The 72,089-nt window shown below is 40.5% G+C and overlaps 1 protein-coding gene across 1 annotated transcript; it reads left to right on the top strand.

Moving 5' to 3' along the window:
• Positions 1-36,073: 36,073 nt before the first annotated feature.
• Positions 36,074-71,551, top strand: CCDC80 (coiled-coil domain containing 80). Its single transcript, XM_070406190.1, has 8 exons — positions 36,074-36,830; positions 37,247-39,135; positions 46,115-46,271; positions 57,821-57,957; positions 59,974-60,122; positions 67,204-67,307; positions 70,049-70,129; positions 71,038-71,551. The coding sequence occupies exons 2-8, from the start codon at positions 37,258-37,260 to the stop codon at positions 71,382-71,384; spliced, it is 2,853 nt and encodes a 950-aa protein (XP_070262291.1). The 5' UTR covers positions 36,074-36,830; positions 37,247-37,257; the 3' UTR covers positions 71,385-71,551.
• The last annotated feature ends 538 nt before the right edge of the window (positions 71,552-72,089 follow it).

Below are 72,089 nucleotides of genomic sequence, written 5' to 3'. Positions count from 1 at the left end.
TTTTCCTATTTTAATAGTTTCTGTTTTATAATCATTTCACATCATAGATTCATGGTGATTACTTTCAGTTCTAAGATCTCTGAGTCTAAGAGTTAAGACAAACATTAGGACCACCTGGGCCAATTATTTTGTTTTGTGAATGAAAAGGCTGAGACCCAATCAGGGATTTCCCAAAGTCTTACAATGAGTAAGATAGTGGGAAATGATGCCTCACAGCTCTCTTGGTAGTTAGAGTTCAGCTTTGTAGGTAAAGAGATCGGCTTTGACCAATGGAACAGAACAGAGAACCCAGAAATGGACTCAAGCCATTATGCTCAATTAATGGTCTCTTCAATAAATAGTGTTGGGAAAATTGAACAGATACTTGCAAAAAAAAATGAAACTCGACACTAACTTATACCATACACAAAAATAAACTCAAAATGGGTAAAGGACTTAAACGTAAGATGGGAAACCATAAAAAGCTTAGAAGAAGCCATAGGCAGCAAAATAGCAGACATATGTCATAAGCAATATTTTTACCGATACAGCTCCTAAGACAATGGAAACTAGGGAGAAAATAAACAAATGGGACTACATCAAAATAAAAAGCTTGTGCACAGCAAAAGAAACCATCAACAAAACAAGAAAGCCTACTGCATGGGAGAACATATTTGCCAATGATTTCTCAGATAAGGGTTTAATATCCAAAATTTACAGGGAACTCATTCAACTCAACAAAAGGAAGAAAAACAATCTAATCAAAAAATAGGCAAAGGACCTAAATAGACACTTTTCGAAAGAGGATATACAGAAGGCCCTGAGACATATAAAAACATGCTCAAAGTCACTAATCATCCAAGAGATGCAAATCAAAACAACAATGAGATACCATCTCACACCTGTCAGAATGGCTATCATCAACAAATCAACAAATGACAAGTGTTGGCGAGGATGTGAAGAAAAAAGGAACCTTCCTGCACTGCTGGTGGGAATGCAGACTGGTGTAGCCACTGTGGAAAACAGTATGGAGTTTCCTCAAAAAGTTAAAAATGGAACTCCCATTTGACCCAGTGATCCCACTTCTAGGACTATATCCCAAGAAAACATAAACACCAATCAGAAAGGACATATGCACCCCTATGTTTACAGCAGCACAATTTGGAAATAGCCTAAGTGCCCATCAGCAGATGAGTGGATTAAAAAATGGTGGTACATCTACACGATGGAATACTATGCTGCTATAAAAAAGAAGGAACTTTTACCATTTGCGACAGCATGGATGGAACTGGAGAGCATTATGCTAAGTGAAATAAGCCAGTCAGAGAAAGATAAATATCACATGATCTCACTCACTTGTGGAATATAATGAACAACATAAACTGATGAATAAAAATAGATACAAAGACAAAGAAGCATCGAACACTGTCCAACCTATCAGGGAAGGTGTGGGGTGAGGAGGTTAGGGATCAACCAAAGAACTTATATGCATGCATATGAGCATAACAGATGGACACAGACATTAGGGGGGTGAGGGCATGTTCTGGGGGATGGGAGCAGCCGGGGAGAGGTCAATGGGGGAAAAAGGAGACTCATGTAATACTTTAAACAATAAAGAATTTAAATTAAAAAATAATAAAGAGTTTGGCTTTCTCCAACCAAAATTGATAATGGGACAGAGACAAGGGAGGGCAGAGGCTATTTAACACTGTCTTTAACCCTTCCCCAACCCCTGTGGTAAGTACCCTGTTATGAACACTGGGAGTCACACTGATGACTCTGAAAGTAGAAGGGTGAGGCAAGGAGGCATATAGGACTATTTGTTGTAGAGTGACTGCCTCCAGAAGTTTTCTGCCTCCTTGCATTTTTCAGTCCTTAACTTCAGGTTATTTTTCACATAATACTTTCAGCCATTGGGATACCTGAACTATACCCTCTTCAAAAACAGGAGATAGTTTGGGGCTAACAATGATAAAGCTTCCACAGTCTTGGTAACAGTAAAATAGATTTTTACTTTTTTCATAATCATTTTTGTTAAATAGATTTTTACTTTTTTCATAATCATTTTTGTTAAGAACAGGTTATTTTTACTTGAAAGCAGTTAAGGGGTCTAAATGGCATCTACAATTGCTTATATTCTGTAATGATCTTGCCCTATGTAGGATATAGTCACAATGTATGTGTGCATTTATTTATTAGATATGTATGTTTCTTAATATAGGAAGGACATAGGGTGAGTTTTGTTTTTAAGTCTCAGAGTTTGAACTAGAGTTGGATTGAATAAAATGTTGATTGAACCAGTTGAATTTAGTGATAAATAATAGTCTATACGTAGATGTAGAGATTTGTGTTTTTTTGAACCCTTTTTCCACTTTAGTTACAAGCTATGAATAAGGAAGGGTTGCATGAGATATTAATTCTTCTAACTTGACATTTCAATGAAGTTAAGCTTTTAAAGAAATATTTCATTAATGTCCTTGGTTAATTGAATCAGGGAAATATTATAGGCCAAACACAATTATAATTAAGGCATCCTCCTTCATTTGGAGGTAGCTGCTAAAGAAACATAATGAAAAAAAAATGAGGGTTTTTGTTCTGTTTTTGTTTTTTTGTGGCAAATACCACGGGATCCTTAGAAGCTGGGTTTAATTTTCCTATTAAGTGGTAAAAACAGAACTTCTACAAGTTTCTTTGACCTGACCATGATCATGTGGTATGCCTAAGGAGGAGACTGCAGCTATTCTAGGTACCAGTGTGTACTATTTACCTAGTTCACTTCCCTTGTATTTGCAGAAGTCAATTTGGTCTCAACTTCACTGGTTTACCTACTTTTTCGGGTAAATAACCCCAAAGTGGGCCCTGAATCATACTTGCCTCAGAATATTGGAGTGCATGTCTGTGACCTCCTGTGTCTAAGGTCTTCAGAGAATAAGGAGAAAGCACCCTGAAACATCCTAATGAGTTGGCACAGGCCACGAAATATGGCCCTGTTGAGAGGGGGAATTTCATTGAGACTTCTGAAGGAAAGGAATGTATTATTGTTTTAATTTCAACATAGTCAGTGAGGAGGGTGTTGGCTGGATATCAGATAAGGAAATGAAACCTGTCATGAAAAAAAAAAAAAAACCCACATCAGAAATCCAACCACATCTATCCTAGCACTCATTTGAATTTTGTAAAACAGCTCTTACAAAGTAACTGGATAAGTTTCAACATTGCATTCATATCCACCTAGTGAACCAATGACTGGGATCAGAATGCCTTTCAGCTCCACCAGCAGAGAAATAAGGGCATTCCAAACTTTATCCCGGCCAAGTGACTTGTGGTGTGAGCCAAGAAGAAACCCAGAAAGGAAAGTCGAGCCTGGCCCTCATCAGCAACATGCTGCCTGCTTCAAAGAAACTCCAAGCAGCCAACAGTAAAACTTGACATAAGCCAGAGGGTTATCTCAGTGACCTTAACTTAGACCTGGCTTGGAGGGTGTACCTAGATCAATAAACTTAAAATGCTTAAAATCATACAAAATATGTTTTCTGACTATAACGGGATAAAATTAAAAATCAGTAACAGTAAGAAATTGTGGAAATTAAACAATACTTCTAAATAACCAATGAGTCAAAAACTATCAAAACTGACTCAAAAAGAAACAAACAAAAAAAATCTGAACTAGTGTTTAACCAGGGAACTTATATACATATATGGACACAGAACAGACAATAGGCCTGGAAGGGGCAGGTGAGAGGTGGAGAGAGTCTATAAGAAAAAACAAACAAACAAACAAACAAAAGGAACATCTGTAATACTTTCAACAATAAAGAAATAATCGAACCAATCTATAACAAGAGATTGAGTCAGTAATTAAAAACCTCCTAACAGCCCTAACCGGTTTGGCTCAGTGGATCCCAGGTTCAAATTCTGGTCAAGGGCATGGACCTTGGTTGCGGGCACATAACCAGTAGGGAGTGCGCAGGAGACAGCTGATCGATGTTTCTCTCTCATCGATGTTTCTAACTCTCTGTCTCTCTTCCTTCCTCTCTGTAAAAGAGCAATAAAATATATTAAAAAAAACAAACAAACAAAAAACCTCCTAACAAAGAAAAGCTTTAAAAATTTAAAACCATCCAAACAAAGATGGCTTCACTAGTGAATTCTACTAAATATTTAAAGAAAAATTAACAACAATCCTCTCAAACTCTCTCACAGAGGAGAAGGGAATATTCAACTCATTCTATGACACCAAAAACCATAAAAAGACATTATTTTTAAAAAAGAAAAGTATAGAACAATATCCCTCATGAATATAAATGCAAAAATTCTAAACAAAATGTTAGCAAAATGAATCCAACAATATGTAAAAGGGGTAATATACTGTAACCAAGTTGTGTTTATCTAATGAGTGTAGTGCTAGCTTAACATTCAGTCAACATAATTAACCATATTAACAACTAAAAATGGAAAACAAACTGTGTAGTAACAATTGGATATTTCTATGCAAAAAATAAATAAAACAGCAAAATAAGTTTGATCCATAACTCACATTAACTCAAGATAGATCATAGGTCTAATGTAAGACCAAAACTACAAACCTTCTAGATAAAACAGAAAAAATAAATCATTAGTACCTTGGGTTAGACCACAATTTTTTTTACCCAACACCAAATCCACTCTCCGCAAAAGATAAACAAGCCCTGCCCATGGCTCAGCTGGTTGAAGCATTGTCCTGTGCACCAAAACATACCCTCAGGTGAGGATTATAAAAAACATAAATTGAAGTTAATGAACATTTAAAATGTCTGCTCTTTTAAGAGAATGAAATGTTAAGCCATAGATGGGGGTGAAATATTTACAAAGAATATATCTGAAAAAAAGACTTCTATCTGGAATATACAAAGAATTCTCAAAAGTCAATAATATAAAAACCAACTACCCAATTTAAAAAAAAAATAACAAAATACTTGAACAGACACATTGCTTCATCAAAGAAGATATATTACAGGTAAGTAAATGACAAGATACTCAACATTGTTAGACATTAGGAAAATGAAAATCACACTATGCACCCATTGGATAGCTAAAGTTATTAAGACTGACCATATCAAGTGTTCACGAGGATGTTGAGGAACTGCTGGTGGGAATGGAAAAATGACACAGCTACTTTGGAAAACAGTTTGGCAGTTACTTAAAAAGGTAAAAGTGTGTCTATTTTATAATCTAGTCATTTCTCTCTTAGGTATTTACATGAGAGAAACGAAAACCTATGTCCACACAAAAACATATATACACATTCATAGCAGTTATATTTGTAGTAACCCAAACTTCAAAACACCCAAATATCAAAAAAAGGTGAATAGATAAATTGCAGTATAGCCATACAATGGAATACTACTTGCTCAGCAATAAAAAAGAATGAACTATTGATAAACACAGCAACATGGATGGATATTAGAATAATTACCAAAAGAAGACAGACCAAAGAGCACATACTGTATGATCTTATTTATATAAAACTAGGGGCCCATTGTACGAATTCGTGCACCTTGAAAGGAACTGTGGGCCGTAAGGTCATGGTAGGCACAGGGGCAGGTCTTGGCCTATCCTCCATGCCCCCAGCTGGCCCCTCCTGCCATGGCCCCCAGTCACCTGTCTGCCCGCAACTCCGCTCCTGTTGCTGCTCCCACTCGCTGCTCTCACCTGCTGATGGCATGGAGTGATTGGGGCCAGCACCAGAAGCAGGTGTGAGTGGCGGCTGCTGCCCCAATTGCCCCTCAGGAGCAGGGGGAGGTGGAGAAGCCCTCAGGGGAGATCAGGGCTGGCAGCCACCGCTTGCACCTGTTGATGGTGCTGAGTGATTGGGACTGGTGCCAGGCACCGGCAGCGGGTGCAAGCAGTGGCTCCGGTGCCGGGCAAGACCGCAGTGTGCAGGAGCAAAGAATTTTCAGTAACCACCAGAGGCTCGCCCCGACGACAGCAACTGATGCCCGGCCTTGGTCTGGAGCCCCCCAACCCCCACCTGCTCCACCATCCCATAGTGGTCAACGCCCACCATATTTCACACATGCCCTCTGGTGGTCAGTGCACATAGTGACTGGTTGTTCAGTTGTTCCATTGTTCCGGTTGTTCCGCCATTCGCTCTATTTGCATATTAGTCTTTTATTATATAGGATTCTAAAAAATGTACACTAATCTACAACAGAAGCAAACTTTGCAAGTAATAAGGAGGGGAGGGGAGTGTGAAGTATTGAGGGATCACTAAAGGCCACAGGAAACTTTTTGGGGTGATATATAGATTTATTCTCTTGATTTTGATGATGATTTTATGGGTATATATATCATATTATATAATCTCATATATATATTTGTATATATATCTGTGTATTTGAGGATTATATTATCCAAATTTATGAAATTGAATACTTTAAATAGGTGCAATTTATTGTAAGTCAATTATATCTCAAAAAAAGTTTTAAAAAGAGAATTATGACTATGGATTGAATAAAAAGAAACTAAATCTAGTGATAAAAAAAAGTTTTAGTATTGTGGCTAAATTCCCTTCCTCTTCCTAGTATGAAATAATAATAAATAGGAATAATTAGTGAAGGTTTACCATGAACTAGGCATAATTTTAAGTACTTTGCATCTATTAGTTTGTTTAATACTCACAACATACCTGTGAGGTAGATAAACTCATTATAACATTTTATAGTTGGACAAACTGAGGCATGGATAGACTTAATTAAGGACACTGGTGAAATTAGCCAAGCCAGGATTTAAATCCAGACTATCTGGCTCTAGTATGTTCACTCCTGCACACCGCACTATGTATAGACCTCTCAGACAAAGCTCTCAAATGGTTGTGAACTGTGCTTACTGACTTAAAGTAGAAATATTAGGAGTAGGAGAGACACCTTCAGGGAACCAGAAAGGAGGCCGAATGAGGTCCAGAAAGAGTCACCCAACTAGTCTAGATCTGGCTGTATACCTGTCCTGCAAGGGCCCACCTGGGTCTGTGCTTGATATGTTACCGTCTGTGCCAGTTGTTTTAGCTGAGACCTTAACTCTTTCCTTCACTTGTGCAGGTTGATTGTTTCTGTTCCAGATTAACCTTGATGCTCAAGGCCCTTCACAGCTTTCACAAGAAATTCAACCACACTAAGCACATATGGAATTTTGTTTGTAGTTTTCATGAAGATCTGGGGATTCATGGGAAAGAGCCACACCTCCCAGCACATTTACTCAGTTCCTCCACCTCATGCCACCACTGACTTCTCTGTGCCTCTCTTTCCCCAGCTCATCTCTATCATCACTTCTCACATTTGCCCTGGAATGCTTGGTACCAGTCTTCCTTTTATTTTCCTTGTTTTAAGGTTTCCACTTAAAACCTTGACTATGGCTTTTACGCTCTTCTTAAGCCTATCAAAGCCATTACTCTCTGAGGAAATCCTCATGTCAGCTGCTAAGAAAATTAAGTTGCCTCCATATCCTGATAGAAGCTCCCGCCCAGCTTTCCAAGGCTGACCTGACCATGTGTTGCTGTTGTGACCACATCTAAGAGCAAAGCATGGAGAACAGGCAGGGATCTTCCTTCCAGATAGAACCTCAGCCCTTGGGTGTTTAAGCAAAGGTCAAAACTCAATGCACCCCTCAGGAATCCCACCAGGTTTTCTCTAACCGATGCCAGGTATCCCTGGTGACTAGTGGGCTCACTGTTGTGTGGTTCTGTTAGGGTGGAGGTAGAAAGGCTTCCACACTTCTCCTCTCCCCACAAGCTTTGTACAGCTGCCTCGCTTGGGCTTGCACAACATACTTTCAAATGTGAAGGAGGCGTTGACAGAAGGGAGCATTTATAACCAGAGTCTCCAAGAGCGGGAAAAACAGAACTAGGGTGATCTCAGTCCCCGAGATTGCAGGTGGGAGAGTACGGGGTGGAAAGGGAGGAAGAGAGAGCCAATGGGCGTCTAACAGTTGGCGCAGTGCGAAGCGTGGGAGCAGAATAAACACGGCGCAAGGAAGTGAAATCCCCTGATGGTTCAATCTTTGCTGTGCGGCCCCCTCACTCCAGTGATGACTAAGCCGATTCTTTCGTGGCACATGCATTTTCAAATGGAGAGCAGCAGTTAGGGTTTGAGAGAGAAGGAGGGAGGGACAGGCCACAGAGCTCCTCCCACAAGAGCAGAGGTGTGTGGGGGGGCGAAGAGATCTGCAGACACGTCTTTCAAACAGCAATCACAGTGTTTTACAAAGCCCTGAATTAGCTGTTTTTAAAAAGGGATTATTCTACATTAAAAAATCAGAATTCATGAAAATCCGCTCATCTGGCAAATGCATCGGTATTATTTTCATAGCTTCCTCAAAGGTCTCCTTGCTTACAATCTGATTTGAACCCAGAAGCCAGAGGTATCCTTTTACATGTAAATCAAATCACGTCACTTCACTGATCAAAAATTTCCCATGATGTTTCTCATCTCATTTAGATTAAAAACCGGAGTCCAGAAAGACTCTTCTCTTTGCTCTTGCCTCTTGTCTTCTTCCTTTTCCTCCTCCCCCTCTTCATACAGATTCAAATCCTGGCTTTATTTTCCGTGTGTGGTTGGGTAAATAGCTAGTCTATTCTCACTTCCTCAACCGTCAAATGAAGCTAATAATCATATCTTGCTCTTAGGATTGTTACAGACAAAATAAGTTAATATTGTAAACGCCCTTAAAACAGTAAGAAGAACTCTGTCGCTCCCCTGCTCCAGCCGTGCTGGCTTCTTGATGTTCCTCAGACAAGCCAGGCTATGCCTGCCTGAGTGCCTTTGCAAATGTTGCTCTCTCTGCCAGCCTGGCTTCCACACGCCCCACCGAGATTTAGCCCCTCACCTCCTTCAGGCCTTACTTGCCGGTACTTGGGATTAATCAAAAAATTAAAAATTAAAATCAGAAGTGAAGAAGAAAAAAAGCCAGTCAGGAAGAGATGAAATGAGTATTGATTTAATTCAGTAATGAAATGGAAGAAAAAGACAAAGTTACCTCAAAATGATAACTCAATTACAAGTTAATTGAAGGAGAAGAGAATCAAATAAAAATTTAACAACAAGCATTGAAAAAAGACTGGAACATAACTAAGAGAATTGTGATGTACAATACTTTTTTTCTAGGAAATTATGATGACACCTCAGGTTATAAACGAGATATGGATCAGCACTGCCATGTTCCCTCCACTCACCAAAGCAGATTCAGAGAGATACAAGCTGCCAACAGATGCAAATGAAGGCCATATCAAAAAGTGGTCATTCTTTGGTAAATAATTAGGATTTATCAAATTATTGTTCTAGATTTTTTTCTGTCTGTGCATCCAAGCCCAGCTTGTCACCATCCCCGGCATCAGAAAGCTTTTTAGCCAATATTTCCAATTCGCTTCTTTCCTGATGGGTCTTGTCTGGCCCTGCGGCCACCCGGGAAGCAGAGCACCCGCACCCTGTCCTTGCCTCCAGGAAAGGCTGAGACCAGCCATCCCCAGGCTCCCCACACTTTCCAAGAAGCAGATCGGTGCCTCCTGTCAGGCTCCCTCACTCCCTCTCCATCTTTCTCCCTCCCCTCCAATCTCCAGGTCTTCCTTTGACCCTTTCCTTCTATATCTCATCAGCATGCCAGCCATTATAAGTACTTGGTATTATCACACACACACACACACACACACACACACACACACACACACACGGAATTCTGAACAATTTTATGTTGTTGTTTTTTCTTATTCCCAGAGAACTTTCAACACTTGTAAGTGGAGACTTTAGTGTAAGCACCTTAAATAAATATCACCTCTTCAGAGACAATGAGAGCATGGGGAGGGGTGCTCCCCCATTTCCTCCTGGGTCCTGGGGCGCTGCGGCTATGTTAAAGGGTCTCTTCTAGGCAGTTTGAGAGGTTGTTTGTATCTTGTGCCCCATCCTACCCCTGGCCACGCCTGTGCGGGGCTCCACAGCACCAGGTATTGTAGAGCTACATAGGGAGGCCCAGTCCAAACTATAGGAAAATAAGAAGACATTTCCTCTTTCTCCCGGCATGAACCCCCTCCCCAATTTATCCTGAAGAAGTGGGCGTAAGTCTGAGAGACCCAATCTCACCAAAGTGGACTCAGATATATAAGCTAGCAAGGGGTGCAAATGAAGGCCATATGATCAAAAAGTTGTCAAAATACTAAAAACCTCAGGATGGGGAAAGGGAACAAAAATATAGGAAGAAAATATCTCAAAACATTTGTGCAGATTTTGTTTGATGTCATTTGAATTTGAGCTGGAGGAAGAGTGTGAGGGTAGACTAACTGGCTTTCCCTTAGCAGACTTTTTTTTTTTTTTTTTTTTTTTAGAGGAAGGAGGAGGACTTATGGAATGCACATGTGGACTAACATTATTATTATTATTTTTTAGGAAGTTTATCTGCTAGAGCCCTTCTCTGCCCCTTCAAATCAACCAGGTCACTGTTTCGCTAACCGGTTTTTAGGGTGGAAAGATTTCTGTGAATTTGTTCCCGAATAGACAGTGTCAATGTAACTGAGACTCACTCTTTGATTACAGTTTTCCTTCCACCTGAAACAAAACCAGCTTCCCCATTCTGTCACATCCCTCCCTGTTCTGTCCCCTCTTTTAACTAGAAGCTGGGTTCTGTGGTCAGAGTGGGAGGAAGTGAGCCGGCTCAGTGATCCCACCCAAATGGACCCTAACGAGCGTGGGTGGTCAGGATGGTCATTGTCCTGCACACCGGCTCTGGCTTGTGGTGGAAGGAAGAGGGAGCATGCAGCATGGTGCCAGGGAGAAGGATAAATGAATGAGGCCAAACACAAAGGACATTCTTGAATGTTTTTTCATTAAAATGGAAGTTTGCACACATATGTTGATTCTGTAATTACAAATTCTAGAGACATCTTGAATTTGAACATTTTCACATCTGAAGGCCATATTAGAATTCATGTTTGGAGTTATGCGAAGGGCCACTTCCCCCAGTTTCCTGTTCAACTTTAATACTACTGCAACCCGTGGTTATTTAGCGTGTTTCTACTTCAGTTTTGACTTTTGAAATTAGACATATTTGTAAATATAAAATAAACTGCTTTTAAAACCTGGAAGCGAATGCCTTTCAGCCTGTCATTCACATTGAGAATATCCAGGTTTCTGGGGCATCTCTGTGCATGTCCCCACTCCCTTCAGCTTTCACCCTCTGTCCCATGTGCATACTTGCCCACTTCTACTCTCTCCTGCTGCTCCTGGATGAAGTCTGGCTGCTGTTCACAAATATGGTGTGCAGTGGAACCGTGGTTAAGACCACATTCTGAAGGCTGACCACCTGAGATTACATCATGGCTTTGACACTTCTTAGCTGTGGGTCTTAATCTTTCTGTTCTGTATTTGCTCATCTTTCATCTAGGGGATAATTTAGTACTTATCTCATAAGGAAAAATAACCGTATATGTATATGTATAAAGCACCCAGAACAGGGCTTGGCAATATTATGTGAATGTTAGAGATGGTTACTTGCCAATCCTAGAGGTCATGTTATTCCTTTGTGAGCCCCTCTTGGGTTGCTTCACTTTCTGATGATTTACCCCCTCCCGCCCCCTGTTCCTTTTACTCACAGATAAATCTCCCCTTTCTTCTGAAACCACTGTCTGTACTATGTACTTTATACAACATAGCCTTCATAACAGTGTTGTTGTTTTCTTAGGTACCTTTCCTCTGCTTCAATTAGAGTGTAGTTTTCAAGGACAGTAATGCTGTTTTATGCATTTTTGTATCTCCTGTATCCTGTACAGTGTTTTGTACACATAGGTCCTCAGCAATTTGTGTTATTGGGATTAGTGAAAACAGTGACAATGCAGAATTTGGAACAAGATCATGGCAGAAAAAATGGAGAAACTCTATTTTGGGTGTGTTGGTTCTTATTCTAACACTGAAGAATCCAAACAATTTATGAAAGAAGGCAGAATGTTCATCTTTCTGGGTTGGACAGCTGGCATGATCACAGTTTCCTTGGTTGACACCATGTGGGTTTTATTTGAAATGTTGCCTCTGCAAACCAGATGGGGAAATTTGTTTATCCTCAATTTTATCTATTAAGGTAAAGACGCTGACATGCTTTAGCCAGTGCGGTTCCAATCCAGTGTTTCTCCCACAGCAGTCAGCTGGTCCCTCTGCAGAAAGTTCTTCGGGCTTTGACGGGTGGGTTGCTCGGCACTTTGTCACCTCCCATGATTACCTAGAAGGCAGGGACTCTACATGGGCCAGTATGACTGTTACTCCTGCTGGAATCTGGTTGCTAGATGGTACAAAAGTAAGTGCAGAGGGCAGGTGGAGAGAGAGATGCGTAAAGGTGGCCTCACACTCTCCTGCCAGGAGGAGGAGTCTGTTTAGGCTGACTCAGCTTAAAGGATGTGGGTTTGTCCTGGGCGAACTTGATGGGAAGAGTTTGCTATAGATCTGAGATCAGATCTTGTAAAGTCATGCTAAAATTAATGTCTGTTGAATAAAGAATGAGTCCATGAGTGAGTGAGTGGCCTTAAAAAACTGGGGTTTAGTTCCAGGCTCTCAGTTCGAAAACGTGAAATAGACTGCATTGGTCTGTATGTTTGTCGCAGTGACTTAGTATGCCTGCAGTATCTCCTGAGTCTTAGCATGAAACGGCATCATAAACTTATGAAATCTTTCCACCTGGGGCTCTAACTTTATATAGATCGTTAATCCATTTTTAGAGTTATCTAAGACACAAATGTGATCATGTTACACTTGCGCCTTCAATGGCTTGTTGCCACACTCAGAGAAATCCAACATACATGTGTACATGTTGTCATGGGCTCCCTCACTAAGCCTGACTGTCAGATGGTCACGTGTCTTAGACATAGGTGATATAGTCTGAGAGGAAGAGTAGAACCTCATCCTATGGGGCAATTGACAGAGACACCTTCCCCAATGTGCTTGCTTCCTGAGAACCATAATGTATGATGGTTTGTGTGTGCCTGGCTAAGTGTATTTACAGTACTAGGTAGTGTTTGGCTTAAGCTAGGCAAACCCCACAAAATAGATAAATGGCACAAAAAGGATTTCTGAAAAAACAACAACACTCTACATCTTGAAGATAATGCTAACAGTACAAATACAAAGAAACAAGAAAACAAGTCAAATTGACACTTTTCTTATTTTTAGTTGCTAAAAGATAAACTGGGGCATATTAAAAATTTTTTGTTTATTTGAGAAAACATTAATTAGACTCTGGCAGAAAGGAGCTCAGAGGAGTGGTGTAGAAGGAAAGACTTCCGTAAGCAGGAGAGAGCAGAAACAAGGAAGTTATACTAGTCAGAAAAAGTAGGTTCACTATTGTAAGACTATTTTCCTTTAGGGGATGGCAGGAGTCTATCAATCCAATTACCCAACTAGATAGGGACTCTAAGATTCCATTTCTGGGAGAGCCCAAACTGTAATTAAATTAAGTCTCCGTTTGGTGACGTGGGGCTTAGCATAAGTGACTCCATTTGGGGCCTGCTGTCTTGTTTTAACATGGTATAAACTTTTTGTTAACCCTAAAATGATACACAAACATTGACGATTTCAGTGGATCTGACAGTATGCTACATTGCAGGTACTTTTGTAAAAGTAAATTCAATATTTTGGGGGGAGATAAAGAAAGAATTTTAACAATGAATAAGAAAATAATTGATTTTCAAAAGAAACTTATACTCTGAAAAAGGCTTTATAAAAATGATGCTTCCAATAATAAGTGATTTTGTTGCTGAACATGATTTAATTTATCAAGTTTTTTAATTTCTCTATATACCTATAAAATTTGAAAATAGAACTTTCTGAACTATTTTTTAAAATCTTTTTTTCCAAAAAGACTCAGAGTCGTTTTTACCCATTTGCTTAAAATATATAAAAGTGCAACATCTTTCAACTGACTTGAAAAAATAATTTACAATAGGACAGATGCTGATTTACTAGTTAATTTCATTTAAGGCTTTTGCCTAATTTGTGATGATTTCATTATTTATTCATATTATAACAGCAAAAAAGAATGAACAAAGGTGTCTTTTCACCCCACTGTCCTTTCATTATTAGGTGCCTTTTAGCAAGGCAAAAGAATCCATCTCTCAATTGGAAGATAATTTTGCTTTTACATCAAATAATTTTTTCTTTTCTCCAAAAATCATGCATTTTTCTTTACTGTTGTCTGTCACCAGCCAGATATAAGCCGCAGGAGGTATGAACACAACTGTTCTTATTGTTTGTTCAAAAACAGGAAGTTTTGGCCACAACTGTGTACTTTTCTTTCTGAGACTCCATGTTGCTGGGAAATTTGCCTGCAGAAATAAAGAACTGGGTAGAATTCAGTTAAAATTGAACACAGACACAGGGACTCAGATTTTAGGATTTCCTGTGGGTTAATCACATAAATGGAAAATATTAAAACTGAGATTTCATTTAATCTTCATGAGAAAAGCAGAGTTGTAACATACTCAAAATTGCACACACACACACACACACACACACACACTTGGAATTAAGAAAAGAAAGGAAAAATTACACTAATATATTAATTTTCTGTCTTGTGTTAAGAGAGTAACAGGGGCTTCTTGTTCACTTTTTCTCTGGAGAATTCTACCCACAGGTTGTGAAGTATGGTAGCAATCATCTCAGGTAGAAACTATAGTTTAACTTTAACCCTGCTGTTTGACTTCTGTACTTATTTGCTTTGTTTAACAATAGAAAAGTTATTTTGATTTTCTGAATTATATAAATCATCCCAATTGATTGAATACCCTATTGATTGTAATGTGAATACCCCATTGGTTGTGGTCATACTGGTTATCGAAGCACATTCTTCTGTACCTGGGAACCAGGAAGGCACAATTATCCTAAATTGCCTCAGTGGCCACAGATAATGCGCTCCGGTTGACTCAGTGGTCCCAATACCAGGACAGCACAATTACTCTAATTTGCCTCGATGGCTCTAGATCATGTGTTCCTGTCAACTCAGTGGTCCCAAGACCCGATGGCTCCAGATAATGTGTTTCCATTGATCCGGTGATCTGGAGACCCAACACTATAATTAACATGCTTAAGTCTGCTTCTGTAAACTGCTTTTTTTGCAAACCAGGCTCCTCATTCCAAACCCTGGGATGTAATCGATACCTTTGTGATCTTTGCCTATATAAATCTGGTGGTGTGCCTGGGGAGGGCACTGCGAGATTTGGAGTCCCTCATAGTCCCGAATTGCAATAAATGTGACTCTTTAATTCAACTTCTTGAGGCATTCTTCTGTGATTCGTGGGGCACATTACAACAGTTGCAGCTGTAACAAATGCCTAACCTTCTGATTTATGGACTGTCCTGATTACCATCCCACTTACCTCCAACTTACCCTCAAACCCAACACCTCATTCTAGCAGAGGACTGGAAAGAAGATAATAAAAATAAAATATATCATTTAGGATTAGGTTCACCTGAGAATAACATGGACCACTTCTTTCTACCCGCTGCATCCCCCGCAGCACACAAGTGCCTTAAAAATTAGAAGTGTCATTTCCTCATATAAAATGATTCCAGGAATGCCGAAACCGGTTTGGCTCAGTGGATAGAGCGTCGGCCTTCAGACTCAAGGGTCCCAGGTTCGATTCCGGCCAAGGGCGTGTGCCTGGGTTGCGGGCACATCCCCAGTGGGAGATGTGCAGGAGGCGGCTGATCGATGTTTCTCTCTCATCGATGTTTCTGACTCTCTATCTCTCTCCCTTCCTCTCTGTAAAAAATCAATAAAAAAAAAAATGATTCCAGGAATGCTGTCAATATTATGATCATCAGCGGTGATCTTTCTGCAAGGTTCTGGTCCAACCTACTTGGGGGCTCGTCCTTATTCCTATGGTTCAAGATGGCTACTGGAGCTCAACCAGCAAATGAAGAGAGAGCAAAGTAGAATTTTTTAATCTTTAAAAAGAACTCTTAAAATGCCACATAAAACTTCTACTAATGCCATATAGGCCAAAATTAATCACATGGTTAGCCTTAGCTAAAATAGAGATTGAATATATATATATATATATATATATATATATATATATATATATATATTTGCTATACTCTAAGCGAAAATATGGTTTTTTTTTATTAAAGGAGGAGAGAATGAATATTGAAAGACAACTATTAGTCTTTGTCATACTTCTCATTTCTGTCCCTCTCCCTCCCTCTTGCTCTAAAAGCCAAAAAAAATACTTAAGTTATATTTTATAAAAATTGCAAAGACCATCTCAATTATGTAAAGGTGCCCCTTTTGTGCTATGAAATCTAACTTCTTTTATTACATTTCCCAAATAATTTTAAGTTTTTGGCCCAGAAACTAAACTCTAGAAGGCTATAGTTGACATTTCAATGTCACAAACTCTCATTGCCGATGTCTCTTTCATGGGGGCCCTTGCTGTAAAAGTGCCTGGCAACAAATTTGACATGACATTATAAAGACCATAGTAGAAAACATGAGATGATATACTTTCAATAGTTTTTCTTTCTTTCTTTCTTTTTTAAATTTAGGTTCACATAAAAATTTTGCACTGCAAGAATAGCCACAAATACAGAAATTTCTACAAAAGATTGTGTGATGTCAGTTTTGGATCACATTTTGAGAGTAATGGTTTTATCCAAAGATGATTAGATGTTGCTAATCTGCCATGTTTTTAAAAGCTTTCTTTAAGTACATATCACAATGATAGAAACATGCTGTCGCTACCACGCAGGGTTCATGGGAATGGTAATAGAACACAGAGCTTTGGTCTTAAGGTCTTTTGTTTTGATGTAATACACTGTGTGAATTACAGGCTGCTTACCAGTAGTTTAGTAATTGAGATCTGCACAAAAACAAAGAAAGACACATTGTACTTAAAGGCAGAGTAAATATTAAAGATGCAAATTAGTTAAAGAGTAGTAAAGGTAGATTAACAGAGATTTGTAAAATTTAAATAAACTGAACTTCCTCTTAGAAATCAAGGTAGTTGAAACACAGTACCTTTCAAAAGAAGTGTTTCAGACTTGGCTTCCCAAATGTATGCTGAAAAGAAGTAAAGGAAATATGTTAATCTCGTGACAAACAGAAAACAAACATATTATATTATAAGGATAATATTTAGAGACTATTTAATTCTTATTTTTGCATGCTTATGCTAACCAAACACAAAATTTTAAGCTTAATGACTTGACCCCAGTATTAAAAACACTATGAAAGAAGACTCAGAATCTAAAGTTTCTCCTTTTAACTTTGGAAATAAAAAATGTTAAATCAGAAAAAAAATATTTCACCAAATTCCAAATAAAGAAAAAGTAGATTTGTACAATTCAATGACAAATTAAAATTTAATTTTAATAGATATCAAAATAAATCATGCTTAGAAATAAAAGCAATGATGTCTTTCCTTGTAAAATAAATATGATAATAATTCCTGCCTTATCAGATGATTTACTTAAAGACCTGGCATGAAGAGATTGCTCAATATATGTTTGTTTTCTCTCTTCAAAGACAATGACCAAAATTTAACTATAAGTATTCTGAAGTATGGTAGTAATCATCTCAGGTAGAAACTGTAGTTTAACTTTAACCCTGCTGTTTGGCTTCTGTACTTATTTGCTTTGTTTAACAATAAAAAAGTTACTTTGATTTTCTGAACTTATGTATGCTATCCCATTGAGTGTGATCTTACTGGTTTTAGAAAGCACATTCTTCTGTACCTGGAAACCAGGACTGCATAATTACTCTAAATTGGCTCAGTGGCTATAGATAATGCGTTCCAGTTGACTCAATGGTCCCAAGACCAGGATAGCACAGTTATTCTAAATTGCCTCAGTGGCTCCAGGTAATGTGTTTCTGTTGATTCAGTGATGTGGAGACCCAAAACTCTAATTTAACTAACTTGCTCAATTCCGCTTCTGTAACTGCTTTGTGCAAATCAGTTTCCTCATTCCAAACCCAAAGATGTAATCGATACATTTGTAATATTTGCCTATTGAAGTGTGATGTTGCCACCGTTTCGGGACTGGGAGATTTGGAGCCATAACTCCCTCTCAGTCACCGACTTATTAAATGACTCATTAATCTGGTCTTGCGTCCTGAGTATTTACTCTCGAGGTACATTACAACAATTCCTCCTGATCACTTAGGACAAAATAAATTACAATGGGGATTTATTTTTTAGTCTTAGATCAAAAGCAGAGAACTGCAGTAGAGATACAGAAATCTTTAGAAAATTACTTCCTGCCTTCCAAGAATGCACTCCCATCTCCTCTCACACAATGACACTATTAGACTTGGCAATAGTGACTAATATCCTACCCACTATTTTGATACTTTGATGTCAATAATTAACAGAGTTAAATATTTAAAATTTATAGTAACTCTTGAAAATTTCATTATTTTTACAGAATTATAAATCAATTAAGGGTGAAAAAAACAACAACAAAAGAAAGACAACATAAAGGCACTTCATGGGAAGCTAATCATGTGATGTAAAACACAAGATTTCTATAATTATAGGATCTGGGTTTCAATTCCAGCCACACACATAAGCGCTGTGTGTCCTTGCCTGTGAAATGGAGATGATACCTGCTGTGAGATTACAACAGTGAATGTAGTACATTCAGGTCACTGCTTGTCTCTCAATATTCACTCATTTATTCATTCATTTAGCAAATATTTCATGAGATTTTACACTACGTCTGGCAATGTGTTAGGCACTGGAAACAGCAGTGAACAAGTAGACATGGTTTCTGAGCTCCAGCTTAACATGGCAGAAGAGGCAGACTTTTAGAATGACACAAACAATAGCTTGGTAAATAGATGGAAGTTATTTCTGACTAAAAATTAGTTCCCTTTCTCTTCTCCTCAGTTGTAATAAAGGGAACACCTGTTCTTTCTACTTCCACTAATGAGAATTAATGAATGTGAATCCACTTTGGAAATTCTGAAGCTCTCTACAAATGTCCATTGCTGTATCTGTAACACAAATTTATCAAGTATGTGCTAATTGCAAGGCCCTAGGGAATGTACACAAGATGAGTTGGGCACAAGTTCTGCCTGCCCCTGCTGGGGAAGGGTAGGGCAACTGGGCACTGTGAGCTATTATTCCAGGCAGAAAGTACTGAGAGGTGCTTTAAGAGAGAGCGAGAAAGTACTTGCTTATTTGGAGGAGGCAGAAACAGGCTCAGGTGGGAGTGCTCAGGGAAGACTTTATGGAGCAGGTGCGTAAGAACTGGCCTTGACAAACGGAGCTTTTGGACTTGAGAAGATCAGGAAACAGAAAAGCCAAAGTACAGAAGTGGAGGAACAAGGGGCAACAAAGAAACCATATGTGGTGCATTTTGGTTAAATCGAATGAGGCATTAATGGCAGTATTGGGCCATAAGAGTGTGGCCGAAAGGGGCCACATGCTATCCTGACAAGCTCAGGGAAGGCCTGCATGGCAGTCTTGCAAACTCAGAGACCTAAAGTAACCACAAAGGATGGTCTGAAATGAAACTTTAACTAAAAGAAGTTATGGTGGCCGGAACCGGTTTCGCTCAGTGGATAGAGCGCCTGCGGACTGAAGGGTCCCAGGTTCGATCCCGGTCAGGGGCATGTACCTGGGTTGCGGGCACATCCCCAGTGGGACGTGTGCAGGAAGCAGCTGATCGATGTTTCTCTCTCATTGATGTTTATAACTCTCTATCTCTCCCCCTTCCTCTCTGTAAAAAATCAATAAAATATATTTTTTAAAAAAATAAAAATAATTTAAAAAAGAAGTTATGGTGGGTAGTTACATCCTAGGCCGGTATCTTCACTGACAAGGTCAATCTTTACCTTAACTGAGCCTATCTGTCTTTTTGCATCTATAATACATACCCTTGAAATGTCTGGGTAACTTGTAACTTCCCTTTTTTTGGACCCCTTGAGGCACAGCCTAATGTGCCTGGGTGCCAGGAAAGATACCACAAATTCCTTCATTATTATCATGTTAATTGTTCCTGCACCCACCTAAGTATGTGTCTATCATTTTACCTTGTATCCAATCCCAGGGGTCCCCCCCCCCCCCCCCCGCTTTGCTTTCTCCCGCCTCTCTAGTCTATCACCAATGGATTTCATGTAACCCACCTACATCCCTTCCTTCGATTGCAATGTATAAATATAGATGTAACCCGCCATTCTTCGGAGCATTATCTCAATTCATTGAGGTTCTGCTTCCTGGCATATGTCTACAGTTTGGCTCAAATAAAGTCACAAAAATTCTTTACAGGTTTCAATGTGTTTTTTTTTTTTTTTTTACCTTAACAAGAGTTTGGACAAGTAGTTTGAGATCAAATCCTAAAGGACTTTGAATGCCAAGTTAAAGAGTATGACCTGTCTTTTTGACAGCTGAAAGCCACATAAGAAATTTGAGCAAGACAATAATACAACTGGAGCTGGGAGTTGGGAGAGGAGCACTCATCCTACAACAGTGTGTCGAATGGATCATTGTGACTATTGATGTAACCTTGCTGAAGGGTACCAGAGTGATCTTTTGAAGTTTTGTATTTTGTTCATCTTGAAATCCAGGGTCCTGAAGCTCTCAGAGTTGGAATGGTCTTGGGAACTTGAAGTATTTTTCTATTTGGTGACATTGATGCAGGTAGAAAATTAACTTCTTCTTTGAATACTACAAATTTCTTAATATAGGTCCAAAGAAATCACATTTCTTTGGTGAATCTAAAGCACTCTTTGTAAACACATCTTTCATTTGCCTTCATAGGGGTCACATTTTCTATAATCTCATATAATAGAAATAGGGGAGACACCAGGAGATAAAAACAATTGTTTGAAAAACTAAGCTGCTATGACTCACCATTCTCAAAGGTACATGCCAGACTGCCTGCCTGCCTCATATCCCCTCAGGGATATAACTAGCCGTCAGTAATAACTGATCTGAGCCGCTTTCTATCCCTGCTTCTGGAACTCCCATGGGCCATGTGCACAGAACAAGCTGACCCTGACCGCCTTCCCTCCACACCCATGAGCCTCTCAGAGCCAAAACAGATGTGGGAGGTGAGTGGCACACCCATGAGCCTCTCCCAGCCAGAACAACTGTGGGAGGTGAGTAGTGGCTGGTCAGCCAATCAATAAGCAGCTGACAGAGACCGGCTCCATTTGTGACTCTACAGAAGTGGTGGAGGAAGCCAAGTTGCCCTGCCCAGTTGGGTTCAGACACTTTGGACCAAAAGAGAATAACAGATGTTCATTTAAGGAAAAAACACACACCAAAAACAAAACCCAAATACAAACCCCAAACATAATTTTACTACACAACCACATGCCAGTGAATAGTTGAAGAATAAGAACATTTTTTGCCAGCCCTCACAGGGCGTCTGGAAGACAGACACAGAGAAGGGTCTGCATATTTCTCATCTCTGTCACATTTCCATGATGAACTCCAGAGAGTGTGAGACACTGTCTTGGTATGCTCCGCAGAGGAGCTCTCAAGGCTTGTACTGGGTTTGTTCAGAGCCAGAGGCAAATATGGGACTGGCCTTCCTATTCCCAAGGCAAGGAGAACTAATTATGTAGGAGCAAGATAGGTAGCTGAAGATTTTGTCAATATTACTTCATGAAAAAGTCATCATGTTAAATAAACACATTTGGCATGAATTTACCAACATAGAGGAAAGTGATATCAAGTCATCCAGATATGCTGTTAAAGAATTCAAAGTCCAGAATTTAAAATTCTCTTCATCCAAATAAGCAACCAGCAACTAGGGTTGGGCCCTCAGTCCTGAGCCAATTATGTAAGAAGAGGAGGCAGCCAGAGGCTAAGCTCTTTCTCCAAATGATGATCAAGTAAGTGAAAAACTCCCATAGAGAGGGATGCTACCTCAGGGCCTGTGCTTCAGAAGGGTTACCTTGCTGCCTTGGCCCGAAAGCCAGCATACTCCGTGCTGAGGTGTGACATGAGCTCTGTAAGGCCATGGAAGGTGCCAGAAAGGTCTTGAACGGCTGTTTGGGCTGTTCTTTAGGCTCTAGTCTATACTTGTGACACTCTCTTATCAGAAACTGCCTCCAAAGTCTTCCTAGTTCAATTCTGAGAAGACCTAAATTTCTACCTCAGTGCCAGGATTTCCTGACCACCCAAATCTCCCCTGGGACATTACTCTGTACTGAGGAAAGGACCAAATTGGGTTCCAGAGTAAGCTGGAGGTTATGCCTGTCCAAGGCAGACTTTCTTAGCAATTCACTGTTAAGGTAGAACCGTGGGGTAGAGATAAATTTACTTTTAGAATCTTAGGTGATACCTGTGAGGATATAGGAATAGTAATGGACTCCAATAGGCACTCAGACTGATGTGCTGGACCTTAAAACACTAGCGGTAGGTCAAGAGGCCCAGGGTTCATAAAACAGGGGTCATAGGCAGAGCTGGGACAGATCTAGTTCAGGAATAGATACCTGAGTCTAGGTATATTGAATTGCCTAAAACTATGATCCATGGGTACCCTTAATTGCTTTCAGTGACTGCCATCCCAGGGGATGCTTCCCACTTTGTTATACATTGTGTTCAGTATAATTAATTAATGAAATTATCTTGGATTTCTGAAGATGCTTCTTGACACAACAGGCTTAGACTTTTCCCTTTGAGGTAGATATACATCTGTTGTTTCTGCTGCTGATTTGCTCAGGGTGGGAAAGATTAATTTTTTTAAATTATTGATACAATGCATCTTATTTTACATGTCTCTTTTCAGATTGTTTTAAGGCGCTCCCCTTGAAGGTTTTTGTTATTCAATAAAAATTTAATCCTGAGAGAAGGCCACCAGAATTAATCTATCTCAACAGGTACTAAATGTCGCAACAAATCATTTAAATTTTGTTTGCAACATTATTTTGAAATCTGAGAGAAAAAATGTGAAGTTTATTTTATTTTAAATTTGGCAAATTTAGTTGTAATGACAAATGTACACTAAATTCTTAGAATGATGAAAGAGAGTCAGCTATTGATTTGAAAGGTAATTAAATTTTTCCAACAAATCCCAACAAAATTGCATAACATGATCTAGTATCCATCACTTCACAGCTGGACTTTTACAGCACAGTCCCAATAAGGATCACATTTTTAAGCCTATTCAATGGATTTTTCAAATGGCTTAATTAATTTTTTGAGAGACTTATTTTAATCTATTGATACCCAAATAATTTTCATTTGAAGTACCCATCATTTTTTCATTTTTGTTGACCTTCTCTTCTGTCAGCTTATTTTTTAATACCTTTGCATGTAATTTCAATATTTCTTCACCATTTCTTGCTAAAGGTACTAATTGATGGACAAAGTTGTTATACAGAGAAGAATGTTTGGGAATCAACATTGTTAGTGGACAACTCCACTATTTTTGTGTTATGATGACATGTGATTCCTATGTTGTACCATTATATGACAGCTCTGACATCTCTGGTTTTTCATGTAAAATTTTCTTTGCTCAAAAGGAGTAAAACTTTATTGCATCAACTCATGCATAGTAATTATAGAAACCATAGACTCCTAGGATTTTCAAGGCAAAACATTCACCTGGATTAACCACTCACCTAATGCTTAAATTCTCTGCTAAGGAATCACTATTTTAACATTTAATTCAACAAGGAGCTTACTGCCTTTCCAGGCATCTCTCTTCATCTTTGAAAAGCTCTTACATTTATAACATTTTCTTTATTAGTAAACTGAAATGTTATCTAGTATTTGGACATAAGAAAGTATATGCTGGAAAAACACAGTGAGGAAAAGCAAGGGAAAAAAATCAACCGGGTTGTTCTTCCCATTGAGGTAAATTGACTTTAATCGTTGGGGGAACATTTAACTAGCACTATTACACAGGAAAGAAATTGGTTCTTTTAAATACGTCAGGTTGTCACACTCTAAACATCTATAGAACAAATAGTTTCAAATCTCTTTCTAAGCACTTGTGATACTTCAATAAACTGGGTGAATATTATTCATTTACACATGATAAAGTATGTTTTTTAAAAAACACTTTAAACATAATCTCTGGATTTAAAATATTGTTTTATGTTGTATTTCTATAATCACTCACTCATAAAGAAATCTTGATAATTTAGACATACTAGCTCAATATGAATACGTGGGCATGGGTCATGTTTTCATGTTCATTTATTTTGAGACAACATGCAATTAAAAACTAAGATTAAAACCACACTCTTTTAAAAATAAAATAAGTTATTTTATTTCTAAAAATATAATTAAAACCACAATCTTCTTCCTGCCTTATTCTTTATTTTAAGTTTTAAACTTTGGCCAAGTTAATTTAGGTCCAACATGGTAAAAACAAATTCTTTCCATCTAATTCCAAATTTATATGTAGGAAAACGTTTCTTTAACCAAGTTGTTAAAATCCTTAATGAAATCACTGCTCCTCAATTTCTAAATTACGTAATTGTGCTGTTCTTTAATTGGAAGCAGAGGCTCCCAGGCTCTGATTTCCTCTCATATATGATTCACTGTTCCATGTACAGTGTGAGATGTACCTAGGGTGTCTCATAGTTCCAGTGCATTTTGTGCAACTCAAACTCAAACCATCAAGTGGTTTTTTCCTGAAGACCATAGCCTTGAGAACATGTATTTCTTTTGCTCCTCTAGGGCATCTTCTACATCACACTCATCTCTGTTGGTTTGGTTAGAGTTCAAAACCTTTGTGGGAGGAGATCTCAGGGTGCCAAGCTCCACTCAGATATTATATTGCAGGCCTGCATTCTCATTACACCTTTCAGCTTGTTCTAACTTTAATCATCACCAGGTTTCCATAGTTACCACCGGGATCAGCATCTGTTTCCTAGCTCACTTCTAGGCCAGGGGAGCCTTGAGTTTTCTCTTGGAAATTCTCTGCTCACTGTTGAGGAATTTGAAGCAGGAATGAAACATTGATGCTTTAGGGAAAATACAATAATGGCCATTCGGGGGATGGACTGGAGAGGGTGAGTCTGGTGGTGAGATGACCAGTTGGAAGACTTTCACAGCCATGGAGGTGAGAGCCAACTGGAGATACAAAGTGTAAACACAGTTCTGGCTTCTGATTTCATGACAGGAAATACTTCATAGGTACATCTCCTTCCAATGTCTGACCGTTTATCTTTGTACTTGGTGTTTAGCTCCTCTATCTGACCCTTTAGTTCCTTCCCAAGTTGTCTCACTAGCCTTAGGCTGAGAGTCTTAGTTTATGACTGCTCTTGTGCAGGCACCATTCCCACCACTATTAGCTGAGTATTAGCTTTGTGGTTGGCAAATTTCATAAATTAAAAATAACCATTCACACTCCGGTTTATAGAAACAAATATACTATAGTAATTACAAGAATCGGAGGAAAGGGGGAAACAGGGAGTTATTGTTTCACAGGTACATAGTTTCAATATGAGAAGATAAAGAATTTCTGGAGATGGACAGTGGTGATGGTTGCACAACAATGTGAATGCACTTAATGCTGCTGAACTACACATTTAAAAATTGTTAAAATGGTAAATGTCATGTTATGTATATTTTACAGTAACAACCAAAGATTGAGAACTTCTCAACGAAATCAACCCAGAAGCTTGGCCCACTTTGGCACATTTTATTTGTGTGAGCTGACAAATTCTCTGTTGTTTATAGGAGTTAGCTGTGAATTTTCTGTTATTTTTAATTAACCTTATTATTTATATAAAAAGTTAACCGTTCCAATTTTTATAGATGAAGAAACTGAGGTTAGGGGAAGTTAACAGCTTGCCAAAGTCACACAACTAGTGAGCAACAAACCTGGGATTTCAATCTAAGTTTTGTTTGTGAATTTTGTGCTGCCTTCTTATAGGCAAAACAAATCTTATTCAATGAATGAATGAAATGTCCAAATATGGGATTGTTCTCCAACCAGGATTTTTTCCCCTCAATCTAAATTGTTTCTCTCATGTTTGATGCAGTTACTTACTAACATTTATTTGTACTGCGTCTGAATTTTCCCAAAGGCTTTTGCCAAAATCCAACATCACAAATTATTTGTAAAGGGACCACATGTCTTTATTTTCCATACTTAACTTTTATATAAAAATAACATTTAGGACTTTGGAATGTTACTTTTTAACATATTGAGAATGAATTCCGCTTTGAACTTTTTAACTCACTTTGAAATCCACATTGTATTTGATCTTTAGTCTGGAATATTTGCAACAGACTTTGGTTAAAAACATGTAAGTTATAACAATATAGTTTTTTAAACAGAGCTTTCTAATAAGATGTGACTACAAACCAATGTGACTGTTTTTAAAAAAACCCAGCAGGGTTCAAATTAATATCATTGACTTCAAAGCAGACTTCTTAAGACTTTTAAGAAACTAGATAGTGATGGTTCAGTTATTCAAACATAGGATGAGTACTTATTCTATGCCAGACACTCAGAGAATTTTTGAAATTTCTTTCTCATATTTCCCCCAAAACCAGTTAATGAACCTTGCAGGAAATATACTTTGTAGTCATCTATTATTTTGGCCTCAACCAGAATTACACAATTGATCATCTACCTCATTCAATAAACTTGGCTCCTAGAGACATCAGACTATGACTAAAACACAACTCCAACTTCAAAGGTTGAAAAATTGACAAAATTTAAGATATGCCAAAAGTTTCTTAAATGCAGCAAATAACTACTTTGACAAGGCTAGCCCTTGGTAATACCTGATCACCCCATCTTAAATAGTGAGTTTTTTCCTTCATTTACTATTACTTTTTTCTACATTGATTTTCTTTAGGGTACATATCTCTCATAGAATGTGAGTTCCATAAGAGCACAGATTTTTATCTGTTGCTTTATTCCCAACACTGGAATAATGCCCAACACCCAAAAGGTGCTCCATAAACAGTTTTATAAAAAATAAATTAATAAGATTCCTAATTCTTTATATAAAACTAGAGGCCCAGCCCACTCTCACCACTCCTGTTCGACATAGTACTGGAAGTATTAGCCATTGCAATTAGACAAGAAGAAGAAATAAAAGGCATCCAAATTGGAAAAGAAGAAGTAAAACCGTCCCTATTCACAGATGACATGATATTGTACATAAAAAAAACCCTAAAGACTCCATAAGAAAACTATTAGACTTAATAAATGAATTTGGCAATGTAGCAGGATACAAAATTAACTCCAAGAAATCTATGGCATTTCTATACACTAATAGTGAACTTACAGAAAGAAAGACTAAAAAAGCAATCCCATTTACCATCACACCAAAAAAATTAAGATACCTAGGAATAAACTTAACTAAAGAGGTAAAAGACCTCTACTCAGGAAACTACAGGACATTGAAAAAAGAGATAGAGGAAGACATAAACAGATGGAAGAACATACCATGTTCATGGATTGGTAGAATCAACATCATTAAAATGTCCATACTACCCAAAGAAATCTATAAATTCAATACACTCCCCATTAAAATACCAATGGCATATTTCATAGACCTAGAACAAACTCTCCAAAAATTCATCTGGAATAAAAAAAGACCCCGAATAGCTGCAGCGATCCTGAGAAAGAAGAACAAAGTAGGTGGCATCTCAATACCAGATATCAAGCTGTATTACAAAGCCACTGTTCTCAAAACTGCCTGGTACTGGCACAAGAACAGACATATAGATCAATGGAATAGAATAGAGAACCCAGAAATCGACCTGAACCAATATACTCAATTAATATTTGATAAAGGAGGCAAGAACATACAATGGAGTCAGGACAGTCTCTTCAATAAATGGTGTTGGGAAAATTGGACAGATACATGCAAAAAAATGAAACTAGACCACCAACTTACACTATATACAAAAATAAACTCAAAAACGAATAAAGGACTTAAATGTAAGACAGGAAACCATAAAAATACTAGAGGAATCCAAAGGCAACAAAATCTCAGACATATGCCAAAGCAATTTCTTTTTTATTTTATTTTATATTTTGAAATTGTCCTGAATGATCCTTCTTGGGTCTTCAGAACCATAAAGGTTTAACTGGCCTTTGATCCTGGTACTAACGCCTTAAACTTTTGAGGGCAATGACCTAAAGCATGGCCACGATCTGTGCTGCTCGCCACTGGATTTCCCCATATTGATGTCTAAACCACTCCCCGCCACCCCATACTATCTTGGTTGGCCTCAACAAGCTACTTCTCAAAAGCCTCATTCTGTTAATTCTATATGCAAGTCCCTATCACAGGGATATTCAACCTTTCCATCTCATGGCACAGACTAAATGACCAACTAGTAAAAGAGATCAGTGCCCTGACTAGTCAGGTATTGCATCGTTTTAAAAATTCTTGCCACTGGTTGGAAATCGCCTCACTATCAACATTTCTACGGGCCTCTGAAAACATGGCAACTTTTTTACTGATACTGCTCCAAGGGCATTGGAAACTAAAGAGAAAATAAACAAATGGGACTACATCAAAATAAAAAGCTTCTGCACAGCAAAAGAAATCATCAACAAAACAACAAGAAAGCCCACTGCATGGGAGAACATATTTGCCAATGTTATCACCGATAAGGGTTTACTCTCCAACATTTATAGGGAACTCATACAACTTAACAAAAGGAAGATAAACAATCCAATCAAAAATGGGCAAAGGACCTAAATAGACACTTTTTGAAAGAGGGCATTCAGAAAGCCAAGAGACATATGAAAACATGCTCAAAGTCACTAATCATATGAGAGATGCAAATCAAAACAACAATGAGGTATCATCTCACACCTGTCAGAATGGCAATCATCAACAAATCAACAAACTACAAGTGCTGGCGAGGATGTGGAGAAAAGGGAACACTCGTGCACTGCTGGTGGGAATGCAGACTGGTGCAGCCACTATGGAAGACAGTATGGACTTTCCTCAAAAAGTTAAAAATGTAACTCCCATTTGACCCATGATCCCACTTCTAGGAATATATCCCAAGAAACCAGAAACACCAATCAGAAAGGATATATGCATCCCTATGTTCATAGCAGCACAATTTACCATAGCTAAGATTTGGAAACAGCCTAAGTGCCCATCAGCAGGTGAGTGGATTAGAAAGCTGTGGTACATCTACACAATGGAATACTATGCTGCTGTAAAAAAGAAGGAATTCTTACCATTTGCAACAGCATGGATGGAACTGGAGAGCATTATGCTAAGTGAAATAAGCCAGTCAATGAAAGAAAAATACCACATGATCTCAGTCATTTATGGATAATAAAGACCATTATAAACTGATGAATAAAAATAGATACAGAGGCAGAGCAGCATCGAACAGACTGTCAAACTTCAGCGGGAAGGCCGGGGCGGGTTCAGGGGGTGGGGTGTAAGAGATCAACTGAAGGACTTGTATGCATGCATATAAGCATAACCAATGGACACAAGACACTGGGGGGTAGGGGAGGCCGGGGGAATGTCAAGGAGGGGGGGAAAAAAGGAGGCATATGTAATACTCTTTGTAATAGTTTAAGCAATAAAGCAAAAATTTTTTTTAAAAAGTACTTAAATGCATATATGCATAACCCAAAGATACAGACAATAGTTTGGTGAAGGCCTGGGGAGATGGGAGCAGGGAAAGGCTGGAAAGGGTCAATGAGGGGGGGGGGGGGGGAATAGGGTACATTTGTATTACTTTCAACAATAAAGATAATATTTAAAAAAACAAACTAGAGGCCCAGTGCATGAAATTCGTGCATGGGTAGGGTCTCTAGCAGCTGTCAGCTGCCAGCTGGGGCCTCCCTTCCCCAGCTGCTGGCTGCCAGCCAGGGTCTTCCTTTGTTCCATGCCACCCCCTGGTGGTCAGCGCACGTCATAGTGAGCAATCAAACTCCCGGTTGGTCGAACTCCCAAGGAGACACTTTGCATATTAGGCTTTTATATAGAGAGATAGATACTTTGCTTCAATTTCACAATTCCATAATTCAATGCAAGTATAAGATTCAATTTTTATGATTTATAGTGCTATTTCTTCTGTTGCTACTATTAGTATTTAATGAATAGAGATTAAGTGACCCTCTTGTGCCAATAGAAGTGTAGATATTTTTCCTTCTGTCTTTCTTTCTTTAAAGTGATAATTTATAGTTGGGTTGCCTTTTGGGGTTTTGCTGACTCTTCTAACTGTATTTGATTGGTACACACTTAAAAGTTTTTTGCTTTCACTATATGCAGGGTGCAAAGAAAAAGGCAAACCAAATGGAAGGTTACTCCATGTTCTCATCAGCTTAAAGATTTTGGAAGAACAAGAACCCATATTTGAAGGTCAAAACAATCAGAAGAGTGATGCTCTACAAAATATCTTCTCAGAGAGAGGTGAGTGGTTTATGTTGGAGCTTTAGGGGAAATCCTGTGACAGAGATAGTATAGGGCCCAGATATTAAAGAATGAACTGCACATTGATATGTGGTAAGAACCTGTGGAGAAAGGGTCAGAGGTGACATATTGTTCAAGCTGTGGGCAAGTGAAAACCACCATGTGCTCCTTCCTTTCTCCCACCACAGCAGTCACTCCTCCTCCACATCCTTTACTCTTCTCATCTTCTAAAGGTTGTTCCCCAGGTGGGAGGACTCTTCATCTTCACCTGTACTCACTCCTTAAGTAACTTTTATCCAGCCTCACGTTTTAACTAGCCTTCCAATGTTATAACTCCAGCCCTAGTCTTCCTTGAAACCAGACTCATGTACCAACTGGCTGCTCAAGCTCTGTGCCAGGATGTCTGACAGGATTTTCAGACAAAACATTTGATTCTCTGCCCCAAACAACTCCCATCAGCTCTGGCTTCAACACATAATGCAAAGAGGATGACTTTTCTGCACTTACCCTGCTACTGGCACCCTAAATCAAGCTACTATACCTTTCACTTGACTAGTACATTCTCTCTCTAACTGGTCTTCCCACGGCCATTCTGGCCCCATACTCTATTCCCCATGTAGCACCTTTAGTAATCCCTTTAACTTATATTTCAAGTCTTGCTACATCCTTTCTTAAAATCCTTCAGCATCACTCTCCTGAGACACACTTGTGAAGCAATCCCTGCTTCAATGCCTGTGTATTTGCTGTTCCCTCTACTTAGAATGTTCTTCGCCCTCCACTACTTGAGTGACTGGCTTCCCTAGCTTTGCTTAGGACCATTATACTTGACCCTTATCTAAAATGGCTTCCTTCTCTTCATCACCATTCACTCCCTTCCCTTTTAAAAAGTGCCTCCCAAGCATGTATCTAGGTGTAGGCATATATAGTTTTTGTTTATATTCTATTGCTTGTTTTCTACCACTGGAATATAAGCTCCATGAGGTCAGGAGCTCATTCATATTAATGCCTGGCATTGAATACATGTTTGTTCAGTGAACGTATTGGGATCTTGTTGGTTAACCCCTCCTTATGTCAGGTGATGTTCCGAGCGATGCAATCAAAACCTGGGGTAAAAGGTCAATATGGAAAAACAAGAAGTGAAAGCCAAGGCAATCGTAGCAGGGCCGGTGCAAGATGGGAACTGGGAAATGAGAATTAGAGGACTGTCAGACAATCTAGCACATCCTGCCGGGCAGAGTGTCTTGGACTCTGATGGACGAGTGAACTCTGAGGCCAGGGGAACAACCATGCAAGATTTTCCAGGTGCCACACAGTGGCTGCCATGGGAAGCCTCTTTCTGGGTAAAACCTGCTCCAACAATCAAAGAAGCGAACCCCTAGGACAGCAATAAACTCTGTGCACACTGGCTACAGCCATGTCAGCACTGACTTTTACATAATGAAAAGTCAGCAGTGCTGCTGCAGAGAGTACAATTAACTAGTATTTGTTTATCTTTTCCACTGGACTGTGAGCTTCTAAAGGGAAGAGACTCTCTGATTCTCTATCATTCCTGGTACAAAGTCTGCACTCTTGGAGAACTTTTGAGAGAAAGGCTGAAAGAAGGGAGAAGGAAAATGGATCACGACTCTTCTTGGCTATCCCTAAGAGCATGGAGAGCAGCATAATCAAAATTGTCCCTTCAAATATGATTGAAATAAATCTTTTTTATACATTAAATGACCAATGGTTAAGACTTTGAACCCCATACTGCCCATGTCTTCCCAGCCTAGAATCAACTCTCCCAAGCAGCAAATCGATACACCCACAAGTTTACACTGCTCTCACAGAATGGCAACCAATGAAAATAGGAACTTTAAATCACTGATGTAAACATTTTTAAAGGAGCCATTAGTTCATTTAAATAGCTCCTTAATCTCTGCTAAGGCAAGATCCTTCAATCTGTTCTAATTAGGAGTTTGACAACTTCTTAATTAAACAACTTTCCACCTAGAAAAAAAGTGCCTCTAAGATTTTTCCAATAAACTCTAAAGTAATTAAAAACAAATGAATAAAACAGAATATTAAAACTGTTCTTCCAAATAGTTTTGGTCACTGTTTTCTATCAGGTAACTTTTGTATTTATTTATTTATTTAAAGTAAACATATCCTTCAACTTTGGCTTAAATGTGACCTGTTGACATTTCAAAGCCATTTCAGAGGAGGTTACCCTTTCTGAGCTTCTCTGGGCTGTGTCAGCATCCTGAAGTAATAAATGGTCATTGTGGGCTTTCCCCTTGACCTTGCAGTTTATCTCTTCAGTGTGTCCTACTCTGTGAATACTGAGAAGAGAATTCTTTTTTATTCTGAAAGACAAGTGTGGCTTAAGACTGGACATCGAGTACAGTCTGCAAATGGAAAGAAAAAGCATGTAGCATTATCCTCAACTTGAATATTGTTTGTGTCTCTGCCACAGAAGTGTGGTAAAATGGCTCTGCTGGGGGAAACAGAGCAGGAGAGGTGGTTTCCCTCCAAGACCACACTGAAGAGCTTGCCTCCTTTTCTTTCCCCCCATTCCCCTCTTAAGCAAACAGTTTCCTCAGGCAATAGAACAATGTTTTGATTCCAGTTCCGTAACACCAACCAAGAGTTACTCTGTGCAAGGGAACAAACCCTGTGTGACAGAAACCATGGTTTCTCTAGGGTGCCTGGGACAAAGTTCACTGAGTCTTGGTCCCAAGTTGCTGAGGTCTTAGGTCAGTGTGGGTCTGATCAGTTAGCACACCCCCTTCTGGATGCCACCTTACATTTACTCTGATTTTCATCAAAATTGCTGTATCTCTAAAGCAATTTTGTTTTGCATATTCTGGCCTTTCTTCCCTCCAAATTACTCTGCAACCAATGTCAGGTTGGACATTGTCAATGAATTCCAAAATTAGCACTTCTAAAATCTACTTTTGAATTTTATTTCTTTTACCTTTCTTTGACTCAGCATAAATCTCTCCCTCTCTCTCTCTCTCTCTCTCTCTCTCTCTCTCTCTCTCCTTTTTCTTGCTCATCTCTGCTAATTAGTTCATGTTTCTTAGGTTACAGAAAAGATGTAAAGGTCTAAGTAGGGGACTTTTTAATACATGGCTTTTAAATAATGGACTATAAGCCCCATTTTGAAGCCCCACTGAGAAGCCCCACTTTGCCAGTGTGTCTGTGTGGCGGGTGGGAAAGCATTAGGGAGACACCAAGATGGCAGTATTAGGTTCTCTCCCATAAATGTGTTGAGCGCGCCATCTGGTGGCTGAGAATTACAGAAGGGAAGAAAACCTGAAGTTCCCAGGAAGACACACAGCTCAGGGTTGGGTTGGCTTCCCCTCTTAATCAAATCCTGGTCACTAAAGCATCTGTATTTGAACTTTACTAGTACACAGGTGACAAATGTGGTGCACATTGTTAGGAGGCTGGTGGAAGACTTGTGATATTTAAGAAAAAGGACAAGGCTTTAAGGACCTATTAAGAAAGGTGAAAACTACTTCTACAAAATTACTCTGGAGAGTAGGATTCTAAAAGTATAACAAGTGCTCTGGTTGAGTAAACAAGTGAGATTCTTCTATGAACATGGGAAACATAAAAAGGTATTAGAGGAAGAGAAGTAAGAGAAAGTGTGGGAAGAAAATAAAAGGGGGAGGCAGGAGAACACATGTTTTGTAGGTGGGTCAATTTTACCACTACCACTTACATTTGTGTGAGAGTAGGGAATATACTTAAACTCCCTAGGCCTCAGTTTGTCCAATGGGAATAATCCTACCTATCTCCTGGGGATATTAGGAAGATTACGTAAAAGAATATATGAAAGTGCCAAGCCCAGAGCCTCACCTAAAAATGCTCAATAAATGGTAGTTGTTATTAGTAAGGAGAATAGAAAGAAGAGGAAAGACCTTGAAAGGGATAGTACAGAACACACTATGTTTTGAGAAAGGAAATAACACCCAGGACTGTACAACAAGCATGCCAAACTCAAAGGCTAACACGGGCCAAATAAACAAGGTTTAAGTTTATGTGGGCCGCAAAAAAAACAAAAGCTTCAGTTTTCATAGAAACATAGGTTTATTTTGATAGAGACATGCTGAATACAAAGGGCTGAAATAAATGAGTAATCATTAACATATAATAATAGAACATTTTAACAAAAAGTAATATTTTTTCTTGATCATTAACTTTCCAGACACTGACTAACTGCACAAATGAATAATTGTAACACAAATAAACCTATTTTTCTTGTTCTCGGAAAGTGAAATATTTCCTGTTGCGCACACCAAACAAGTAAGTACAAGACTAATGACATGGCAATTCGCTGCTAAAATATTTGTTGCTAGTATTTGTGGAGAAAAATGGTGTGCCTGCACATAAGGTGCATAAAGGAAATGAAAGCTACATGATTATAGTAATCAGTCATTAGCAAATGTTGTAGTTTGTTATTAATAATTATGTATAACAGGATATTGTAAAAATTAAGTTACAAAATTTTTATTAAAATGTTTCTTACATATCGTTATATTGGCTGGGCCACAAAAATATTCATTGTGGGCCGCATGCGGCCTGTGGGCCGCAAGTTTGACATGCTTGCTGTATAACTTAGCACAGGCATTTGATCAACGTAAGAGGTGAAGCCCATGAAAGGAAACACCTTCTCCGACTGGACAAAGGGTCTGTGTCTGAAGCCCACCTCGTTGCTGCCATCACAAGGGTTTGTGAGTGCTCCACAGCAGGGCCTTCCCTCTGGACACCCCTTGGGTCTCAAGCTGTGGGCTGAGTGCCTTCCCCTCAACCCCCTACAGGTCTTCAATTCCATGCTGGGAGCTTATGTGAAGGAAAGGCATATGATCCATTGGAGATGGGCTGATCAAGGGGTAGCCACAAAGGACCAGGCTTTATTCTGTGAGAGTCGCCACTGGCATGGCCTAGTTTGCAAAGGGCATTCTGAGAACCCTGGCTCACCACGGTCTCTGGTAATTCATACCGATGGAATTCTCTTAGAAAAGCTGGACAAAATGTTTGTATAACCTGAGGCACCTTTCCACCCATCTAAAAGCTGAATCCCTATGACAGACTCAGGAGGTGGACACAGCTACCTCAGTCTCTGTGGAACCTGATATGGCTATTTTGAAGGATTGTCTAAAGCCCTATAGATACCTGAAGCTTTTGGAGAGCAATACACACACACACACACACACACACACACACACACACACTCATGCCTCTGAGGAGGGTCTTAGCCTACCATTTCTAGGCAGAACCCAGAACTGTGCCCCTCCCCTGATGCAAAGGCCGACTGGTCTCAGGGGAACAACAGCTATTGCCTGCATTTCTAACCTTTTACCAGCTTTCTTCCATGCCAAGGAGAAAACTAGGAGCAAGAATACAGTAACATGATCTCCAATTAGCATAAAATAAAAACAACCCAGTCATGTTTTCCACGGGCTTTTCCAACCTCAAACTAAATGCATGAGGCAGGGAGAAAAAGATAAAAATATATTCATGGAACTATAAATATATATATGCTATCTCTGTGTGTGCAGCCAAGCACCCTGACCCAAATGATTATCTGTCTCTAGGAAAACCAAGCAGAAATCTGAGAATTTTCTCGTCCCGAAGTGCAGTGTGAGTACAGACGGGGAGGGAGAATATCCTGATTACTCGGTATGGAAGGGGTTAAGTCCTCAGCCATCCTATTCTAAAGTGATTTATGATGATGGGTAGTGTTTCAAAACTTTCCCCCACCCAAAGAACAGCCTCTCCCTCCTCACCAAGTCCACTCTCAACGTGCTGAAATGGGAAGGAGGCGGTGTTTTGCTGATCTGTTAAATTCTTAGTGAAGTTCCCTTGATTTCCAGTGGCTGCTGTTGTTTGAGTTTGGTTTGGATAAAAACTGAGGTTGTCCTGGCATTCCTGGGACTGAATCCAGGCAAGAGGAAGAAGAAAACGAAGGAGAAGGAAACGAGGAGGGGAAAAAAGGTGGGGAGGAAGAAAGGGAGGAGAGAGGCGCAGGGAAAGAGAAAAAGCCTACTTTCAACATCACATTCCTGTGTTTTCCCTCAGCCTGGAAAACATATCAATCCCAGTGCCTTTCTGCTCGGAAACAAAGGGACTAAGCCAGACGGTGGGGGAAAGGGTGATAAGAAGGATCCTGGAACTCTAAAGAGAGCAAAGCGGGAGCCTCAGGGGCTTCCTGTCCGTTTGCACAGGGATTGGCACACACAGACACAAGACCCAGCAGGAACGACAGAAAAATGGAGATGCAAAGACGTAAAAGGACAGCTCCTGTCACTTCATCCTACTTGTCAAGAAGGTAAAGAGACAGCCTGAGAGAAAAGAAGAGAGCCACTGAGCCCTCAGGCCAGGACAGGCGACCGGAGCTGGAGCTGCAGCACGCCCCAGCCTCGCGAAGGAGACAGAGGGTTGAGAGGAAAAGCATTTCATCTAGGAAACTGTCCTGGGATCACAGTTCAGATTGCGCTTTAAACCCTCGGCATTCCATCTCCATGAGCCACAGTGTAAGTGTACAATCCTTTCTGTCTTTGGTGTGATTGTTTCTTTGTTGCTTGTTTGAAGAAATGCAATGAGACTCTTGTCATAATTAATGTGCTCGGTGTGCATTTTCTCTGGAGCATCAGAGTCAGATGAAAGGGTGTGAGCACGCTGAATGGGGCACCGAGTTGGGTTTCCTGCTCAATGTAACTGTCTCTGCTAAATGCTGACAAATTATAGGGGTTTACAAGTAACAGGATCTCAATCCTATTTTCCATTCCCTGACCTCCCTCCTTATTCTTCTCTAACCACTCCTTCCCGTCCCCCAGTCTTTGGCCAAATTGGAGAAAGGGAAAATGCCCAGCTGTTTGCAATTAAATAATTTTCTTTCTTTTCTCCCCTTCCTCTCCCCTGTTGTCTTTGACCTCGCTGCCTCTCAAAGTGGATTGCACAATGACATGGAGAATGGGACCCAGTTTCACCATGCTGGTGGCCATGTGGCTGGTCTGTGGGTCAGAACCCCACCCCCAGGCGATGAATGGAGGGGGCCATGGAGGACAGAAAGCGCCTCTGGTCCCCCCAGTCCACAGAAGGCCCGCTCGGCTGCTGAGGCACACGGGGAGGTCTCAGGGAACGCCGGGAGAAGGACACCTTCAGCCTCTCCAAAGAAGGCGCAGCGTGCCGGTGCTGAGAATAGCTCACGAGAAGGCCCCGCCGGCCTCGCTGGACATCCATGGGGCCCGGGGGAGACCGGAGCGGAGACCGGCAGCCGGGGCTTCTCCCCGGGGGATGGTCCGAGATGAGGGGTCCTCGGCTCGGTCCAGAATGCTGCGCTTCCCCTCGGGGTCCAGCTCGCCCAACATCCTGGCCAGCTTCGCGGGGAAGAACCGCGTGTGGGTCATCTCGGCCCCCCACGCCTCGGAGGGCTACTACCGCCTGATGATGAGCCTCCTGAAGGACGACGTGTACTGCGAGCTGGCGGAGAGGCACATCCAGCAGATCGTGCTGTTCCACCAGGCGGGCGAGGAGGGCGGCAAGGTGCGCAGGATCACCAGCGAGGGCCGCGTGCTGGAGCAGCCGCTGGACCCCGGCCTCATCCCCAAGCTCATGAGCTTCCTGAAGCTGGAGAGGGGCAAGTTCGGCATGGTGCTGCTGAAGAAGACGCTGCAGGTGGAGGAGCGCTACCCGTACCCCGTCCGGCTGGAGGCCATGTACGAGGTCATCGACCAGGGCCCCATCCGCAGGATCGAGAAGGTCCGGCAGAAGGGCTTCGTGCAGAAGTGCAAGGCCTCGGGGGTGGAGGGCCAGGTGGTGGAGGAGGGGACGGGCGGCGGGGGCGCGGGGCGGCCGGGCCCGAGCAGCGAGAAGAGGAAGGAGGACCTGAGGCGGGCGCACGTGCCACCCACCAGGGACACTCGCGTGAAGGTGCCCAGGAAGCCGGCCGCCACGACGGCCGCGCCTCCACCGCCGCCCCCGACCCCCAGGGCCACCACCCTGCCTCCCGCTCCCGTCCCCACGGCCACTCGGGCCACCGCGCGGGTGGTGACGGCGGCGGCGAGACCCACGACCACCACGGCGTTTCCCACCACGCAGAGGCCCTGGACGCCCCGGCTGCACCCCTTCTCAGACGCTCACAGGCCCCCAGCCACGGCCGAGGTGACCACCGCCAGGGGGGCCGTAGCCTCGGAGCACCTCTACCCGCCCCCCCGGAGGGAGCCGCCGCGGGAGAGGCCGCAGAGCACCCGGAGGCCCGGCAAGATCAGCAGCGCCGAGAGCCTCCCGGCCTCGCCCGCGCCCACCTGGGCGCACAGCACCAGGGCGGCCCCGGGCCGCTCCCGGGACAACCGCACCGACCGGCGGGAGCACGGCCACCGGGACCCCCCCGTGGGGCCGGGTCCTCACAAGCCAGCCAAGGGGAAGCCCCCCAAAAAGAAAGCCCAAGACAAAATCCTCAGCAACGAGTACGAGGACAAGTATGACCCCAGCCGGCCCACGGCCTCGCAGCTGGAGGAGGAGTTGCAGGTGGGGAACGTCCCCCCGCAGAAAGCGAAGGAGTCCAAGAAGCACGAGAAGCTGGAGAAACCCGAGAAGGAGAAGAAGAAAAAGGCCAAGAGTGAGAAGGCAGACAAGTTGCTCAAGAGTGAAAAGCAAGCGAAGAAGGACAAGGCGGAGAAGAAGAGCCGGCCGGAGAAGGAGAAGAGCAAGAAGAAGAAGGCGGGCCCCGCCGAGCAGGACGGCTCCCTGAAACCCACCACCAAGGACTTCGCGCCAAGTCCCAAGAAGCTGGTGGCCAACCTGCTGGGCTCCTTTGAAGGCAAGCGAAGGCTCCTGGTAAGTAACCTTCTCCTTGGCATTGCTCTGGGGGCTGCGCGGGGCTTGTTCACGGTTGGTGTGTTGCTTTTCTGAAATCGCACTGCTGGAGGGCCGTCCCTGGCTGACCCTGTGCGGTGTGGAGATATAACTGATCAATCAGGAGGTGTGTCAGGGAAGGGCTGTGAACCTTTCTCACACAGACTCAGAGTCATGGGCCAGGGGACCTTAGACATGAATTCAGGGAAGCACTTGTGGCCGGCTTCCCCCAAACCCTCAGTCCCCATCCCCCATCTCTACTCCTCTCTTCCAAGGGATAGTTCTGGATACAACTCCATTTTACTAAGTTCAATGAATAACAACAGAATGAAGAAGTTCCTAAAATGGTCTGCACTGACTCTGGTCATAACTTAGGAAAAGGGTTTCTCTCTTCATGATCTGAGAAGCCAGAAGCATGTGTACGGGGAAATAAACAAGGTTTCTCCTCCCCCCACCCTTCCACCCCTCCTTATTAGGTCTATATCAAGAATTGGAAAACTCAAAGGGGAAAGTAAGGCAGCCTCGGTGGAGAGTAGGTGTGACTGGGAGTGGGGAGGGGCCCTTTTTGGTGTGACCCTCATTAATGCTTTTATCAGTTGTCTGAAATGTTCATCCCTTAAAGGCTGTCTCTTCCATCACTGCCCAACCAGTAAGAGGCCAAAAGGATGGAGTGTGAGGAGCTGGATTAATTGTTCTAATTTCCAATACCCTAAAGACACATCTGAACGTGGTGGAGTCCAGATGTCTGTTGCTGAGACTCTATAAAATGAGCATGAACGTGTGTGTGTGTGTGTGTGTGTGTGTGTGTAAGAAAGGAGACAAGAAGTCCTTGCTTTTACTTTGTCTCTTTTTCTGAGTGTCATTAGGATTGAGTGAGTCACAGTTATATCTCAGTAGCTATCTAGTTGACCTTTACTTGCCACCATCCAAAGAATAACAACAGCATTTTGTCAAACCCCAGAAAAAGGGCGTTGGACAGGAATTAGCCCCATCCTAAAGGTAAGGGCATTTCTCATCAGCAAAGGGAACATGATTTCTTCTCCTCTCCAAGCTTCCTTACCCACTCTTCTAGTGCCCTTCCAGGATTTTACTCCTAGCTTCTTAATGCTGTCATTCTACCCCAGGCTGTCAAAGAGGAAAAGAGTACTATACAATTACTTTAGAGAAAAAGATCAGGAGTTAATGTTGGGTGTTATGCATCAAGAATGATTCCCTCAGATACCTGGGTGTCAGGGCACCATCTCATGGCACTGAGAACATCACCTATCCTACTGAAGGCACAAAGTGACTCCACACCCTGCATTTTCCACACCAAACAAGCTAGGCATCCTTCTCTCAGGGCATTGCTCAGAGGGCTTTTAAGGGTTTTTTTCCAATCTGGCCTAAATTGTGATTAATGATCTGAGCCAGAGAGACTCTGGCACCCATCTATCTTTAGTGGTTTCAAAAGTTTAAATGTGCATTTGAAGTATAATTTAGAGCAGAGTCCCTTGTGGTATTTGTCATGGGCGGGGCATGCCCTTAAATCCTCTTAGCTGTCCCATCAATAGTGTATTTATGTGTTAGAACAAAACCCAAGTTTTTATTGATTCTACAGGTTTTGTGTGTGTGTGTTATTCTTTTGTGTGTATGTTGTTACTCGTTTTAACCAGAGACTTAAAGTAACTATATAAACTAAGGGTAGCAGAGGATAGGTTGCCAGAATAGTTTAACAGCTACTTGGTTATTCCCAGAGTATATAAATTTAAATGGGAATGTTCCAGTAGAACCAAGAGAATCACTGATTTCAGAGTAGAACCCTACCTGGTACTTGAATGTTTGCTAGAGAACCCATGGGGGAAAAACTACTCTCTTTGGGCTGGGAGAAAGCATTAGTGGTGTGCTCTATTGCCCTCATCCTGAGTACCTGGGACTTTGTCCAGCCTGCTAAAGCACATCACCCAATCCTGCCATTTAGCCAACAGGGCAGGCAAAGTGTTCCTCATGGTCAGGTTTTAACCAGGTGAAAATAATCATGGGTAAACTGTCAGGATTGCAATTGTGCACCTATGGGTAAATACTTCCATTACCGCTAGTTTATGAGTCAAAAGAAAGGGGTTTTTATACATATCCCTAGTATTAGTCATGCCTTTTATTTCCCTCCCTTTCTCTCCACTCCTTTAGTCAGAGATTTGAAAGCCCAGCTGGGTCTTTTCTGCTTTTAACGGTATCCCTGATCATAAATTTCTAGCAAATGAAACTCAGATGACAGCTTCTGCTGATGTCATCTGAGGCAAAACAGAAACCAGCTGGGATTGCTCATGGCAACGTTGCTCTTGGTGGCTGGTGAGAGGCCTGGGTTTGTTATTACACAGAAAGCCCCAACAAGAAGCATTTTAGTCTTGCAATCCCTGTGTGCTCAGCTGATGACTGTATCAGAACTGTGTTTTCTAAATAGCTAATGACATCTAAAATAAGAATGGATTAGAAAAGACAAGATGAAATAAACATGATGCAATATCGAAAGATGGAGAGAAAAGACTGTTTGACTAGACAGAGAGGAGACTTGTGTTTCTGGGTGAAAGACCTAGTTGGTGCCATTGATTGTTTTTCCACCCATTTTCCCCACCTAACATGGCTGATGTTATTCAGGAAGCTGGGGATTCAATTAATATTCATTAAGGCTTTGCATTTTGTTCAAGTACAGCTGACAACATATACCTCTACCTGGCCTCAGTCTCACAAGTGAGCTCAAACTTAAATGAGGTTTGAATTCTAAGAAATTGTTCTGTTCTTTAAGCTTATCTTCCCAACGTTTCAGTAACCTGGTACCCTGTTACAATTTATCACAAACCTCCAATGCTTTGCATTTATTAATATCATTCTTTAGATGTGAAAACATCACATAACCTCTACTTAAGCGATTAGTTAGGGAAACACTGGCAGCAATGGTGTAGGTTGTGGCTGGGTGAACAGCGTCCTAAAGCCTTCAAAGGAGCTACAGGGGGACCCAGGTGTCCTCTTCTTGGGCATGAGGTCATTTCTTCAACCCCCCGGCCACTCAGTCTGTCAAAGAAAAAGGGCACATCCTGCCAGGAGCTATTTGAGACTGTGTGGTTTAATTTTCACGACAACCCCTTGAAGAAAGACTTAACTCCATTTTACAGACAATGAAACAGAAGCTTAGAGAGGTTGAGGCTCCCAAGGTGAACAGTTAATATACCGCAAAGCCAGAATTAGAACTCAGGTATGTCTGATTTTAAAGCTCATGTTCAAGCCACTCCCCCATTCCTGTGGAGTGAATATGGGCATATGCCATAAAGTGAAGGGGAAACTTCCCTGTTAATTAGTCAACACAGATATTTAAAAATTCATTTAACACTTTAAATTACTCAGATAAATGGTAAGACATACCAGTTGTCAACATTTGTGCGAAGCACCAATGTAGAGTTTCTGCCTGGAATACCCACCTAATTCTCTGCACTTCAACTCGCTGGCTTCCCCGGCAGTCAGTCAAGAACAATAGATTGAATCCCAGTTAACCTAATCCCTCAGACTGGCTGGTGTCAGTGTGGGGGTGACAATGGTGAGAATATAGATAAGCTGTTTATCACTTAAACATTGGACTATGTAGAGTATAGTTGACAAACCATCATTTTGTGCCAAGAATCTACCTACTTGTCAATTAACAAGAGGCCTCATGGTGCTGAATTGCAGAGATTCAAGTTCAAGTTTAAGCATTCTTTGAAGCTCTGGTAATTCAAGTGGGTTAATACTTTCCACCTTACTTCAGAAATCTGGATATTGGAATAGCAATATACTTAATTGATTTTATTTTAGAAAAGGATATAAAGCTCTGGTTTACTAAGGCAGACGACTACCTTAAGTGTTACTTTCCAGAATTTTATAAAAGTCTAGTGTTTTTAGCCTAACACAATATGTAGAATAATCTGAGACTTAAAATGCTTTCCCCCTAGCATTTCCCATTCCTGTTTGCTCCCTTTATTAATGTAAACTGGCTTCATTATACTCTGAAGCTCCTTGTGCCAACACACTGTTGGAACAGAAACATGAAAAAGAGCCATAACACAATTCTAAATTTATGAGACATGCCCTGATTTATCGCCAATGAACTGGAAAGAGGCCAAGTACCAGACAATGTTTACTGAAGTCCTAGGATGCTCTCTTTAGGAAGAAGGGATTGGAAATGGTTACCATTTTAAGTACTGCTTGAAATGCTGCCAAACTAAAAAATTAATTGGATGAAGATGTCAAAACACAGAAAAAGAAACCTTAAAATATATTCAGATGATCAGCCTCTTCTACTTTCCCTGATGTGAACTTGAGGAACAGATTAAACCAACTGGGTTGTGGGCTGCAGCTAGACCCTCATAGGCAGGGGACCACTGTGTTTCTGAGGGGCTCCCCTCTCCTGGCTGGAATGATCCATGTAACCTGGGGGACGTGGGCCAGAGTTTGCTTCCCTACCAACCATGGGCATAGCAGTGGTAGGGGCTGGGACTTCAGTGCCATAAGCATAAAATATAATAGTAAACCAAGGTAATTCATAAATTCCAAGTGGACAGGGCAGACTCTAAGAACAGTAATTAAAAGGAAGAAGTGATCATCGAGAGATAGAAAAGACTTTAGGGAGGATGCTGCATTTGAAGAATGTCTCAGCATCAGATAAGTTGGAAGGGACCAGAGGGTTTTCTGGGTGGGAGGGGCAATATAGGCCAAGGCAGAGGAAAGAATGTGGGTGAACTATTCAGAGGCGACATACATGTATGGTACTTGGGCACACACAGCCTTACACACATATTTTTATTTATTTTTGCTCAGTCTTCTCACAGTTTGTGAGGTTGGCAGGGAAGTTGTTTCACTGTAAAGATGAGAAAACTAAGTAATGTTCAAAAGGTTAAATGACCTTATGAAGACTACATGGACGCCACAGGTTGAATAAGGATTAAAATGCCGACCCTCCAACTTTGACTTATAATCACCATTTCTCTGTGTCACTCTGCCAAGATTTCTTTCATGTTGTAATTTAGAATGGTCTGGCTATGGGTGAAGAGGGCACATAAAGGAGAGTAGGAAGAAAGGTTAGCAAGAGAGAGCCTAGGGCAAGATCACTGAGTGCCAGAAACTGGGAAATGAGTCATGAAAGATGAATGTCACCTCAAGGTGGGTTAAAGCACCCTTGGGCAAAGGTCCCAACGTGAAAATAAACATTATTAGAGCTCCTGGTTTATTATAGTGTGATTCTCACTGGGTATCCATTGGCCTAAGACTACAGTGTTCACAGATCCTTGGGAGAAACTTCCAGATGGAGGATGAGGTTCTGTATATGTTGTGTGAAATTCTCACTTAGGTACAAGGGGGAGAAGACCAGAGGGCGTTTTGAGGACTCTTGAAATTCTGTCATATCATGGTCTGCCCGTGGACTTTACAGCTTCATGACAAAGTGTGAGATGAGTAAAGTGGAGTCTGTGTATGGATTTGAAATTATAGAGGCAAGTAATTATCAGTCATTTAGCTTCTGGGCAACTGTGTCCTAAAGACTCCTCTAAACATATTATAAACATGGACTTATCCTTCATTTAGGGTAGGGAGTCCAAAATCATGACCAGTAAATCTTACCTTTGTTTTGACTATTTTGTGTTCTCACTTAAACATTCATTTTATTTATCTCAAAATAGTGTATTTGTGAGCAAAGAATAACCAGCAAGAAAAACATAAAACATCCCAACTGAAAATAAAACTCCCAAGATTTGGGCTACCATAAACACCAAAGCAAATATTTTCAGATGTCATATAGCTAATTAAAAACTAACAAACAAACCCAAAATGCCATTACTGTCTCTTTTTATAGCCACCTTAAGTCTGTTTTAAGGCTAAGTATGAATCAATGAATAAATTTGATTATTTTTCCTTTTGGGAAATTACATTTTTTAAACAAGCATATGCTACCCATCACATCCAATTGAACATGCTTATAAACACAAAATAAAAAATAAATGAAATCATGTCTACTTAAAATAAATAACAATCTGAGAAAACGATATAAGTTTATCCCAGAAAATCTTTGTTAATGTTCCGCTCTAAAGCTATTGAACACATCTTGATTTCCATGAGGGATAGTATTTTGTCAATTCTTAGAAGGGAAAGAGTACAGGAAGCAATAAACATCTCACAGAGAAAAATAAACAGCAGGATCAAGTTGGGACCAGATATTAACCGTTTTGAGAAAGAGTTTGAAAGAGGTTGCAGTATGGTAACTTCTCCCCTGAGAAATGCCACATGACAGACTTCAGAACTATTTTATAAGGTTAGATGGGTAAGTAGAGAAGTGGCTGATATATTTGAATGTCGTCAAGTGGGAGAACATGTATAGAGGCTGACTTCTGAGCCCAGTGATGAGTTAGCAAAGGATGAATAGACAGTGTTCATAGCAGACATCAGCCGTCGATTGTTCCAGAGTGCCTAAGGCCTGGCTATGAAACTCTCTCAACCCTGTGAGACATGAAATAATAGTAGTAACCACTCAGTTCACAAATGCCAGAGCAGCCAATTAGGATAAGGGAGATTTGCCAAGCAGTTTTTACATGCCAAGTATTTATGCAGTGCCCACAACAGCCTTGCACAATAAGTTCTGCTGTGCAGAGTTCACAAGTGAGAAAACCAAGACACTTGGACACTAATAAGGAATCTAAAGAGTAGAAATGAGGAGAAAAATCTAAGCTTCCTGGAGCCATTTAAAAATAAAAGCCCTTTACAAACAGACTTTTGGCCCTAATTATGCTAACTGTCCAACAAATCCATGTAGTCTAGTTTAGTGTAGCTTAGCTTAGCTTAACTTAGTTTAATTTAGTTTTGGTGTCAGTCACTACCAGCCCTGTATTCCAAGTCATCCCTTTGGATTTTGCCTCAGTGTAAAACTATCAGTATGAATTAATATTTGCTTGCCTTCGCCCACCTCCAGCTGATCACCGCTCCTAAGGTTGAGAACAACATGTATGTGCAACAGCGAGATGAATATCTGGAAAGTTTCTGCAAGATGGCCACCAGGAAAATCTCTGTGATCACCATCTTTGGCCCTGTCAACAACAGCACCATGAAAATCGACCACTTCCAGCTAGGTTCTCTTAACCATTTTAATTATGTTATTGTTTTTCTCTTAGCTAAGATGGGACAAATTGTATGGGAGAGGTCGGTGGGGAATCACAGGAAACTTCAGATATTCAGAGGGCTCTTTCCTTGAGGCAACAAAGTTTAGTTGCGCCTCACGTTTATTTGCATAGCCATTTCTGATGGTTCTGGTTTAAGTTTTTGGCACTTTAAAATGAAAAATACGCAAGTGCTCTATGGTTTGAAAGCCAGTAAGGTGGAGAAAAAAGAGAGAAGTATACAGCAGGGGGAGAACCAGAAAGGTATTCAGAAATTTTCTTCTGGATTCTGAGTCTTCTTGCCTGTGAATAATGTCATCTGATCTTCCTGCAGCCTTCATGCTGCAGGCAACTCACTCACAGATAGGGACCTGCCAGACCCTTGAACTACTTAAGTCTGGCAAGGCTGGGGAGGGAATTAACCAGGGCTGAAAGAAGCTGTTAAGATAAATGAAAAGTCACTGAAATATGGACTGAACTCTGCCCAAGTCCTTTGGAAAGCAGAAGAATTTGGCTGAATGTAGAGTTTTTGCAATTTTTCATATTAATGATGCGTGTGGGACTCTTGAAGTGTCATTGGGCAGCTGAGATCTAACTCATTGCAGTTCCCCTGAACGTTGAAAGACTGTGAGTAGTTAAGCCTCAGTCAGAAGCCCCAAATCTGCCCCACCCATTTATTCTCTAATTGTTACATCTCTAGAGCTTTATTGAGTTAGTTAGTTAATCCTCACCTGAGGATATTTTTCCACTGATTTTTTTTTTTTAGAGAGAGTGGAAGGGAGGGGGAGAGACACAGAGAGAAACATCGATGTGAGAAAGACACATCAATTAGTTGCCTAGTGAGCCAGTGATCGAGCCTGCAACCAAGGTACATGCCCTTGACCAGAATCCAACCCTGGAACCTTCAGTCCAAGGACCGACAATCTATCCACTGAGCCAAACCAGCTAGAGCAGGGGGTTTGTTTTTAAAAACCTTTTTCTTACATGCATTCTCTACTTTTTTATTTTCATTTAACTATAAAGAAAATCCTTCCTATTCTACCATTTGCATATTCTGTATGTTTTTCATAAAATACATTACATCTGAAAACATCTGAAAGGATGTAAAACAGACTTTCCCCATTAGTTAACATTTAACTTCAATACATGTAACACATTAGCTCACAGATTTTTCTGTCATGTGATCTTAGTATAATTGTATACTTCTTAGTATACTTACTTAGTATAATTGTATACTTGGTATAATTGAACACATAGTCGTAATTATGTCATGATAATGTCAATTTGGTTTTTAATATGGTCTAGCTTTCTAAATCATATTTTATTGTGGTAAAAACAGGACCTGATTTTTAAGTTCATAGAACAGTGTTGCTAACCTTAGGCACATGTTGTACAGTAGATCTCTAGAATGTATTCAGGTAGGAAGTTTCAGTTATACATTCTCTTTCATTAGCTCACCTTCCCCTCTTGACATAGATCCAAAGGAAAATTAAAAGCATCCTTCCCAATGTCCCACCCTAAACCATTGTGGATCAGGATTTTTCTATGGATGTGCTGTGTGTGTGTGTTTGGCAGGGGGAACAACAACAACTCAATGTCCTTACCTTAACTGAAACAACAGGCATACAAACAGAAGACACAAAAGAAGTTGTGGAGTCAAACAAACCATTTCAAAAACACAGTCACTACCTCTTTGCTGTGTGAACATCTTGGGCCAAGCTACTTCCTAATTCTCAGCTTAGAACATAGTTATCTGTATTTCCAGGCTATGGTAAGGATTTAATAAGGTAATGTATGTAAATAGTGGTCACATAATGAGCACTATCACTGTGGTCATCATTACCACCATTGGTTCTGGCAGGCATCTGGAGATCAGTGAGCTGTCATAGGGAGTAGAGCACCTATAATTAAAAAATGCTTATAATTGTTTTCTGCTAATTACAGAATGTTGACAGTGAACCCTCACAACTGCTCTGCAAGGTTAGGCTGTATTACTACTCCTGGTGATAATACCCCAAAGGCACATGTTCAGTGGTTAACAGGATTCAACCATTTGCTTCCTGGATTTTCAAATAATAGCATGAGCCAGCGAGCTCAATTATGATCCAGATGTCTAGAGAGGAAGTAGGTATTGAATCCAGTGCAGGAACGGGTTCTGGCTGGTGATGAAAATTCTTCCCCAGGTGTTCCCGATGTCAAATGTGTTAACCACGAACTCTCACACAAAGAATTCTCATGCCTTATTTGAGGGATGTTTGGGAAAATCATTATGTCTCCTACCTCATCCTCTATATGGTTCTGTTATAAGCATCTGGTGCTGCCTTGGCAAAATGTTAGCATTAATCCTGCTATTTTCTAGACATCTGGATTGAATATGAACTGTAGAGGGACTGAGGTTTTCTTTTTTGCCCTATTAGAAGTCGGGTATTGTGATTTGGGTGTTTGCCTGTCACTGAATGGCAGCTTGGACGTGGTTTTGGGTGCTTTTATCTTGTTCCTCACTTAATTCCTGGAAGGCCTTTCTGTCTTTGTGTCATGTCCCAGGTTACCCTTATAGGAAAGGCCATAGTACTTTCAGCCAAGACTGGGAGTCAGCCATGGGAAAGTAGGAATTGGCGTGCTTCATGGTCTCAGTGAACCAAACTCCAGCCTTGACCAATTTTCAGCTGGAAATCTATCAGATGGCCTTACTTTCCTTAAAAATAAATCAAGCACTCTGGACTCTTCCAGGCTTTTACTGGACCTAAAAAACAGAGGCCCACATACAATTCCAGTGTGAGCTGTCCTCCCACCTGCCCCATCTTCTTAAATATATGTGAACTATAGATGATAGACCTACAAATACCAGGAAACTTACCTGAAGATTTCAGGCATCAGCTTAACAAAGGTTATCCAGGCTTGAGCAAATTCCAGTGCAGCATAAGCCCATCTGTTTTTGCCAGCCCAGAGTGTTATATGGGAGGGTTTAGAATGACCTAACACATAAAAGCATTCTTAATGGCTAGTGGCATTTGCAAGCTAGTTTGGCTCAGTGAATTGGCCTGGGGACTGAAGGGTCTTGGGCTTGATTCTAGTCAAGGGCACATGCCTGGGTTGAGGGCTCAATTCTAGTAAGGGGTGTGCAGGAAGCAGCCATCAATGATTCTCTCTCATCATTGATGTTTCTATCTCTCTCTCCCTCTCCCTTCCTCTCTGAAATCAATAAAAATATATTTAAAAAATAAAATAAAATGTCCATCTAGGATGGAATATGTAATTCATAGGAGAATTTCTAAAAAAAAAAAAAAATCCCAAACTTTTATAAGTGAGTATAAAAGAATACATTTCAGCATAAATACTCTCTGATTTTGATCCTGTTGAAGAGGATTGTTCTTTAAGGACAAGTTTCACAACCATCATGATCCATAAAAATGCAGAAATGCTGCTTTCCCTCAGGAGTACCTGAAAAAAATTGACCCTTTGCCTCAACTCCTCCTTTCTTCACTGGTGACACTGTCTGGCAGCTGTCTTCTCTAGACTCTGTCACCCTGTACTGGGAGGCAAGGCTGGGTGAGTGAGCGGATTTCCAGACACTGGCTGCCGTGTCCTTCTCTGTTTATTCAGTCTTTGATTATCAATCACTCTGTGCCCTAGAGGCTAGAGAGGCTGTCTCCTAACTTGTTTAGTCATCCCATTCCACTGTCCTCAGCTGCTTCTAGCATCCAGTGTATCAGTGTCAAGATCAACCCCTGATAATCAAGAAGTGTAAAGTGCCCCATAAGTCAAATGCTTGAAGTGTTTGAAGAATGTGGTGCCACCATCAGAGAAGGTATTATAAATATCAGAATTTTTAAAAGTGGGTGGATTTAAGAGAGGTGCCTTGAAACTAAGTGAATTTTTTTGGTACCTGATGACTCTATCAAGGTTCTTTTGGTTTTTATTAAATTGTTTTAATGGTACATTTTTTTTTTATTCCAAACTCAGAGGTCATAAAAAGATATACACAGATAAGTCTTGCACCGATTTCTGGCCCCTTTACTCTGTACGCCTGCCCCCACAGGTATTTTTATGATTTCTTATTTGTTCATTTAGAATGTCTTTGTGCAAATACAAATAAATATAAATACCTATATTCCCCTTCTTTTAATACAAAATATAGTATATTATATATGCTGTTCTGCTTTTTTTCAATTAAATATATTTCTGGAGATCTTTCCTTTTGAATTTATGGAGATCTTTCACAGTCTTTATTAAGCCATTGTGAGATTTATTCTACCATAGTTTATTTTAGTCCCCTTGTTGGTAAACACTTGGATTTTTCCAATATTTTTTATGAACAATTTCACAATTAATTGCCTCATACATTTGTCATTCTATGTATATGGGTATATCTTTACAGTAGATTTGTAGAAGTACGATTGTTGGGCCAAATGGAAAATGTATTTCTTTTTGGTAGATAAGAACAGATTTCTCTCTATACAAGTATATCTTTTTGCAGTCCCATCAGCAATGTATAACTGTCTGTTTCTCCAAAACTGTCCATGGAGTATATAATCAAACTTGTGAATGATTTTAGCCAATGTAGGATATGAAAAATGGTGTTGTAGTATAGTGTTGGGTGGCATTTCTCTGTTTATGAATATGACTGAACACCTTTTCATATAATTAAGCAGCATTTATATTTTGTTTTTAGTGTCCTTCACCCATTTTTCTATTAGATTGGTACTCTTTATAAATTAGAATAAAAACTCAGACACTCAGGCCCCCTCCTCACTCCAAATACTGACTCAGTTGGGAAATGGGGTCCAGAAGGAATTTCTTCTTTAAAATGTTGCTCAAGTGATTCTGATTTTGCAGCTAGGTTTGGTCTAGAGCAGAAGATTGGGTGTAGAAGGGAAGAGAGGGCTGGAAATGTAGGTTGGCGCCACATTTTAGAGGATTTCAAATATCAGGACAAAAAACTCAAACTTTATTTGGTAAACTACGTGAAATCACTAAAGATGTTGGAATATATTTTTCAAATAAATTATAAATAACTTTTAAGTTTTGGTAGAGTTAGTGTGCAGGATAGAAATGTACCTGGCAGGACCCATTCTTCATATATAGAACAGGTTACTCTATCCAGGGACCAAGTGAGAGCAGCAGCTTTGTGATCAGGAATGGCCAGGCTAGTCCCATCCATCAGTGTAACCCAGTCACTCCTCCTACAATGACTGATGGTAAGCAGGCAAACAACCACTCACAGAGTAAACTAGGAGCAAGCAGATCAACTACAAAGTCATTTGAATAGATCTGTTTCCAGTTAAAAGGAAGTAAATCCCATAGCTGGAGGCCAAGGTTATCCGAACTAAAATAACCTACCACTGACTGCTCAGCAGTCCTGGCAATACTCTTGAGATAAAAGCAGTTTCGCATCTGCTGACGTGTTGCTCTCCAGATTTATCCAAAGTACAACAGAGAGACCTTTGGCTCCCACTGACTTCTTGAATAAAATAGTCATATTTTAAATGCAGTGTTAGTGTGTTTCATTTATGTTATATGTTGCCCCAGGACATTATTAAGGTCTGATGGTGAATAGTGCAGCGTACTGAATGACATTTAAGAGACTGGAATGTCAAAGGAAAATAGATTTTACTACTCACAGGTTCCAGACAGGAAGCTGCAGCATGCTCTCAGGGCCACAGGAGAAACACCAGGTTTTGGTGGGGAAGCAGAAGCAAGAGTGAGGAGAGAGTCCAGGCCACAGTCTTTATTGGGGTTTCCATGGGAAAAAGCAAGGCAGGAAAGGATGAATAGTTTTACGTTGGTTAGTGTGAATGATTTCAGTGGGCTTTGGACTGTAGGGTTGGTCCCTAGTTGCCTAGTACCTGGTCCTGGAATGATTAAGGCAGAGAAATATTGTCTCCTGGGTTCCATGGGCTAGAGAAAGGGGTTAGGGCTCTGGATTGGTTCGTTTGCATTTCAAAGACCTGCTCCCTGGTTGGCCCTTTGCTATCTCTAAGAATTGGTTAGCCCAGAGAGGGACAGTTGCTCTCCAGGCTTTTAAAGGTGTCAAAACATGATAATACACAGAAAATTTAAATTTAAGTATATATATATGATTAATTCAATTTTAAGACCTCATACATGAAAACCCAAATTTTTAAAAAATGTATATATATATTCATTATATATATATATATATTATATGTTCTCTTAAATTGCACTGGATTGGCTGTGTTTGGGGCTCAAAAGATAAAGGAAGTGCAAGGATTTGATGGCGGGTTTTGTACACAGACCAGAATTGCTCATTTCTTTACTCTATCCCTCACTACCCTCTTCTTTCATGTGATATCTTTTTTAGGGGAAGTTTTCATGATTACCAAATCTGTCAAGTGCCTGTGTGTGCCAGGCTACAAAACTTAGAAGATGAGCTATGATCAAGACTCAGTTCCTCTTGTTGAGGTGCTCCTATCTAGTAGGATGATAGATGTGTAAATAATTGTTTACAGTGAAAGGTAATAGGCATCATTACAGAGGAATGTAAAAATGTGATGAGTGCGCAGGTGAAGTAAAGACAAGTTACCCAGCTAACCAGGAGTTCCCATGTGAACAAGGGCAAGGTTAGCACGCCAGAAAGGGAAGGCATGTTTCTGAAAATAGGGAGCAAGAGCATAATGTATGGAAGAAGAGTTAAGAGATAGCTAATTAAGATAGGCTGAGTCCAGGATTTAAATGGCCTGTATGCTATGCCAAGGATATGAATTTTATCTCTGCTGCTAGTGTGTGTAACAAGCACCCAGGAAACTTGTCAAAATGCAGTTTCCTGGGTCTCCCTACTAGTGATTCTGATCCCAGTGGTCTGGATCCAAGGATTCTAATTTTAATATGAACTCAAGGTTATTGTGATGAAGGTAAGACAGTAGGTCATACTTTGAAAAAGTGCTAGAGGAGATAGGGAACTTCCAAAGCAATGGCAGAGACTAAAGTAGTCCAGAGACATTGATGGCATGGTCTGCACTTAGGGGTGGGAGGGTGGGAGGAGGAGAAACCATGGATATTTCAGAGAAGAAACAGTCACAGTTGAAAACTTCAAACATAATGGCTGGGACAATTGGTGTTTAACAAGCTGTAATTGAAGCTGAATTTTTCTGCATGACGTTGCTACCTATGGTTAGACATAGAAGAGCGATAACTCTGCTATTACCTGAATTTGACCCCCGACTTTTGGAGTTGGAATTATTAAAAGATGGAAAACCAGACAAATGTCCCACATGCAGTGCCAGTCCTTACGAGGACACAGCAGAGTTCACTCTCGCCCTGTCCTTCCTCAGTGCTCTTAAGTCTGGGGCAGGCTGTGTGGAATGACCAAATTCCACCAAATGGTCTTGAATCTGTGAATCATTTCAACTGGATCAGAAGCAGATGGACAGTTTATGGGATGCTTCCCGACCAAATGTTTGCTTCTAAGCCATGCAACCCTTGACAAGGACTACAGAGTTTTGGCAAAACAAGAAGCTGCCAAATTGATGTTGCTTTCCCAGAGAACCTCTTGTTCACCCAGCCCTGATTTAGATGGAATGCAGACCATAGCAGAGAGCAGGCAGCTGGAGACAGGAGCTGGCCTCACATGTACCTTACTCAGAATTCAGCCAGCAGTGGACTCTGTCTTGCCACAGAGTTGCCACCACCCTAGTTGGATCCAGTGTCAATCAGTGCTTTTATTGCTTTTTGTTGGCATGTTCTCCTGCTCAGCCTTAACATTCATTTGGGATGTAGACAGTTCTGTAGTCTGGAAGTGCAGAATGGTTTATTTCTCATGTTCAGTCAAAACACTTCAGAAAATATTTTAGTTGAAAGGAGAAACCAGACCATGAAATTAGTTTCTTGCCACATCCTAGGAGAACAAAGTTTGCCTTAAAGGCCCTGGGTCCTTTCCATCCTGAGTGTGACATATTTTGGTAAAGTAGAAAGAGCGCTGGAAAGGAATGAGGTCATTTTATTTGAGTCCTAACCCGCACTCTGTTATTAACTAGTTTTGTGAATTTGAGCAAGTTGCTCCCTCCCTGGGATCTGTGACAGGTTGGTTTCCTGGGAAACAGATTGTGAGACTTTGAAATTTGCATGCAGGAAGTTAATGAGGAATATACCCAGGAACAATACCAATGAGGGATGGGGGATACTAGATGACAAAGGGAAAATTTGAATTGTAATGAGGTTGGCCCCTCAGAGTTGTTCACTTTAAGGTAAAGAGAACAGCTTTTATATCTACAGTCCCCTCCCCCTCCCCCACCTCCTCCCCTCCCCCTGCCCCCCCCACCCCCCCCCCACACACACACTGCATCAACCATTGAATATGGGCTGTCCCCTAGTATGGGTGTAACTTAGAACAAGGCAGCTATTTTTTTTAAGATGAGCACTTTTTAGAAGGACTCAGCTATTAACATTCACAGCAGACTTAGTCTGAAAGTAGGATCTGGACTGCACACTACAGCATGCACTACATACTGTTCCTTAGTTTCAACCTCAATAATGTGTCTGGGTTGAAAATGTCCATATCAGTTATCTAGTGCCACAATAAGGCTACATAATAAAGACCCACACACCTCACTGGCATACACCATTAAAATATTCATTTAGTTACAAGTTTGTAGGGTTTAGCTGACCCTTGCTTGGCTTGGCTAGGCTTGCTCGTGTATTTTCAGTCAGCTACAGGTTGGTTAGGTGATTCTGCTCATCTTGGCTGGGCTTGTATAAAGGCTAGGTGTCCACTGGGTGCCAGCTGATTTGGAATAGAACTGGCTGGGATGAGACCAGAGTAACTTGACTTATTCTCTAGAAGTCTGGTGTAGATATGTAATCATGGCAATGGTCAAGGCAAGAGCCATTCCAAATATGCAAACTCACTTCTAGCTTCTATTTGTGTTACTTGTGCTAACAAAGCAAGTCAGATGAGTTCAAAATCAAAAGACAGGAGAGTTCAGCCCATTCACCATAACAGCGAGCTGCAGTTACTGGGCAGAGTGTAGTAGATATAGGGAGGGGTGGTGACTTGGGACCATTTTTAAAATCTGCTATAATCTCCAACTTCCTTCTGTCTCAGCCACTCAATGGTTTTTGTGATTTTATCTGTTAGGTAAATGCTAATAGTCTACTTTTTATTCTGATTAGGAACTTGAACCCTGTCCAAGAATACTTATTTCTGAATCCAGCACCCAAAACAGAATCAGTTCAGTACACTAGAGACAAATATTTTGTTTAATGAACAAAAACAAAAATGAATGTGTGTTGGGAATTAAAAGTAGTAATTTCTAAGTTCGAGATAAAATCTGGTTTGTAAAATCTTAGAATCAGAAAAGAAATTGTTAAGGGCATTTTGAAAATCAATTTTTAAATGACATTTTTCTAGTTATTAATTATTTCTAATCACAAAGTAAAATATGTTCCATGTTAAAATGTAAATAATATAGCCATGCATAGAGTAAAGAATGAAAGTTTCTACCCTTCCTCTCCCCACTCTCTAGAGGCAACTGTAGGAGCAGAAAAATAATTTTCCTTCTAAGTTCTTAAGTCCAGATAATCAAAGTAACTAGAGACTGATTAACAGATAAAATGACCAAACTTATTACTTATGTACATACAAGGGTTCCATATAAACACAGGATCCAGGGACAAATTGAGCAGGTGTGGTTTGAGACTTCAAAGTGCAGGAAGGCAATTTACATGAAGATGGTAAGGCAAACTTTTGACAAACAAACTTTTGTTAGGCTAACTTTAACAAGGGGACCCAGAAAAGACTTTGATCAAGCAGGCCTAACTAGGTTCCTTCATTTCCATCACACCTAGTTTATATTAAACTATATTTATCTATGATGATATCTCCCTTCCTGGAGCAGGCCCTCTATCTAAATTCTTCAGGGAGAAGGTAAAAACTTCTTCCTGAGTCTCATTTCTTAAAAATAACCAGCTTAAAATAGTCAATATCACAAAAAAAAGGCATATTTTGGGATGACAAATTCGGCTTCTTCTCACAACCATTGTTAACAGCTGTATGTCCTGCTGGACCTTTTCCTATGCATATTCACATGTGGATGTAGTATCTTTTGTCTTGTTTCCTTTCAATGAAGAATAAAGTCATACTATACATTTTATTCTTCAACTAGGTTTTTTTACTCAATGAGGTATACCAATAATAAATAAAAAACAATAACACAAATCTAACAATTATTTTAAATTGATTAATGTTTCATGAATGAGAGCAAAATGTGCATCTAAAATAGTTTATAGGTATGAGGTCTATTATTTTTCATTTTGTAGACAGTGCTTGGCCCTCATGTAGGTTCCATGCCTTTGAACCACCTACATGAAGAACTGTTAGGATTTGGGAAGGAAAAGAGATTATTTCCTCTCTCATTTTGATCTACTTGGGAGAACTCAAGTTTCTTGTTTATATACTTTCAATGAAACTAATCAAATAAACAAAAGTAATAGTTAAATTATAATTGTCCCTTTAAAAAAATAAATACAAGAGTGATGGTCAATTGTACTCAAGCTATGTAATTTCAGTATCTGCAAAATTATGGTTGTTTCTACTGCACTACAATTCATTGGGTAGCAATGTTAACAATAAATGATAGATTCTCTTCACTAATATATCTATTAATCACATATTTGTTAAGTGTAATTTTTTACATTTTAAAAAAATACAGGGGATTATTTTGCAGATAAAAATTCTAGTAGAGTTGAAGGAAACACTGTGACTTGTATGGGAGAGAAGAAGTAAATAAAGCTGTCCTATCATTTACAAAAGGCTTCCCAGACATAGGAGTTGCCATGTTCATGCTTCCTATTAACCCAGTGGCACCTTCAGGAACCATTCTGAATTATAATAATTTATTTTTAAGACTTAATATTTGAAAAAAATAGATAATGGTTTAAACTCCCATGAGTTCAGTAACACTCTTCGTAAAATTCTATTCACTTGCAAAATTTGGATTATGAATAGCTTGACTTTTTTCTGGAGCAAAAATGAACTTGATACTAGGTTTGAACATAGACTTTTCCTTTTTCTCTATAGCAATGACATGGTTCACTGATTCCCAAAGTGATTCTATAATAAAAGGGAGAAACAGACCCAGATTTTAGACTTAAATAAATAGTAAAACTAAAATAAATTTTAAAATTAAATAAAACTTAAAAGTACCTGGTTTACTTCCCTGGTAAGTTAGGGTAAAGACTCATTCTGGGTGAGGTGGCAGTCTTCTTGCAGGGATGGCTCAGCAGTCTCTCATTTTGCTCCTAATGATTTACTTTAACCAAGGTGGGCAGAGATGGAGTTCGGTCATCTTTAGAAGAGTTATTTTCAAAATGAGTTTATTTATTCATTCATTTCTGTATTTATTCACTTTGTAAACTTTTATTTAAACCAAATGTTAGTCAAATATGTGCAACTAATGAAAGCTGTTCTAATTAACTCTGGATGGAGGCCCAGAGCTTCTACCCATTTGTTCCTATTGATTTCTATCTTGTCACACCATATTTATTTACATTTCCCTTGCTTTAAGATAATGAGAAACCCATGCAAGTGGTGGATGATGAGGACTTGGTAGACCAGCATCTCATCAGCGAGCTGAGGAGAGAGTATGGAATGACCTATGATGACTTCTTCATGGTGCTAACAGATGTGGACCTCAGAGTCAAGGTATGGGTTCCTGATTTGGATAATGTGGAGCCATTCCTTACAACAGCAACTCTGAATTTTTTTTGTCACTGAGTCTAATAGATATGAGTGAACACAAATCCTATATAATAAAAGCCTAATATGCTAAGTGTCTGGTCGACCAGTGGGCCATTCAACCAATCAAAGCATAATATGCTAATGAGATGCTAAGGCTGCTCAACCGCTTGCTATGATGTGCACTGACCACCAAGGGGAAGACGCTCCAATCAGTAGGTGAGCTTGCTGCTGGAGTTGGGCTGATCAGGACTAAGCGAGATGGGCAGGACACACCCTGGAGCCCTCCCTCAGTCCCTCCCCAGCCCCAATAATGCACTGGTGGGGTCCCTTGGCCTGGCCTGCAACCTGTCACAAGCCAGGACTCCTCGGGGGATGTCAGAGAGCCGGTTTTGGTCCGATCCCACAGGCCAGGCTAAGGGACCCCACTGGTGCATGAATTTGTGCACTGGGCCTCTAGTTATTTTATAAATGGGAAAATTTTGAAATGGTCCAAATAGTCCATGTTGGTCTATAGAATTTGTGCCCAGAAATATGGTCTCTGAAAAAGACTGGGTTGGATGACCCCCTATGCCTCACTTATTTCACTCAGACTAAATTCTTCTGTAACATCAATGTCTTGCATTCATTAGACACTTGTTGAATAGCCATGGTGTGCCAGGCCCTGGGGATAAAGATAAAGAGTATTTGGCCTCTGCCTTCAAGACAACCAGATTTGACATAGGTCTACTTAGGAAGGACCTACAAGTTTAACTCCTGATCGAATATGGACAAGACAGTCAGATTTTACACCTACTTTGTTCATATGCTTGGGTACAAAGGTTCTGAACTATGAAGAATCATTTTTAAAAATAACAAAAATAGCTAACTTTGTTGAGTGCTTTCCTTATGCCAGGCACTCACCTTAACTATTGATAACCTTTATCTTACATATCTAAGATAAAAAACAAGAATTACTTTTATTTCACAGAGGAATAAACAGAGGTCCAGGTTGGTAAAGTATCTTGCACAAGTCACCCAGTTAGCATTGGACTTCATATCCATACAGACTTGCTCCAGAGTCCACTGTTCTAGCCATTCAAGTGTACTGAGAGTATATCATGCTTATGTGAAAATCATCAGGAAAAAGTCTGCCTGGGCTATTCGTATAGCTGACTCAACCTGCAGTATTTTTCTGGATCTAGAAAGAGGTCCCTTCATTAATTCTTCCTGTACTTGTGCAGCTGACCTCTAATCTTAGATAATCCCTAAGGTTTCTGCCAGCTTTCACATCCTCTGGTTGACCTCATTTCCCACTGAGAGCCTATATAGCTACAGGCCATGTCCTTAATGTATGCTGTTTATGCTCAGCCAGCCTCCAAATCCATCTTAGGTTGCTGTTGTAAGTCCAGACAAGAATGATCCAGCAAATTTAATTTTATTATCCTTGAATTGTATCCCAATTCTTTTCTGAGAATACATAAGAAAACGACCTAATTTTAAGTGATGGTCACTCAATAAAATAATCTCTGGGAATCATAAAGAGTCTATGCAGATTCCTAATGGCCAAATAACAGGTCCACTTCTGGTAGACAATTACCCTTATTGCTCAGGTAGAATAGTGTAACATGTTATTCCATTTCTGTGTTAGATATAGCATTTCTCACTTCCTCGTCAGTTGTGTAGTGAACAGGAACCAGTTTAGTCCCAGAAGTAGGGAAGTGAACTTAGGATATGTGTGGTGAAGGAGGCATGGACCCTTTCCAATAAAAGGAGTGCAGTTGAGAAGCAATCCTCATAAAAGATAAGCGGCGGTTGTCTCATGGATTCTGAAGTTCATAACATCAGCAGTGGTACTATTACAGGAGAGAGTTTCTAAGGCACTGAGCCCTCCAGGCTCTGATTTTTTCAGAGTTCCCTTGAGTTCTCCTGGGCTCCCTATTCTCTGAGCAGAGGGAAGAAACACGCTTATACATGATATACTTTCTACTCTTTCTTAAACAGCAATACTATGAGGTGCCTATAGCAATGAAGTCTGTGTTTGATCTGATCGATACTTTCCAGTCCCGAATCAAAGACATGGAAAAACAGAAGAAGGAGGGCATTGTTTGCAAGGAAGACAAGAAGCAGTCACTGGAGAACTTCCTATCCAGGTACATCACCTTTGGAGTTTTCGAGGAGGCAGGCGGGAATGTGTTCTGGGTGAGCTAATGAAAACACCCGGGAAGCACAGAGCAGACGTGTGCAGAGAGCGACCTTCCCTGGTGAAAGGTCTGTCTGCTTCCCAGCCATCTGGCTACTGGGCTTAGTCTTTGCCTTGTCGAAAGTAGCTCTGGTCACAAGGCTGGCTGGGGTCAGCTGCAAGCTTGAATGGTGATTTAATGGCTTTGGATAAATCTTTTCTGCTCCTTTTTTGGGCACAAAATACAGAATTCTGCCCTGTGAGGGTTACTTTATTCAGTCAGTGAATTTGGAGGGCTTTGTATACAACAATTGTATTTTACATATTTATTTATTAGGCCCCTTCTAGTTTCAAACAGGATTTGGAACATTGTGCTTGATTTTCTGTTTCCTTCCAACTCTGCAGAGAAAACAAAAGCCCTACCAGGACCTCAGAAGGAGCAATCTTCTTGACTCAGCTCCCTGGTTCCCCGGGGAGGGCTGTTTATTGCAAACTGTTGTAGGGAAGCTCTTTTCTGTACACAGAGAAAAGAATGTAAAAAAAAATCTCTTCATGTTGTTCCTTCCCTACCCCTTCCTGCATGTTGGATAAAAATTCTATAGGGCCTTTGGGGCCCTAGGAGGTACAAAGCTGCACCAATTCCACCTACAACAAGTAGGCTCGCCCAAACTGAATCGTGTGGCTGAGGGGCTCATGAAATGGAGCAAGCCTTTGCTTGGAGGATCGGTGTTAACTGTGTTTCACTCCAGGCAGAACTTCCTAACTTGTATCTATAAAGCACATTCTCCATAAGCAAGTCAGAGAATCAAGAATTCTATGATGTGTAAATGATAATCTGACTTCCTCTAGACTCAGGAAGCGTGGGCCTCTTAGGAGATAACCTCATGATGTGTAAAGAGCATAGGACTTAACATTCATCTAAGTTTTGGATCTGCCATTTATTAGCTATTTTGCCCCTATGTTTCTTAATTAAAAATCTCTTAGGGACAAATGAGAATAAAAATAGTAAGTAGCCCTACATCTATCCCAAGATTGCTGTGATCACTTCCTGTATGCTCACCTCTGTGTCAAGCACTTCACCTTCTTTTGTGGGTTTAGTCTTCACAATGATCCAGTGATCTAAATACTATAACTATTGTCATGTTGCAGATTAAACATCATGGAGAGTAAGTAACTTTCTCTTCATCACTCAGCTAGTGTCAGCTCTAGGACTCCGTGGCCCCAGGATAACCTGGCTACCAAAGTCCACATTCTTATCTGATACTCCTTTTGAAAATATGAAATGAATGATTTTTAGTCTTGAACCCAGAGGCCCAGAGTTTGAAGTGAAAGAAGATCATCCTAAAACCACAGGATTTCAAAGCTAAAAGGAATCTGAGGTTCTTCCTTCACCCAGATTTTCAGTGCAGTGCAAGGACCTGGAATGGAGATGGCAAGTGCATGCCTCCACAGGACCAGACACTCAATTCAGCCTTCATGCCACTCTCTCAGCTGAGAAAAGGCTCTAGGAATCCATAGGCAAATGGCTTCTTGTTCAGTCCTGGAGCCACTGAAACATCAGCTTCTGATCCCAGGTCATCCCTCTAGATGGCAGTGACTTAGAAGAAGAAGAATAAGAGCTTACAGTTGTTCTCAAGGAGTTTTTTAAAAAGTATATTTTCCTTTTCTTTCCATTTCTCTTTCCTTCCTTCCTTCCTTCCTTCCTTCCTTCCTTCCTTCCTTCCTTCCTTTCTTCCTTCCTTCCTCTTTCCTTCCTTTTTTCCTTGTAGAAAAGATTCTTTAAAAGTTTGCTTTTAATCTTAGTTCTCCCTTAAACATTTAAGTTAGACTTTTAAGTCTCATAATCTATATATATAAAAGCCAAATATGCAAATTGTCCCCTCGGGAGTTCGACCGGGAGACCAGGAGTTTGACCGGGAGACTGGGAGTTCAATCACTCTCTATGATGTGCGCTGACCACCAGGGGGCGGTGTGGAATGATGGAAGACCTCAGCTGGCAGCCAGAAGGCCCTGATCAGCCCTGATCGCTGGCCAGGTTTAGGACTCTACCCGTGCACAAATTTCGTGCATTGGGCATCTAGTTCTATTTATAATTTAGGAAATTTTACCTACAGTTTTAAGGGGCTTTGATAATGTTTGACCTTGCTTAAAAACTCAGATATTAAACAACTTCATTATTTCAGATATTTCACATTTAACATATTTATTTTAATTTCTTGAAATAAACAAAGAATTTCTGAGAACTTAAATGACCCATAAGTTTAATAAGCTAATCTTGTAAACACAGTGAATCTGAAGTTCTCTCATATGTTCCAATAACTGTATACACTTAGTGAGATTTCCACTTAAAACCATACATTTACAACTATTACTCAATTACACATTCTACTTTTGAATTTTAAGGATGTCATTTTATTAAGTCAAATTATCTTAAGTTTCACAAGAACATAAATTATATAAAGAAAACCAGGATCTTCTTAGAAATATACATTATTTTATGACTTTGATTCTTTGAAAACATTCTCTTTTTAATTCTAAATCAGGACTAAAAGATGCATACTTTCTGAACCATCCTAGTAAACTCAGGTTGCCCAACCTCTAAAACAGACAGTTATCACAGATGTTATTTATAACCAAGGATTTGGGCCAGCCATGACACTATCAGCTGCAGATATCATGAGGTCTTCTTCTTACCATCCCTAGGAAGAATGTTTTTTTATAATCACTGTGTCATGGGTTTTAAACCTGAAAAGGAAATCTGACATTATCTCAATCTTTTTTTCCACTCACAATCTTGCAATGCTCATCCACATTGGTCACCTATTTGAATTAGTTTTGTCTTTGATTTTTAAGACTTATACATACATTTTGTATCTAAAGTCTTTTGAGCTATATGGGGTCCTACAGTCTGTAATTATATTTTCTTTATAATGTAAGTGCCCTGTGGGCTCTTATATTTATTACTATTTCAGGAACGTACATTTCTTATGGATATTCAGAATGATATATGATCATAATTTGAATATTCTGTGGGTGTACATGACTGTGGTCACAACTTAGAAATCATTGTGCTGATCATTATCATTGGTCTTAAAAATTAAAGTTCAATAGTATATTACTTAAAGGCATGAGAAAGATAGCCCAGAGTTCAATTTCTGGTTTCTCCACTTATTAGTTGGGTGATCTTGGGCTGATTATTTAACCTCTTGTGTTTTAGTTTTCTCATTTAAAAATGAGGGTAATAAGTGTATCTATTCTTAAGGTTGTTATAAAAGGTAAAATCAATACTAAAGGTAATGATGGCCCAGAATCTAGCACAAAGTGAACAATCAATAAATGCAAGCTATTAGTAGTATTAGGACCAGTTAGTTAGCTCCTAGTAAGAGAATTTTATCATCAAGAGAGAGGTGAGGAGAGGTGAGAAAAGGAGATTTAGCAAATACCTCAGTATTAAAACCCAGGCGAAGAGAACTGAAAAAAAAAAAAATTTTAACTAAAAGTTACATAAATAAATCAGTATCCAAATGGGAATTTTCCTTCAGATTTGCTGAGTTGTTGGTGGGTCTATAAAGCCTGGTTTCAGCTGACCAGACTCTAAGCCAGTCTAACCTTTAGCGACACTAATTTGGTTCAGTCTATAATTACTTTTCTCTGACACAGAAGCCCCAAAGAGTGGGCAAATGCACACTAATTTTGGTTAAGAGAAGCAAACACATCCATAGCTCATATAATTTTTATTTACTGAGAAGCTAAAGTGACAGAAAAAACAAGTTGTCCAGAATAAGGATCTGGATGATGCACACACATCTCTTGTTACATCCTATGGGCGCTATTTCCTTCAGTGTCGAGTTGGGGGCTTTTATCTTCCTGTGAAGGGCTGTGGGAGAAGAAAAATCATTCCTTAGGGGAAATGACCTTCTCTTGGTGTGTCTGGGACACGGAGTCTCAGACCCCATTCCTCTACAATCAGGACAGCCGACAGCAGGGCCCACAGGTAAACAAGTCAAAATATACCTCACCCAAAATAGCTCCCTGCAGGACACCTTAGGCTCTGTGTGAGGCCAGGGTGGCTGGCCTGGTTTGGATGCTGGCTGGGTGGGGGCGCGGGGGGGACATCGCTGATCTGGCGTGTCTCCTAAGGAAGCAGGGAATGTGCAGGAGACCATGTTTGTGATCCGACAGCAGTCACTGGTCCTTTTCCCAGGAAACCTTGGACCGTCTCAGATGCTCCTCTCTGCTCTTCCATGCCAAACACATTCATCTCCCTATCCTCAGTGGAGATTTTAGTTTTTCTTTTCCTTTGAAGAAAAACAAGCAGAGGAAGCGAATGTAATGTCACAGCAAGCAATTCTTGGCGAGCCTTGCTCCAGGCATCTATTCAGAGGTTGTATTTCATCAGACTATCATTTTCTCTCATTCACCCAAACCACTATTCCCCCAAGAGGCCATTTTCTTTGGGTTGAAAACTCTCATGTTCACTCTGAGGCTAGAAGGGGCACAGGGAGAGAAGCAATGAATAAAATAAGCTGGCTTCCAGCTCCGTGAGTACACTCACAGCCCACAGTTGCCTACACTGGAGGCAGAAAGCAAAACCCCTTCTCCGGTGAAGGCGGAATTTGAGACAACTCCGTACTGTTGCCGCTTGGCTGCATAAGCTCTGCTCACGCTCTTTCCCTCCTCCCCTCTCAGGGACCCTGGCAGCACCAGCCAAGCATCAGGATCACTGAGGGTGGTAGGTGAGGGATACCAAGGCCTGGGAGCCAGATAAATCTGTATTTTGCTACCACCTCTTAGATTTACTAGCTAGGCAAGTTACTTCACTTCTCTAAGCTTCATTTTGTCATCTGTAAAATGGAGACAATACGTTGTGTGCTCACTGACTAACGAGGAACACATATGGTGTAGATGCAAGTGAGCTGTAAAATGATACAAACACAAGGGTTAGATCAGTTATCGTATGGTAGTGTGATAGACAATGTCCAAGGCCTGTTAATGGATACACTTTGACATATAGGAGCTGCAGGTGAAGACACCATCTATATCCATGTCATCACATGGGTAACTTACATTCCTGAGCTCTGGTTTAGTTCTTATAACACCTCTTTGAAGTAGATGCTTTTTTTTATTCTAGAGATAAGGAAAAACTGAGACTTAGATGAATTGAGAGATGTGCTTCAGGAACCCCAAAAGTAGCAGTGACAAAGGTTTCCTGGCTTTTCCCACTATCTACTGTGTTGGAGCTATAATAGCAAAAACAAGTTTACTATCCTAATATATAAAGAGCCAGGGTCTGTCACAACCTAAACATCTGGACGGACGACCGAACACCAGACTAGGGTCCCGGCTGGCACGGCAGGAGTCAGCCCTGGGTCCCGGACGCCTGTGGCGCGGAAGCAGGAGGGAGCTGTGGGCCCTGGCCACCCATGGTGTGGCAGTGTGAGGGAGCTGTGGGAATGTAGCCATGCTGCCATTAGACTGGCCTCTGGGTCCCTCCCCCCACCCACAGGCTCTAGGGAGCCAGAGCCATGCTGTGATCTGGGAATCTTGGTCCCTCCCCCCGCCCGCAGGCTCTGGGGAACTGAAGCCATGCTGCGATGGGACTGGACCCTACCTGAGGGGTCCCAGATTGTGAGAACATTTAGGCTGGGCTGAGAGACGCCCCCCAAGTGCACACATTTTCATGCACCGTGCCTCTAGTCCTATATAATAAAAAGGTAATATGCAAATTGACCCTAACAGCAGAATGACCAGGAATGACTGGTCGCTATAACACACACTGACCACCAGGGGACAGAAGCTCAACACAGTTGCTGCCCCTTCATGGTCAGTGCACTTTCACAGGGGGAGTGCCACTAAGTCAAAGCCGGCTCATGGCTGGCCAGTGCAGCGGCGGTGGCGGGAGCCTCTCCCACCTCAGCTGCAGCACTAAGGGTGTCCGTTAGTCGGACATCCCCCAAGGGCTCCCGGGCTGCCAGAGGTATGTCTATCTGTCAGTCAAACATCCCCTGAGGGGCCCCGGACTGCAAGAGGTTGCAGGCCGGGCTGAGGGACCCCTCGAGTGCACTAATTTTCATGCCTCTAGTATATTCTAAAATCCTATGGCTATAGGTTAAGTTCCATTCTAGTTCATAGGGGTATTTTATAAGTGTTGGTTCTTACTAATGGGATAGGGTACATTTTAGAACTGTGCTTGCTTCTGGAGAAACCATTAGACACTGAGGAAGGTAAATAAAACTTTGTTTTGCCAGGAATCCTCCTTGACCCTTTGAGCCACTTCCCCATTTTCCTTCTTCCTGTCACCTACTTAAAATTCAGTTCTCTTTTCCTATTCTATTTCCCGTTCATATAATTATTTCTTAACCCCCTCCAAGCCCTAGGGAACTCTACTTGAACTTGAATTTTCCTCAGTCCCCTTCTGATTCCTTTTTAAAAAAAATAGTTACTATTGAGAGTATTACAGATGTCCCAATTTTCCCCCATTGCCCCCCTCTATTCAGTTCCTGCCCCAGCCTAATCCTTCATCACCCTGTTCTCTGTGTCCATGGGTAATGTATATATGCAATGTAAGGTCTTTGATTAATCTCTTCCCGCTCCCCTTCCCTGCTTCCCTCTGAGATTCGTCAGTCTGTTCCATGTTTCCATGCCACTGGTCCTATTTTATTTGTCAGCTTATTTTGTTCATTAGATTCCACATAGAAGTGAGATCAGATTCCTTATTTCTGTTGCTACAATAGGACATACAATTTTGGCCAGTCCTCATTGCATCTGAGAGCTGTGTCTCTTCCTGAGTGACTTCATCAGGCATAGTGGCCAAACTCATGCCTGACATACCATGCAAATGCCACAGTAAGCAGACTGTGAAGTTACAACAGAAAAAGTACAAGAAATGTGCAAATGCAGTTTAATGGCTTTGAGGAGCTATGAGGCATTTCTGAGTCAGTGCTTTTTATTCTGGGCATAGGAAAATACCAACAGCCAAAGTGACCCTGCTTCATTGCACTATAACCTCTATTGTTCGAAGCAGTCATTGTGGCCTTGTGCTTCTTTTCCAGATTCCGATGGAGGAGGCGGTTGCTGGTGATCTCTGCTCCTAATGATGAAGACTGGGCCTATTCACAGCAGCTCTCGGCCCTCAGTGGTCAGGCATGCAATTTTGGTGAGTGGGAAGCCTCGTCATCTCTGCCTTCCCACACCACTCTCTTCCTGCTCAACTCTAAAATGAAACATAGAAGCTTAGCTCATTCAAATGTTCCCCAGTCCAGACTGTAGATTCCCAGACACTTACTCAGTTATATTGAGTATAAAGTTGCTTTCAGACTGGAGCCTTAGTCAACTGGGATCTATTTTTTTTTCCTCTTAATATTCTCCCCTCTCAGGTTCTTCATTAAAGTGTTTGAAAATACCAGCTGCTTTACTTTCAGTGATCTGTATTATGTCATATATATGTCTCAAGACTATATCTATCATCATTTACCTAAGTTATGATACTCATCAATTACTTAGGTAATTCTGGATACTTCACAAATTACATGTCTTTTGTACAACAGGAATGGTGTTAGGAATGAATGTATTAATTGAAGCACATTATACTAATTTGCCATTCCTTTAAAAGGGCACCAAGAGATCTGTTAAACAGAACCTTATTTTTAAGACAAGCAGGTAATAGAGAACTTTCTTTTTGTAGTGAATTGCCCAGTGTTTTGAAAATTAATGTGTGTGTGTGTGTGTTTTACCAAACATTATTATTCTAGTGATCTGATACAGCTAATATCATTTTGAATGTGGATATTTAGAAGGGAAAATGCATAGTACATAGAACCACGGAGATAATGGCAATTCCAAAAGTTGAAATCACAACTCAAGGCTCATTTAAGATATACTTCTGCAGAGAAAGAATTTTTGAGTTCTGGGTGTGGGGAAGTAGCAGGAGCCACTGTTTTAAAAAAATTATTATTGGAATCAGCATTATTTTTAGTCTTCTGTTAGGAAGGGAAATCATTTGTTATACAACTGTACTTGATTTATTAAAGGGGCAGGGGTGAATTTTATAAAGCAGTAACAGAGCCTGGATCCTTGCTATGTACCAGTTAACTGTAAATTAACTGGTAACTATAAATACATTTCAGTTTTTATTTATGCTCCTATTATCATGGTTAAAATTTAAGACTTTATATCAACATATTTAAGATTTGATTGTGACACTATTCTTAAGCATATTTTAAATTATTTATAGCTACCACTGGTGCTAGAAAACAGAAGTTCCTAGAGTAGTTAATGACCCTTCACAATAAGAATATAAATAAAATCATGACTTGTTAATTTTCTAAAGACATCTTTGCTGCAGCTATTAGGTGATGGGGTTTTTTGTTTGTTTGTTTGTTTTTTGTTAATCCTCCACCCTAGGAGATATATATATATATATTATTGATTTTTTTTTTTTTTTACAGAGAGGAAGGGAGAGGGATAGAGAGTTAGAAACATTGATGAGAGAGAAACATCGATCAGCTGCCTCCTGCACACCTCCTACTGGGATGTGCCCGCAACCAAGGTACATGCCCTTGACCGGAATCGAACCTAGGACCTTTCAGTCCACAGGCCGATGCTCTATCCACTGAGCCTAACTGGTTAGGGCCCTAGGATATTTTCCATTGATTTTTAGAGAGTGAAAGGGAGCGGAAGAGAGAGAGAGAAACATCGATGTGTGAGAGATAAATCAATTGATTGCCTCCCGAATGCGCCCTGACCAGGTAGCGCCAGGGATGGAGCCTGCATCCAAGGTACGTGCCCTTGAATGAAATCAAACCCAGGACCCTTCAGTCTGAAGGCCAATGCTCTAACCACGGAGCCAAACTGGCTGGTGTTTTTAACCTCTGCACATAGAGCCTAAGTCACATTACTGTAGGCAAACTCTTGTTTACAATATACAGGAACAACTCATGTGTTTCAGGAATAAATTCATGATCTTCCCTTCTGGAAACACAAGTCAACAACACATAGAACAGAATGTTTTACTTTTCTGAGGAGAGTAAAGACCACAAAAACTTTTTTGAAATAATACTTTGCTTTAAGCTCCTTCTTAAAAGAGACCTCCCAAAGCTGCTTTCAGTTTTCTCCCCTGGACAATAAACACCGACAGTACTCATATTATTAGCCCCAGGTTATTACCCTGACTAGGCTGGAACCTTGTCTAAGCCATGAGATCTGGAGAGAAGGAATTGGCAGCCGCCTGGCCCTCCTGTTTCTTTCTCCTGAGTCCCTCCATGTGTGCTTCATCTTCAAAAGAATTCCAGTGAGCTGCCAAGGCGTGACCTCTCCTTCCTGAAACTTTAGCTGAGGGTGGGAAGCAGGCTGTGCTTGCCTAAGTGTGACCTACCCTTTGAATCCTCTAAATAAGTGATAAGAACCTGCCTTTTAAACCACAAACTTTATTCGGGGAAGCCAGAATTATTTCTTTAACAATCACAATGGATAAGGTCTCCAGTCTTTTTTCTGAAAGCAATCCATGTACATGTAAGTTTATGTGACTTTTTTTCAGAACACTAATCAGTTTAGATGATCTTAGATATTTTAATGTTCTGATGACTTCATTTTAGTTTTGTCATTTAATAAAGTCAGAGTCACAGTTTTAGAGCAAATTCTTCTATTTTAATATAAAAAAACCAACACCCCCCCCAAAGCAAACAACATCTGATGCTGTTAATTCTCAAAATCTACAATTGTAGAAGTATTTAAGTATTTTCTTATGGAATAATTTAAAATAGATTATTCTACCTAATCAGGTTATGTTCTATATTCTTTTTAAACTTAGAGATTTTAATGGTCAGACACTGGTGTTTGGAATTAAAAGATGATTTAGAGTCCTTTTCCCTAATTCTATGGCTTTCTTTTTTCTCTCAGGTCTGCGCCACATAACCATTCTGAAGCTTTTAGGCACTGGAGAGGAAATTGGGGGCGTCTTAGAACTATTCCCGATTAATGGTATAGTGTTGTTATTTTATAACAATTAAATTATATTGAATTTTATGCAAACAGTGCATATAAGGGTGTGTGTGTGTGTGTGTGTGTACACGTACGTGCACGTGCATGCCCACACAGAATGTGGAGTGAAAAAACTAACATTGTTTTCAATGTAAAATTACTCATAAATGATAGTAAAACTATTTACTTTATTAACTAGTAATATTTGACTGGTTTACAAAGCATTTTCATCTATGTTATCTCATTTAATCCTCCCAATGGTACTATGAGGCCCATGGGTTATATCTTATTGATTCTCTTTCAACAGATGAAGAGATATACTAAAAGGCTCCCAGAAGCTGAAAGAAAATGACTAGCGACTAAAGATTTCAGAAGGCATATCCAGTCTTTCCTTCCAAGATCATGCTCTTTACATGAGAAAATGTGTATGAAATCCAGGCACAATGCTTGATAGTGTCAATCACAATAGTTCAAATACATTTACCCAATGCTTACATGATTGGTGTTTTTCACCTTTGACAATAAAATAAGCTTTTTTAAAATACAGACAACAGCATCAAAAGAAAAACTGTAATTGCAAAGAACTAACTGAGCTAATTGGAAATAAACTTAGAAATGCAAACAATATAATCTTCATTAATCACAAATCTTAAATAAATTGATCTTGCAAGGATTAAATTAAGGGACTGGTTTTATATTTTTAACATTCCTATAAAGGGGACATCATGTGCACAGCAGGGACATTTAATTTCTAGTAGGAAATAAACCCAGCAAACTTCTTTAATTGAATCTTGAGCTAAAGAGAATAGATCATGGGTCCTTTCTTCATTCTCACAGTGATTTCTTCTCACTTTGTTTTCCTGAGTGCTCTCTTTAATCCACTAATAATTTTTCCAATTCTATTCTAGGGAGCTCTGTTGTTGAGCGAGAAGATGTACCAGCCCATTTGGTGAAAGACATACGTAACTATTTTCAAGTAAGCCCTGAATACTTCTCCATGCTTCTAGTTGGAAAAGATGGAAATGTAAAATCCTGGTATCCTTCCCCAATGTGGTCCATGGTGATCGTGTATGATTTAATTGATTCGATGCAACTCCGGAGACAGGAAATGGCCATTCAGCAGTCACTGGGGATGCGCTGCCCGGAAGATGAGTATGCAGGCTACGGTTACCATAGTTACCACCAAGGATACCAGGATGGTTACCAGGACGACTACCGTCACCATGAGAGTTACCACCATGGATACCCTTATTGAACAGAAATATGTAACCTTAGCCCCAGTCAGTTTCCCCTTCATCTGTTAAAGCCACATGTGGCCAGCTACGTAAAGGAGTTCTGCCTACATTCCACACTGCCCACTACATTCCCTTCCTTTTTCTTTCTGTGTTCTTCCAAGATTAAATAATAGCAAACCTTGGTCTACTCATGAGTTGTTATTGAAGCCTTAAGTCATAAAGACATTTGAAATAAGTATTTGTTTTTCTAACTGGAGGGGATCTGGTGCTGAATAATAGTTACTGAAAATGGATATTTTACTTCTCTTACATGATGGACATGATTTGGAATACAAAATTCTATAGAATAAGTATTTATGTCTGTCTTCTACTTTTTTAGTATTCATTGGTAAGTGAAAACTATGATCAAGAAAATTAAAGATCACAGCACATATTTTCAGAACACATCTGAACAACTGGGGCAGACAGAAGGGATAGTTTCTTAACCTTTTTTGAAATCTCCACCTAGAAATGATTAAGATGGCTCTGCTTTCTTCATGGTGTTATTTTCTTTCATGAAGCCTGATCCCACAGGAGTCCATTGATACTGGCTACCAAACCAGAGAAGGCACCTAAACCAGCCTTCCTATTATTGCCACTTCCCGCTCTGTTGACGTCATCTTGAGTGTGAGATGGGGCAGAGACGAGGAATCCTTAAATCAGCAGCGGACTCTGACCCTGCTGCT

The sequence above is a fragment of the Myotis yumanensis genome, unplaced genomic scaffold (genome assembly GCF_028538775.1).
Source record: "Myotis yumanensis isolate MYYU_CA2020_CCGP unplaced genomic scaffold, mMyoYum1.0.hap1 SCAF_2, whole genome shotgun sequence".
Lineage (NCBI taxonomy): Eukaryota > Metazoa > Chordata > Mammalia > Chiroptera > Vespertilionidae > Myotis > Myotis yumanensis.
Note: the sequence above shows the minus strand (reverse complement) of the source record. Positions and strands in the feature narration are given on the sequence as shown.

Coding starts and splice junctions, on each gene's coding strand:
- CCDC80 (XM_070406190.1), top strand. CDS start 37,258: ATGACATGGAGAATGGGACCCAGTTTCACCATGCTGGTGGCCATGTGG. Junction 39,136..46,114: donor AAGGCAAGCGAAGGCTCCTG/GTAAGTAACCTT, acceptor GCCCACCTCCAG/CTGATCACCGCTCCTAAGGT. Junction 70,130..71,037: donor AGAACTATTCCCGATTAATG/GTATAGTGTTGT, acceptor ATTCTATTCTAG/GGAGCTCTGTTGTTGAGCGA.